This window comes from Heteronotia binoei, chromosome 4 (assembly GCF_032191835.1).
Source record: "Heteronotia binoei isolate CCM8104 ecotype False Entrance Well chromosome 4, APGP_CSIRO_Hbin_v1, whole genome shotgun sequence".
In the NCBI taxonomy this organism is placed as follows: domain Eukaryota; kingdom Metazoa; phylum Chordata; class Lepidosauria; order Squamata; family Gekkonidae; genus Heteronotia; species Heteronotia binoei.
Window position 1 is genome coordinate 19,242,986 of NC_083226.1, and position 72,089 is coordinate 19,315,074.

The 72,089-nt window shown below is 46.2% G+C and overlaps 1 protein-coding gene across 1 annotated transcript; it reads left to right on the plus strand.

The window, feature by feature from the left end:
• Window positions 1-521: 521 nt before the first annotated feature.
• Window positions 522-19,910, plus strand: LOC132570039 (atrial natriuretic peptide receptor 2-like). Its single transcript, XM_060236480.1, has 7 exons — window positions 522-1,209; window positions 7,080-7,282; window positions 8,133-8,246; window positions 8,877-9,012; window positions 9,290-9,384; window positions 9,627-9,750; window positions 19,753-19,910. Exons 1-7 carry the CDS (start codon window positions 522-524, stop codon window positions 19,908-19,910), a joined length of 1,518 nt encoding a protein of 505 aa, XP_060092463.1.
• The last annotated feature ends 52,179 nt before the right edge of the window (window positions 19,911-72,089 follow it).

A 72,089-nucleotide genomic window follows, 5' to 3' on the forward strand; every position in this document is an offset into this window, starting at 1 on the left:
TGGGGAAATCCCGTGCCATGACGTCTGCTCTTCTCCTCCCCTGACTCCTTAAAATGGGGAGGTTGGGGAAAAAAAATATCCAGTCTCCAAACGCGGTTGATTGAATTGAAGCTAAACCGGAGGGCGGAACGCCTCTTTCTTCAGACGGGGCGGGGGCATCTGGAAGCGCGGGATGCCTGCCCCGCGTGGGGCTGCCATGCCAATGAGGGCGGTTTGGGGATGATTCTTTGTGACAATCAGGCGGATCCACGGACGATCCTCGACAGCCCACGGGGAGAAGGGGGCCTCAGGAGGCTGAGTGCTGCTGGGCCTTCGGCTCCGGTTCCTGCCTGGCTCAGCCCGCCCAGCGTTCAGGATTGCTCTGCGCGGGAGGGCGCGAAGGGGCGGGCACCTCCAACTTCGCCCCACCCCGCCCAGGTGCCGGGAAGGAGGGCTCCCTTTTCCGAGGGAGCGCAGCGCTGCCGCCCCGCAGACGGGCTCTGTCTGGCTTCTGCTCCCAGAGCTCCTCGCCCGCCCCGTCCATGGCCGCGTCGCCGCTGCTCCTGGGGGCCCTGCTGGTGACCCTGCTGTGGGTGCCCTCCTCCGTGGCCGCCAACGCCAGCGCCGCCCCGACGGTGGAGGTGACTTTGGGGGTGCTGCTGCCGGAGCGCAACGTGCGCTACCCCTGGGCCTGGCCGCGCGTCCAACCCGCCCTGAGCCTGGCCGTGGAGACGCTGCAGCCCCAGCTGCGCCACCAAGGCCTCGCCCTCCGCACCGCCTTCGCCTCCACCGAGGACGCCAAGGGCGTCTGCGACCTCCAAGTGGCCCTCTCGCAGTTCATGAATCTGAGGAGGTCCCACGACCCCGACGTGCTGCTGGGGCCCTGCTGCCACCGGACGAGGTACCTAGTGGCGCCTTATGCCCAGCACTGGCAGCTGCCGCTCCTTCGAGCCGGCCTCTACGAGGACGAGGAGTGGCATAGCCCTAACAGCACCAACACGCTGGTGTACGGCGGCCCGACGGGGCCCAACCTCGGAGCCTTCCTGGCCCAGCTGCACCGGCGCTTCAACTGGACCTCCCGCGCCGTCGTGGTCGGCAATTCCTCCTGGTATCATTCGGAATTCTATTCCCCCTTATTGCGCGTGGACACCCCCAACTTCAATGCCCACGTTCACGACTACGAGGACGAGCCAAACGGGACTGTTCGATTCATCCAGGCGCACGGGCGAGGTGAGTCGTTGGGCTCCACAGCCTGGGCCCGCTGCACCAGCCCATCCGAGGTCGCTTCCCGCCTCAGCCCTGGGAGGAAGGCTTCCCCGTGCCCTTGGCCAGCCTAGATGCAGGTCCAGCAGAAGGGAGTGGCGCCCCGAGGCCCCCTTCCAGCCTTACCAAGGCCTGCCCCTACCACTAGGGTGCCAGCCTTCTGGAGGTACCAAATTGGCCACACACCGCCCCCCCCCCCCAGTGACATTATCAGTGCAGGGGGTGGGGCACCAGAAGTTAGCCTTGCTTAAGGTGCCAGACAGTCTACAGCCAGCCCTGGCCTTACCCCCTCTTTCTCCCCCGTCCAACAAGCTGGTGCATTTCCTCCTGCTGGCAGTGGCTGTAGGGGACCAGCTGTGCCTGATGTGGGAGCAAAAGAGGGGAAGGCAGATGCCTGGGATAGATTCCTCCCTTCTGACCCATAAACTGGGATGCTGCAGGGGAGGAATGGAAGGAAGCTGGGGGGGGGCAAGAGAGGGGGTCACATCAGTGGTTTTTTCTAGGGCTTCCATGATCTAAACAGATCTTACTGGAGCTCGATTGCTGTTGCTTGGGAGGGACTGAGTTAATGTCAGATCTTAGATTAGAACAAAGTAGGAGTCCAGTAGCATCTTTAAGACCAGGGGTCCTCAAACTACGGCCCGCGGGCCAGATGCGGCCCGCTGAGGTCGTTTATGCGGCCTGCCGGGTTATGGCAAAATCAGACCGGAAGTGACGTTCAACCTAAACTCGCGTTAGCAATGCACACTTCCGGCACTGGGCTGAGGCGGCAGAGTGTGAGGCGATACCGAGGTGAGGTGAGTTCCCAGGCTGGGGTGTGTGGTGTGGGGAAGGGAGAGAGATGCAGAAGACGGAGAACTGATGGCCCACGGCCTTGTACAGTAACGGCAGCCACCACAACAGTCCGGCCCTCCAACAGTCTGAGGGACAGTGAACTGGCCCCTTATTTAAAAAGTTTGAGGACCCCTGTTTAAGACCAACCAAGTTTTATTCAGAATGTGAGCTTTCATATGCCTGGATACTTCATCAAACAATGTGTTGGAATACAAGTTATTTACCTGAAAGAGGAAATGATGTATTGTAGCCTAAGCCAATTAGGAACCCAGTCTTCTAAGCCTGGGAAACATGTAAACAATGTATTGGTTAGAAAGCACACTAGGTGTGAAAAGCTTTGATGTTGTATGCAAGCTAAATTGGTCTTTTTCCTGTCTCGGTGTTCTCTGGGAACAAGAACTAGCAGACGAAGGGTAATAAACCATAACCGTGTAGAGATCAGATGTCGTTAGCCATGCTAGTAAGTGAAGTCGTATTTCTTTTTATCCCAAGTACCTTTTCCTGATGTTTTTATAGTAAACTTTATTTCTTTTGATAAATTTAAGCCTCATCTCCATATATTGCCACTCCACACCTCTGAATTTTACACGCATCTCCCAACACAATGGAATGGGGTACAGTGAACAGAGCTACATATAGCTGGTGAGCAGTGGTTTTTCTGGAAATGATTCTCGGGAAGCCCCTCCCCCTTTAGAAGAAGGCCCAGGCTGCCCCGTCCCCATGTGAAGAGAGCAGAAGAGGGGAGCCCACCAGCTCCTGCCCTCCCCACCAATACCAAGAATACCAAGTAGTACAAAGTTAGAATCCAATGGCAAACCAGTAAAATTAACAAATTGAAAGGACATTTGGTCTGGATAGCATTTGCGTAGGACACCAATAAAACAGCAGCATGTCAGAATGGGAGAATGATGGCGAGAGTGTCATAAGGCAATAAATGGAGTCTGTTAATTTTTATTTATTTATTTATAAGTTGTATCTATTTATAATTTGTATCCCGCCCTTCCCACAAGTGGCTCAGGGCAGCTCCCAACAATTGGTCAACATAAAATTAAACAATATTTAAATATATAAACAGTTAAAACCTTAAAAACCAGTAAACATTCCAAAATATATATATATAAAACAGGAGTCTAGCAAGCTACACTGAGTTTCTCATCTCAGCTAGATGTAGGCTAGCCGGAAGAGGGTCGTCTTACAGGCCCTGCGGAACTGAACAAGGTCCCGCAGGGCCCTCACCTCCTCCGGCAGCTGATTCCACCATGTAGGGGCCATAACAGAGAAAGCCCTATCTCTAGTGGATTTTAAACGGGCTTCTTTTGGCCCAGGGATAGTGAGAAGATTTTGAGTTCCCGACCTCAGTACTCTCTGGGGAACATGTGGGGAGAGACGTTCCTTCAGGTAGGCAGGTCCCAGGCCATATAGGGCTTTAAAGGTAATTCCTCATTTGCTTGCAAGTCTGGGTTAAACTGAGAACATGTCTTCCCCAGAGGTGTTCCTATCCACCTATTTTACTTTTGAAATGTAACATACGTTATAAACATCATTCTGGTTTGCCTTTAGGAACAAAGAATGCATTCAAACATAGATTCTATTTCAGGTCATGTAAGATCTCATTACATATACTAAACCCACCTGCAAAATGTGAATTTAGAAAGTCCCCAGAAATGCTCACCGGTCCAGACTGGGGCTTTCCAGACAAAGTTCACCAACAGAAGTCTATGTCTGTGTCCACTGTCTATGTCAGTTACTTCTCCTGTAGTGCATGCTGGAAAGTCTTTTGAAAAGGCAAGAGGTCCAGTCTGGGATTTCCTTTGCCAAGTTTGGTTTTCCCTTGAGGTGAGACTGGGGGTGGGGTTTAATAAAGGTTGATAAACCACAAGAATTATAAAGAACTTTTTGTAGAATCTCAGAGTTCGAAGGGGACACACAAGCCACCTAGTCCAACCCTTTGCTCAATGCAGGATCAGCAGGGGTGTCAAGCATGGAGCCCGGGGGCCAAATCAGGCCCCCGGAAGGCTCCTATCAGGCCCCCGAGCAACTGACTGTCATCTGCGTCCTTCTCCCTCTCTCTTGCTTCTTTCTGCATCACAGCTTGATTTGCTATGTTTGCTCAATCGTACAGGAGCTAAAGAGCAAAGCCTCTATTTTCTCCATTGGATGAGGCTCCTCCCTTGGGGAGGAACTGGGGGAGGGATAGCCTGCTTCAAAGGAGTGTCATAGGGCACTTCCTTCCCCCATGGACCAGGATGGGGAAGAGCCTCTGCCAATAGAAGGAAGAGAGGCTCAGTAGCTCTACTGTGGATCGGAGAGAGCCTGGATTGCACAGGAGAGATATAAAGAGAGCACTTTTAAGATCAACAAGTGCTCATGTTTTATTTAAAGGTTTTTTTTTTAATTCATTTGTCTGTCCTTTATGAAGTTTATATCTCAGCTACCTGGCATTACATTTTATGACACACACGGCCCAGCCCAGAAAAGTCTCATTTATCTCAGATCTGGCCCTCATAATAAATGAGTTTGACACCCCAGGCCTAGAGCATCCCTGACAAGTGTTTGATTCAGCTGCTACTTAAAGGCTGCCGGTGAGGGGGAGCTCACAGCCTCCCTGGGTAGCTGATTCCACTGCTGAACAACTCTTAATGTAAAAAGGCTTTCCTTAATATCCAGCTTGCACCTTCCTGCCCTTAAAGAGAAGAAAATAGGAAGAGTTTTCCTTTCTCTTTTAATTCCTGAATGTGGATTTCCAAATGGAATTGGTGGACAAGAAATTCAAGCCGGACTAGAAAAAGGTCTTCCTGAACAGTACATTTAAGATGCATCAATGAATATTCACCCCATGATTTAGCTTTGTGTTGAGGGAGCCAGTTTGGTGTAGTGGGTAAGTGTGCGGACACTTATCTGGGAGAACAGGATTTGATTCCCCACTCCTCCGCTTGCAGCTGCTGGAATGGCCTTGCGTCAGCCATAGCTCTCGCAGGAGTTGTCCTTGAAAGGGCAGCTGCTGTGAGAGCCCTCTCAGCTGCACCCACCTCACCGGGTGTCTGTTGTGGGGAAAGAAGATAAAGGAGATTGTAAGCTGCTCTGAGACTATGATTTAGAGAGAAGGGCGGGGTATAAATCTACAGTCTTCTTGGAATGGACATGATTTTTACTAATTAATCCACATGAGCTCATTGCCTGCCCATTACATTCCAGTGTTTTCTGTGTTATATCCAGGCCTTTTTTGTAGCAGGAGCTCCTTTGCACATTAGGCCACACACCTCTGGTGTAGCCAATCCTCCAAGAGCTTACAGGACTCTTAGTACAGGGCCTACTGTAAACTCTAAAAGGATTGGCTACATCAAGAGGGTGTGGCCTAATATGCAAAGGAGTTCCTGCTACAAATGAAGGCTGGGTGTGATATGACTTTGGGCTTGGATGTAGTCCAGGTAAAAATCTTTAGGAACCCAAAAGGGGCACCCATTTTTTTTACACCATGGCAGGCCATGAAATACTGGATTCATGTTTTTAATGGTTTTGTTCATGGCAAACTACGATGCACTAGTGATACTCGGTTGTTTCAGTAGCCCTGTTCATGTATTTTGGATAAATGCACATACAGCCCATTGTAAATGCATGCCTCCAGGGCTTTTTTTTTTTTGAGCAGGAATGCAGTTCCGGCTGGCTTGGTGTCAGGGGGTGTGGCTTGATATGCAAATGTGTTCCTGCTGGGCTTTTTCTACCAAAAAATAGCCCTGCATGCATCTATTTGTAAGGAAAATCCAATATGTTGGGGAGCAGTAATGGATAAATGTGAGGTTTATACCACACGTTCAGCCATGCATGCATTAACTGCAGCATGGAATTACTCAACACACCTACAAAGAGAGCCAGCTTGGGTATAGTGGTTAAGAGTGGGGATTTCAATCTGGGAGAACCAGGTTTGATTCCCCACTCCTCCAGATGAACCTGCTTGGTTAGCCACAGTTCTCTCAGGGCAGTCCTCTCAGAGCTTTCTCAGTCTCAGCTAACTCACAGGATGTCTATTGTGGGAAGAGGAAGGGAAGGAGATTGTAAGCTGCTTTGAGACTCCATGTGAAGGGCTGGGAATAAATCCAGTTTCCTCTTCCTCCTCCTTCTAAGGTACACTGTGTATTAGGATTGTGTGTCCACTGTAACTTGTGAACAGGACTTATGTAAAGATGCTATGGATTTATGAAGATCCGGCCCCCAAATGCATGTTTTTGTACCTTGGCACTGGCCAAAGAATTGGATACACATTTTCATTGTGCACTTTGTAGCCATCAGTGTGATCTGTACACTTTCTATGTATATTATTGGGTTTGATGTCCTGAAGAGCCATGAAGATTTCTGCCTTGAATCCATTTTCTTTTTTACGCCTTGGTGGTGCCATGGAGGGTTGAATCTTTGTCGTCTCAATTTCAGTCTATGGGCATTGAGATCTATAACTTTACAATGAATTTCAGTGGAGTCCACATAAAAGTTATACGAATCCATCCATCATGGCACCATGAATTGAAAGTAGGGTTGCCAGCCTCCACTTGGGGTCTGGAGATGTCCTTCTTTTACTACTGATCTCCAGCTGGCAGAGATCAGCTCTCCTGGAGAAAACGGCTTTGAAGGGTAGACTTTATGGCATTCCACCATGCTGAGGCCCCTCCCCTCTCCAAAACCCACCCTCTCCTAGATCTACTCCCAAAGTCTCCAGGTATTTTTCAACAAAGAAATTTGCTGGGTTCAAAGTGCAGTCTGGGAAAATGTTCTTGTTAATCGATGGGGGTGGGGAGGACACCGATGGGAACCTGCCTGCCAGGACTGGGGTGGGAAGACTGCTCTGTAACACCCATGTGACAATGAGCCAAAGAGCCAGATAAAGCAGAGCATCTTAAGTCAAGCCTTGCACTTCAGGCCTGGAAGAGGGGCACATTGCCCCTCACTGCCTGCCCTTTGTACCTTGCTTGTGTCTGACACGCACTTCTCTGGTCTGTCTGGTTTCTTCTTAGTGGTGTACATCTGTGGGTCCCTGAATATGTTGCAGAAGATTATGCACTTGGCGCAGGCTCAGAACATGACCAACGGTGACTACATCTTCTTCCACCTGGATATTTTTGGGGAAACCCTGAGAGATGAGGGGCACCATAAGGCAGCCAAGCCCTGGCAGAGCAAGAAGAGCCAAGATCCCAGAGTCCTCCAAGAGGCCTTCCAGGTAAGTCCAGGACTCTGCTGTTGGAAGGGAGGAAACAGGAGGAAAACTAGGGAGCTGAGGATGGGTGCTGGAATCACCCCAAAGAACACTGCCTTCCCTGGGTGTGTTGTAATGCAAGCTTAAAGGAGTGGTGGGATTTGGGGAGGGCCACAGTGTTGAGCCATGATCTTCAGATTTGAAGCAAAAATGAGTCCTGCTGTGATTCTGAAGAGGTGCAGCAGAGATCTTTCTCCTTACGACTGAGTTCCCACAGCCAGACTCTTTGCCACAACACACAGGGAAGGCAAGTTTGCTTTTGGGCTCCTCTGGACTGAGCCACAGCCTGTCTAGTGAAGGAGGGTGACCTGCAGGTGGGGCTCTTGGTGTGTGTGTGTGTGAGGGGGGAAGTCTGCCTTGACTGGGCCCATGGAAGGGGTGTTGAGAAAGGCTGCTTTCAGCAGGGAAAGAGATGGTTTGTCTTTGGTCTTCTATGCAGTCCCATATTTGGGATTGCATAGGCCCAGGCCCAGATGTGTGCCTGGATGGAAGAAGTCAAAAAACAACAGTTACAGGTAAGTGCAACCCTGTTTTTTACCTGGATAAAGCATAGCGGAGCCTCTAGCCTCAGTTCTGTGTGTAGAGACCAGAGTTTCTGGGTCGGAATCCCTTGGTCCAAAGAGAGGTGAGAGGGGGGCAGGGGAGGCTGGCACTCCAAGATGGAGAATCTTTTTCATCTTGAAGGAGACCAGCCCTGGCAGAACCCTGGCCTGGCTCACCTGCTGGTGTCTTCTGAGCTGCCCAGACTTGCCCTGGAAGTCCTGAAGGAGTCCCAGCCAGCTGGAGCTCCCTTGACTTTTTCCTCTAATTGCAGACGGTGCTTGTGGTCACTCCCCATGAGCCCCAGACCCCCGAATACCGGCGTTTCCAGAGCCAGCTGTTCCTGCGTGCCCAGAGAGACTTTGGTGTTGCAGTGAATGACTCTATGGTAAATCCACAACACCACTGTTTGCATACCTTCTTCTGTGCTCTGTTATTATGGGATGGAACTCAGGGCCCTTTGAGAAAAGTGACATGAATTATTTGTTGATTCTGTCTGAACTGAAGAAAAAAATATTTGTTTCTGACTGAGCAGTTATTTTTCTCACTTCACCTGCCACACTCAGCATACACTGCCCCTCTTGTTCTACCATCTTTGTGTGCTTCAAGACTTGCCTCTTGTCACCCAGGTATGGACTGGTCTTCCCTCCTTCATCTGTCACCCAACTGGAGGTTGTGGCCCAGGAGTCTCCTCCATGTTGTATTTGAAGGATGGTGAATCCAAGGCCTCATCCCTTCGGTGGGCTGCTGGATCCAACCTTGCCTGAGGCATGGTTGTCACCAGGCCAGCAGAGACGAAGAGACCCCTGGATTCCCAGCATCAGACCTCTGCCCCAGCCAAGAAGTAGCAGTTCGTCTGGAGCCATTCAGGAGCCTTCTAGCTCCCAGATGTTTGAGATAGACCATCATGGTACTTCTCATAGCTCCACTAGCAGACCTGTGTCTAGATTGTCCCTAGATTGTACCTTCAAGGATAATTCCAAACTGTTTCTTCACTCTCTCTGTCCCCCTGTGGCAGGGGACGCTGGTGGCCGGCTGCTTCCACGACGTGCTGCTGCTGTATCTCAGGGCCCTGAACGAGACGCTGCAGGAAGGCGAAACCAAGCGGAATACCAGCCGCATCCTGGAGAAGATGAGGGGCCTGGAAATCCAGGGTATTGGATGTTTGGCAGAGCAAAGAGAAGATTTACAGATTGCCAAGAAATTGGGGCTGGGGGTTGGGGGAGGCACTGAGTGGATGCCCTGGCTGAGACAGGTCAGGCCAGGAGGGAGAAGGAGGGGGTAGGGGTCGGGGAGGGGGGCTGGCTTTCGAGAGGAGCTGCCCTAGAGCCTGTCCAAGAGGCAAACTCAGCCATGGTTCGTGAGTGACAACTGATGCTGATGGCCACATAGAAAGGATATACATCTCCCTCCCTGCCTCCACCCCTCCAGGTGTCACTGGGATGGTGAGCCTCAATAGCAAGAAAGAACGAGAGATGGATTACAATTTGTGGGCCATGAGGGATGTGAGGAGCGGAGAATACCAGGTGTGTGTATGGGGTGGAGGAAGGTGTCAGCGCTGCTAGGTGGGAGAGGTTTCCCAAGTAGCCCACTGGGTCTCTGAAGGGGCTTGTGTGTACTGAATAGGCACTAAAGAGCCCTGAGTGGGAGGTGAAATGCTGGGGACTCCGGTCATTTCCATTTGATTGGGATCGTGGGAAGTTTCAATAGATGTGGAGGAAGGTGCATTTTGGATCTGTGATCTGAATCCCGCCCCTTCTTCCCACAGGTGGTGGCTCATTACATGGAATCAGAGAAGCGAATCAACTGGCTGGGACCCATCAATTGGAAGAAGGGGGGCCCTCCATTGGACAACCCACCCTGCGTCTTCCACATGGAAGACCCCTCCTGTGGTAAGAGTGGGTGTTTCCAGGGACTTTGTATCACTGGCCTGTACACATTGGCCATTGGTAAGCTCTTTCATCTCCTTTCTGCCACATTCAGTGGTGATCCATCTGCCAGGCAGGACAGCCCTAAGTCGGAATGTTCAGACGCCCGCCATCTTGCCTCATGTTCTGCTCTCTGGTTGGGAGCACAGAGCTGGTTCTCCACCAAGCAGTTTGGCTGTTCACAAGCCTTTGATGTTTTTTTCGCTGTGTTAAGTTGATGCATATTCCTACAGAAAAGCTGGCATTATTTCATCTGTGCATGTTCTCACACATCCGAATGGGAGTCCTGGTTTCCTCCTCTCACGTAGACCCGCCGTCACTGCTCACTGCATGGCAACCAATCCTAAAAACATGCAGAGAGCAAATTGATCAGTCGGACAGCAATGATTAAGTGTGTGTGTGTGTTTTAAATAAGCCCTACCATTTGGTGCTCATTTCGTTCTTTGTTATCATCGAGGGTTTTCACACATGCACATTTTTGCGCAGCCTTTTGGGATTTTAGTTCTCTCTCCATGTCGTGTAATCATTTGGAGGAGCCTCAGTTTCACCTGCTGCACAGATGCAAAAGCAGCTGGAAAGGGAGAAGGGAATGAAATTGAAGTCTGCAACTTGTTCTGTTGTCTCCATCCTCACCTATGAGTTGTTTTTTGGTGGTGTCTGAATGAGTGCTTTTCTCAGCTTAAGCCAGTTGGATACATTTGTCGTCAGAGCAAGACACTGGGGAAATCCAGATCTGCAAGTGAAGCATGGGAAATTTTCTCTGCTTTGAGACAGGCATTCATTATGCACCCTTCCACCCACACTCTGCGGCTTGAAATAATGCTTTCAGTCTGGTGGGGTGGTCACGTCTAAGTAGGGATGTTCTAACACCTGTTCGTCTTATGAGCTACTTATTTGTTTTTGTTTGTTTAACTTTTATCCCACCCAATGCCACAAGTGGAATCAGGGCAGCTCACAACACAATAAAACCAATAAAATCCAACAATTAAAGAGCTGAAACATTTAAAATAAGATGACACTAAAATAATAGTAGCCCAAATCTCCTTCAACACTTGCTGATCGGAGTAGGGAACTGATTTGTTGCCTATCAGTACAGCCATTCCAGAGACTCTCAGGTAAGTTTCTGCATATTCTAACAGTATAATGCAATCACTTTATTTCACACATCCCAATGGGAGTCCTATTTCCCGCTGCTATGCCTGTTATCTCTGCTCACTACTCAGCAGCCAGTCATCATAATAAGCATTGAACAAATTATCAAAGATTTCAGGTTTTCACGGCTGGTAACATCATTAGGGTTTGTAGAATCTTTTGGGATCAAGTGCCGTGTTCTACTGGAGAAAGTTTTCCTTCCAGACGTTTCATTCTCAGCTGCGGAGAACATCCTCAGTGGCGTTGCAGCCGGAGCAGGCGCTCAGACCTTCTTGGCTGCTGTGCGTTGAGTGGGGCCAGGGCTGCTGGAGAGCTGCTATTTGTAGGCTGGAGGGGGTGTGATGAAAGGGCAATTGGTTTGTGGATGTGCCCATTGTTTGGTGGGGCTTCCTGGAAGGGTAGTGATAAGGAAACTGGCTGTTGAATGTGACCATTGTTCTGTGTTAATTGCTGGGAAGGTTGGAAGGGATTTGAAGATAAGGGAGATGGTTGTTGACTGTGCTGATTGTTCTGTGGAATTTGCTGGTTGTTCTGAGACTTTCTGCAATTTATAGTCTGTAGGGTGTTTTGCAGAGCTGGGTACCAAGATTGGTGGATGAAAATGCCTTCTTCCTTTCTGTTAAAATTGTGCTGGTGTTTGTAAATCTCAATAGCTTCTCTGTTCAGGCGGGTATGATAATGTGAGACCAACAGGAACTACACCACCTCAAACTCCAACAGGAACTACACCACCTCAAACAGTCACTGCAGGCCAATGGATACTCCCAACAAGAAATTAGATGAGCCCTCCATCCCAGGAGACCATCCACACCAAATCCCGAGCCACACACAAATGTGGGTACAGCCTTCCTGCCCTACATGAAATCTGTCACCGACCACATTGGCAAAATTCTGAAACGCCATAATGTTGACACAGTCTTCAAGCCCACACAACAGATCCGCCACATGCTGCGCTCGGCCAAAGATATGAGAGATCCACTTTCAACCCCTGGAGTCTACAAAATACCCTGCTCCTGTGGTGCAGTCTACATTGGCACTACCCAACGCAGTGTCAACACCCGTCTCACCGAACACAAGAGACACGGTCACTTGTTTCAGCCAGAAAAATCAGCTGTAGCTGAACATGCACTTCAAGAAGGAGACCACGTCATCCACTTTGAAAGAACTGAAGTCCTTTCTACGGTCTCACATTATCATACCCACCTGAACAGAGAAGCTATTGAGATTTACAAACACCAGCACAATTTTAACAGAAAGGAAGAAGGCATTTTCATCCACCAATCTTGGTACCCAGCTCTGCAAAACACCCTACAGACTATAAATTGCAGAAAGTCTCAGAACAACCAGCAAATTCCACAGAACAATCAGCACAGTCAACAACCATCTTCCTTATCTTCAAACCCCTTCCAACCTTCCCAGCAATTAACACAGAACAATGGTCACATTCAACATTCACTACCCTTCCAGGAAGCCCCACCAAACAATGGGCACATCCACAAACCAATTGCCCTTTCATCACACCCCCTCCAGCCTACAAATAGCAGCTCTCCAGCAGCCCTGGCCCCACTCAATGCACAGCAGCCAAGAAGGTCTGAGTGCCTGCTCCGGCTGCAACACCTCTAAGGATGTTCTCCGCAGCTGAGAATGAAACGTCTGGAAGGAAAACTTTCTCCAGTAGAACACGGCACTTGATCCCGAAAGATTCTACAAACCCTATTGAACAAATTAATTGGCTAAATAGTGATTTTAAATGTGTGCTTTTGAAAAGGTCTGGTGTTCATTTCATTTCATGTTATCATGAAGTAATTTGCACACACATTTCCCCACTCAACTTTAGGGGAGTTGTCATCCTCCCTCCATGTCATTGACTTATCTGGAGGAGCCTCAGACAGATTTCGCACTAGGGCTTGTTTCGGGTGGAGAGCCCATTTGCCCCCCGGTGCTTCTCTCCGTTTTTGCACAAGCTGCCACAGAGCTGCGAGTTCGTGTGCCGCTTTCCCACAGCAAGCAGAAACCACTTGCAAGGGGATCTTGCTTGCTGTGGGAAAGCGGCACGCCAGCTTGCAGATCCACATGTCAGAACTTGTTCAAAAATGGAGAGAAGTGCTGGGAGCAAAAGGGCTCTTCACCCGGAACAAGCCTAATGCAAAATTGGTCTCAGTTTCTACCTTTTGCGCTGAAACGTGACTCAAAAGGGAGAAGGAAATGAAACTCAAGCACCACAACAAGTTTGCAGCTGCGAAGCTGTTCAGCCACCGCTCAAGGTGCATGGCAACGATGAGAAGAGCTCTGAAGCTCAGTTCAGGAGCGATCATGGCTGTGGAATGTAGTTTCTTCATTTGAGACGTGTTCATTTCAAAATCCATGGCATCCCTCACTCAATCTGGCCCTCCCCACTTGGGGATGTTTGGGTTGGCTCCTAGTGGTTTGCAATTGAAAGCTGAGATGGAGTGGAGAAGCTTCCAGGGTGGTTGGGGAGGGGGAGATCAGAAGGTTAGCGTGGGGGATTTGCACAGAGTTGGCTCCTCCCCTCATACGCACATAGAAAGAGAAACTTCTCCCAGCACCAAAGAGTAGAGAAAACTGTCTGGGGGCCAAGACAGAACCGGGGTGCATAGTGCACGGAGCTCAAATTGGCACAGGCTGCGGCTTCTTGTGGAACCAAGTTGTGTGGGTGCCTCCATGGGTGAGCCATGCGTGTACAGGAGGAATGACCCCATGAGCACCACCCCAGATCACCTGTGGGGTTCATGTTCCCATCGGCTTCTTCATCCAAGCATCATCTTGAGGCCAGCTGAATTGATGAGCTCCTGCCTGACTCCAGATGTGAGACGTCCCATTGCATGGTTCATCACAGCCAGCATTACCCACCCAGAATGGACGCTGCCCCCCTGGCAGCTTACAGGTGAGGAAGGGGTTGATGCAGGGGAGCTTGGGATGCCCCCTCCACCCTTGTGACTGCACTTGGGGGATAGGATTAGCAAGGCGGCTGGTTGGGGTCAGTGGGTGTAGGGACTGATTTCTCTGGGTGGATGCTGGGGGAACTGGATGTCATTATAGGACCCTTCTTCCCTTGGGGATCACTCCTTTCATTCAGGGACAATGTGCTGCATGGCCATGACTCTCCCCTCCCCCTTCAGCCAGGCATTTGGAAGAAGGAGAACTTCAGAGGAGACCGGAGTTCCTGCTACTAACTCATCCCTGACATGGTTGAGGTGAGGGATTGTGAGGAGGGACCAGGGAGAGGTGAGTGTGTAGAGCTGGAGGGCACTGTGAGGTAAAAGAGGGAGGGGTAGTGTTGCCTGAATTGCCCAAAACTAGGCTTGGGGAATTAGAGGGTGGGCAATTAGGCTTTAGCGAGATCAGGATCTGTGTATACGGAAGGTGTCACCTTTGAAAGTCACCCAATAATGAGGAGATATTTGTCTAATAATCAAGGGGTTTTATTACGAAATAAGTGCAAGCATACAAGGATACAAAATCATAAAACACTCATACAGGCCTAAGAAAACAGCAGGAAATTGTACAGGGGCAAACACAGGGCTGGACAAATGGTAATAATTACCTATCGTAGTCTTTGAGGAAGGCTCCAATGGCAACGAATGAGGGAGGTGGGTGAGGGGGCCCTCAACTGATCAGGTATCGGGGGAGTATCTAAACAGCAGGGTAGGGGTACTATCAGATGCACACGTGGGGTGTAGGGTCAGAGGTTATGACACGGGGTCAGATGGGACATGATGCAGCATCGCATGGTGTGTTACCTCAGGAAAAGGGGAGGCTCCAGAGTGACAGTTTGGGCAAGGCATGGGTGGAGAGGATTAAAACACGTTATACAAACTTATCTAAAAATGACAATAGAGAGCCAAATTGATACCTAAGGTGACACCAGATTTACACAGTGACTCTGGCTCTGGGTAAAGCCGATCTTCCTTTAACACAGTAGGCTTTAACATAGAACAATACCCATTTGATAAAATTGTCCTCAAGAAAAGCTAATCTCTAAATTATATGAATATCTACTACAGATGAAGACGCAAGATGAAGATGTAAAAGACTGTATGGTCCAATGGGCGAAAAGCTTGGGTCGTAACTTTACATTAAAAGAACGGGAGAGATTGTGGAAGTTCAATATTAAATTAACTAGGTCAGTAACCTTTAAAGAAAACTTGTATAAAATGTTTTATAGATGGTACTTGACTCCACAGAAATTGTGTAAGATTTATACTAATATGTCTAACAAAGGTTGGAAATGTGCTAAACAGGTTGGTTCTTTTTATCATATGTGGTGGACATGTGAGATGGTGAAGGACTACTGGAAAATGGCTCACGAACTACTAAAGAAGATTATGAAGACACAGATTCAATTCAACCCAGAACTATTTTTTATTGAATACATTTCCTGAGGACTATTCTAAAGAAATGAGACATTTGTTGGCACATTGCAATACAGCAGCCAGGATTCTCTTGGTGCAGAGATGGAAATCTCAGGAGATCCCCATGAGAATGGACTTGGTGGGAAAAATTCTGGGAAAAAGCAGAGCTGGACTTTTTATCCCAGGTGTTGGCTGGGAAATCTAAGGAAGAAGCAAGAAAATATTGGATGAAATTTTATGCCTGGCTAGATGCTCAAAACTCTTAAGATTCTCTGGTGTGAACTTATATCTCCCTTTTCCTGTATTCTGTATTACAAGATTGCCTTTATTGGAAATGTTAATTTTAATAGATATTTTAACAAAAAGATTTATAATATAAAATATCAAGATGTTGATGATGTATAGTTTAGAGACAACAATATGTAACAACTTATGTATTTTAAGAAAGTATTGCAGATGTATTCTTTGAAAGTATTTTTATGCAGATTAAGACTGATGTGTAATCTTTATTTCTTATCCCTTCCTACTCCCTATTCCGAATTCCTTGAAACTAATAAAACTTTTAAAACATGAGATATGTGGAAAGCTGTAACCACTTTAGGCAAAAAGACAATGAACAGAGCTCCAGGGTGGAGTGAGAAAAGCATTATGCTGCCCAGATAACATTCTCCCTACAAAGACAGCTCCAATAAATAGTGCTTGGGGCATCCTCAGGGGGAGATTACCTGTTGGGTCTTTGGCCCGGGACATCCGTCAACTCGCCCTTTGGGGAGGGACGGTAGCTCAGTGGTAGAGCATCTGCTTGGTAAGCAGAAGGTCCCAGGTTCAATCCCTGGCATCTCCAAAAAAGGGTCCAGGCAAGTAGGAGTGAAAAACCTCAGCTTGAGACCCTGGAGAGCAGCTGCCAGTCTGAGAAGACAATACTGACTTTGATGGACCAAGGGTCTGATTCAGTAGAAGGCAGCTTCATATGTTCATGTTCATATATGTTCATATGTTCATGTTCATATGCATATGACAAGTTGGGATGAAGCACAACATTATCCCTATGAAAGATGAGGTAAAGAGGATTGGCTCAGAAGGCACAGAGATCACTGACCCTCTTGACTGAAGTGATCACCACTAAAGAGAGTGCCTTGAAAGTAAGAAGACAGAGGTCAGCTGTTGTCATAGGTTCAAATGGTTGCCCCTGAGTTTCTGCAGAACCAGGGACAGGCTCTGCTTAGGGACAACATTCTTCCAAGGGGGTGAGGTGAGCATGGAACTGCAACATGCCCTTGAGGTCGCTTGGCGAGAATGATTTGGTCGCTTGGCAGGAAAACAGGGTGCTGCCATCCACAAGACCATGGTTAGCTGAGATGGCAGCTAGATGAACCTTTAGGGATGACAGTCCCAGTCCTGATTCCTGCAAGGAAACTAAGTACCTCCGATTCTAGAGATGTGTTGATGGGCTTTTTCCAGGTCTGCACCATTGGTTTAGACCTCAGAGGGCTTGGATGAAGAGACCTGGAAAACTTTAACAGGAAAGTGTACGTCTTCCCACTTGATACAGTCTGCAAAAAAAAAAAATCTCAACAGTTTCGAAGCACAGTCTATTAACAGACTGCATTCCATTAATCACTAATTGTGGGCTGCATGTTAGGCGCTTCACTAACCCTTAAAGGGACCTCATCTATTAGACACACCCTCAATGTACCCCTGCAGAGCAGAAATATGAATATTAAATAAAACAAGATAATTCTAATCTTTGATTCAGTCCAAATTTAGTGTGTGCTCATAGCCTGTAGGTCCAACATGCTTCCTGTTGTACTAATAGCTGTTTCCCGTAAGTTAAATTTAAAAGGTTGGACTTCATGCTTGAAAACCTCATATCAGCAGTCACATTTTTCCAGAATCCTAGCATGCAACCCAGGTGTTAGTGATTAATGTTTCAGGGCTTTTTTTGTAGCAGGAACTCCTTTGCATATTAGGCTACACCTCCCTGATATAGCCAATCCTCCAAGAACTTACAGGGCCTACTGTAAGCTCTTGGATGATTGGCTACATCGGAGGATGTAGCCTAATATGCAAAGGAGTTTCTGTTACAAAAAAAGCCCTGAATGTTTCTGTTAAAGTCCGGAATTGGCTGGGATGAAATTGAATTAGCACTGGGTGAGACTATGAAATGTTAGTATGTTCAGACATCTCCTTCGTTGGTCTGTATACTAAGTTTTGTTTTAATTTTATTCCTAATTTGAGAACATTGTTCAGATGTGATCTTGAAGGTGACATACTCTGACAAAGAATTGCTGCAAATGAGAGCAGACCCAGGCTTCTCTTCAGTGGGGTTCACTGGCACACAGCTGAGTTTCCTGAAAAGCTGGACTGAAAAGGGGTTCACTGGAATGCAGTTGAATTCTCTGAAAAGCTGAATTGATTGAACTTATTGTCACATTATTTGAAGTTGAGGTCCTTGGAAATGATTGTTCACAGTTTCACTTTGTCAGTTGGAGACACGGTTGAATTGTTTACATCCCGTTCCTGCAATGTGGATGTCTACATTGTGGTATTGTTGTCAATAGTGTACATATTGTAACAAATATTGTTGATGTATAATTTGAAGCATTGTTTGTGACAACTCTATAATTGAAGTTTTCAAAAATACACAGCACACTTTTACATAATTTACTGATCATTTCTTTGATAAGTGAAAGGGGTAACCACAAGTTACACAGTATTTTCTTCTTTTATAATTCCAGTCATATAATGTGTTCCCTTTTTGTTCTTTATATTGATCCCATGACTATGTTTGTTTGCTTTTGTAAAAGGCCCTAAAATATAAATATACTGTTGTAATGAACTATGTCAAGCAAGTTCTCTGTATTCCCCAGCTTTTATTTTTAAAGCGTCTCTCCTTCCTTCCTTCCTTCCTTCCTTCCTTCCTTCCTTCCTTCCTTCCTTCCTTCCTTCCTTCCTTCCTTCCTTCCTTCCTTCCTTCCTTCGATTTATATCCTATCCTCCTCACCAAGGCAGACTCAGGGAGGCTCACACTGGCCAACTGGCAATATAAAACATCCAGTAATAACAGTAAAACATATCATATAGAAACAATAAAACATAAAAGATGTTACATTAAGTGCTATCTTACACATATGGGAATAAATAACTAGGCAGTATTCAGGGCTAGAGACATTTTTTAAAAAAATGCTGGGAATTTAGACCACATGACTGGCCTACCATTACATATTGATACATCAATATTTTAGTGCCTTAAAAATGAAAAAAAAAAATGAAACCACTCATCTTCAGGGAGGTGGGGAAGTACAGGAGGGGTTTGATGAGGACAAAGGCCGATCAACGTAACGTTGGCTGGAGGTGGGTGGGAACAAGTGGGAGAAAGCAAAGAAATAGAAACATTACATACTAGAGAAAAGGTGACTCAAAATGGGCTTCCAGGTAGAAGTGGAGTAAAAGTGGTCTCAAAAGAACGGGGGGGAAAATTGGTGGGGAGGGAGAATGAAAAGGAGCTAAAACTAAAGGCACAAAAATATGTGTGGAGATAAGGGGACAAACCAAAGCAGAATGGGGCCAGCAAAAAAACAAAAAAAATGTGGAAAAGTCCACTGTAGGGCAAATAAAAATCTGTAAATAAAGGCTGGTTTTCTCTGCATGGAGACAGGGATTCTGTCTACCACTCCATCCTTCCCATTTCACAGTGAAGTATTCAGATACTCTCCAATTTGAGTGGTCAGGGACCAACATATTCTCAGGACCATCTCCTGAGTCTGTTATGTCCCCGGGAGAGCATTGCACTCCTCAGACAGCAACTTACTGGTGGTCCTCGGCTCTAAAGACCAGGTCTCTTTAAATGACTTCACCAAGCCAATCAGCAGCTTAGAGAACACATTTAAAGTTAAAGTTGCTTTCTTTCCACCTTTCCCTCCCTCCTCTCATCTATTTGCCTTCCTGCCTTCTGGCTCTCAACCATTTGACATTCATGTCTTGTGGCTCTCAAACACCTGATGTTTATTCTATGTGACTCTTACATTAAGCAAGTCTGATCACCCCTGCTCTATGGTATACCATAACACAACCATGCCAGGCTATAAAACCCTAGCTCATGCCATAAGCTCACACTGATGCTAAACACTGCAAGGTAGAATATGACAGGAAAAGGTGGCAAAAATGCACTGCAAACAAAAGGAATGCTGAGCTTCAGCATCTGTGTGCCCATCATCATGCCCTCTGGGCCCCCCTCCCAATTATTCTTCCTTATTTCCATTATGAGCCTCTTTGAAAGGCTTTGAGTCACCACAGACGCAGGGAAACACACACACACGCAGATGTGCAACGTGCAAATTTAGGATTGAAGGTGAGAGTTTTGAAAATCAGGTTCAGGGAACATGTGTAAGTTGTTCTAGCTTCTCCACGTGTTCAACTAAAAACACTGTCTACCTTTCAGTCTTTCCTTGTGGGCACCAATATAAGCGAGTATATCGACTAGGTCAATTAGGACCTGAGGAGAGAGGGAAGGAGAACATCCAAAGAGAAACACCAAATGGTTTAATAGCTAAACTTAAAAAGCAACACCAGAGAGTGCCTTTAACGACAGAAGCCTGAGGGGTTTCTGACTCACATTCACCACTTTCCTCCACACAGACAGCCATACTTAATTCCCTCTCTGGCAGAGGTGTGGGAGACAGATACAGAACCAGCATCCTCAGAGGCTCAGCTCAGCTACAGTGTTCAAGGTCAGTATCAGGAAATTCCTCTTCTCCCAGCAGGTGCCAAAGACCCACAGCCAGGAAGCAGCAGCAGCCTAGCATGTCACCAGAACAAACTGGGGAAACAAGATGGCTGCTGGGAGAAGGGAAACAAGGTCTAGTATTCAAAAGTACATTAAAGATATGTACGTTAATCTGCATTCTTGATCACCCTGCTGAGTAAATATATCAATCAGCAGCACTGCAGAGGTCCACAGGTTTTACTGATAAAAACATTTTATCTTCTAGGCAGTATGAACAGGATGAAACTAAATGAATGATAAATGAAGACATGATAAGATGTTCCTTGCCTTTTATCATTGATCAAGCCTTTAGTTTGGCCATGCTTTTAGAGTGTGTTTGTCACAGAGCCTCAATTAACCATCTAAACCTCATGGCCCCTGTGAACTGGTCTCTCTCTCTCCAGAACCCTTCCAGAAAAGTAGACTGAGGTGTTCAGGGATAGTTCCAAAAACCTCTTGAAAGCTCTTCCTAAGCATTTCTCTATCATTGGCCGCAGGACATCTGGCACCCCTTCCTTCTCCTGTGTCTTGACTATTTCTGTCCCTGTCTCTAGACCTTCTCCCCTACTGTGTGGAATGAGGTGTCTTGACATTCAACAAAGCAATGGAAGGATTAGTAAAGCTCAAGGGCTCTTTTCCAAGATTCACTTGGGGTGACCTGGGTGAAGGGAAGCAACGCCCAGTATTCAAAAGTACGTTAGTGTATGTTAATCTGTGTTTTTGATCTCCCTGTTGGGCAAAGATAGCAATCAGCAGTGCTGCAGAGGTCCACACCTCTTACTGGTAAAAACAGTTTATCTTCTAGAAAGCATGAACAGCAGACTACAAAACAGGATGAAAGTAAATGAATGATAAGTGAAGACATGATAACACGTTCCTTGCCTTTTATCATTGATCAAGCCGTTTGTTCGGCCATGGTTTTAGAGATCGTTAGTCACAGAGCCTCAACTAACTATCTAAACCCCCTGGCCCCTGTGAATTGGCCTCCCCAGAACCCTTCCAGAAAAGTAGACTGGGGTGTTCAGTGATGCCTCCCAAAACATCTTGAGAGCTTCTGCCCAAGAATTTTCTATCAGTGGTCACAAGACATCTCCTGGCACCCCTTCCTCCCCTGAGTCTTTCTGTCCCTATTTTTAGACCTTCTCCCTTACTGCCTGGAATGAGCGTTCTTGATATTCACCCAAGCAGTAGAAGAATCAGATGTGCTCAAGAGCCAGTTTGGTGTAGTGGTTAAGTGTGCAGACTCTTATCTGGGAGAACCGGGTTTGATTCCCCACTCCTCCACTTGCACCTGCTGGAATGGCCTTGGGTCAGCCATAGCTCTGGCAGAGGTTGTCCTTGAAAGGGCAGCTGCTGTGAGAGCCCTCTCCAACCCCACCCACCTCACAGGGTGTCTGTTGTGGGGAGGAAGATAAAGGAGATTGTGAGCCGCTCTGAGACTTTTCGGAGTGGAGGGCGGGATATAAATCCAATATCCTCATCATCATCATCATCATCCTCATCATCATCATCATCATCATCTTCATCTCTACTCCAAGATTCCCTCAGGGCAACCTGGGCTGAAATGCCTAAATTACCCATGAAGCTTGAGCCAGTCACTCTCAACCTAACCTACTTTACAGGTTTGTTGTGAGGAGAAAATAGGGTATCCCCCCATAAGCCCCCTGGGGAAAGGCAGAGCACAAAGGGGAGATACAAACTGCAGAATTAGGACACAGGTCAAGAAATGGAGGGCTGACCCAGGCATGGTGCTCTCTGCCACTGGATGTTGTCCACATCCTTCCCCAAAAACATCCATTTAAGTGTATGCTATCATTGAGATTTTTGTGCATGCATGAGTTTGATTCTATAACTAAGGGAGTTGTAGAATCATCTGCATATGATTTATAGCTCCAAAAAGTATTTGAGTGGAGAGGTTTCCTGTCCCAGAAGAGGGGGACAGAACGCTATGACCCTCTCCAGAGGAAATGTCTCAGTTACATCCTAGGGACCGGCAGCTGCGATCAAACCTCTGGGGTGCAGTGGAGAAATTGGCCATCAGGGGTGGGAATCAGAACTCTCCTCTCTCCTACATAAAATGTCTCTGTTGCATCCCATGGGCTATCACAAGCAAGCTCCAGAGCTGTCCAGAGATGGACAGCAAGCTCCAGAGGGGTGTCAAGCATATGGCCCGCAACTGACCTATTGAGGTCTCTAACCCATCCCACAGGTAGAGCGCATGCCCCTCCCACTTCCCCTACTCCCTCATTAAAATTTCCTGTCGACTATTGTTGGAATCAGCAGTTCCATGCCCGGCGATTGTGGTCCTTATAATTGTGGTCCTCAGCTTGATTCCCTGGAGAGCCGCTGCCAGTCTGAGAAGACAATACTGACTTTGATGGACCAAAGGTCTGATTCAGTATAAGGCAGCTTCATATGTCCATATGTATCTGCTGCAGCTGAACACAGCCACCAGACTCGTCCTCCGGACCCCCAACTTTCCCCCACTGAAAACTGGATTGTTCACCATCACCTTGATTGCCTACTGATTTAATGTCCTCGACCTGTCCTTGCCAGCTGGGTGGATGGAGGCAATGAAAAGCCTCTCACCGAGGAAGTCAAGGGAGCTGCGTTCTGTCAACTTTGAAAAATCAACTTTGAAAAATCCCAAGGTTGGGTGTGTCTGAATCCCAAGCGGATGTATAGCCACAATTTGGCCACCCCTGTTATAGGTCCTACCACTGACTAGCTAAGTATCAGAATGTATAAGCAAACAAGTAATTAACTCATGACTCCAGGAAGTGAAGCTGCCAAAAACCCAACAGTAACCCACCTGGGGATCGGCGTTGGCAACCGAAAGACTTCAAGAGCGTCAGTGTGGTCAACGGCTTTCCGTGACCCTTTCCAGTGGCTCTGCTCGTTTCTGGGCTATCCTTTGCAACTGGAAACCAAACACGGCCCCTGCGTTTAGTTTACAAAAGCTAGAAGAGGCACAACTGTCTGATGCTGCAGCCTCACATAGAATCATAGAGTCGGAAGGGACCTCCAGGGCCATCGAGTCCAACCCCCTGCACAATGCAGGAAACTCACAAACACCTCCCCCTAAATTCACAGGATCTTCATTGCTGTCAGATGGCCATCTAGCCTCTGTTGAAAAACCGCCAAGGAAGGAGAGTCTACCACCTCCCGAGGAAGCCTTTCCACTGAGGAACTGCTCTGACGTTCAGGAAGTTCTTCCTAATGTTGATCCGGAAACTCTTTTGATTTAATTTCAACCCACTGGTTCTGGTCCAACCTTCTGAGGCCACAGGAACAATTCCACCACATCTTCTATATGGCAGCCCTTGAAGATGGTGATCAAACAAAAGGCCTTTTTAAATTTTTGTTTATTTTTGCCATTGTAATTTGGGAAGCAATTTGATAAGTTAGAACAGTGTTCCCCAAAGTGGCAACATTGCCCCCTGGGGGGTAAATGATCCAGGGGGACAGTAATAGCCTTGGGTGCAATTGGGGGATAGTGAATAAAAATAAGGGGGTGATGGAAGCATAAATAGAGAAGAGAAGAGAAGAGGAGAGGAGAGGAGAGGAGAGGAGAGGGAAGGGGAGGGGAGGGGAGGGGAGGAGAAGAGAGGAGAGGAGAGGAGAGGAGAGGAGAGGAGAGGAGAGGAGAGGAGAGGAGAGGAGAGGAGAGGAAAGGAGAGGAGAGGAGAGGAGAGGAGGGAGGTGTCAAAACATCATGTTTCTAGGAGGGGTCCAGAATTTCTAATTTAGAGAAAAATTCCAATTAACAAAAATAGAGAGTTTCTTTTTGTCTGCTACTTAGTGCAAATTCACCCAATTAGACTAGTAATGAGGACCAGTGAAAATAATTAAAATATAAGAAGGATGCAGTTTATTTACAAGACAGAATAAAAAAATAGAGGTGTACAGACAAACAAGAAAGACAGAAATAAAAAAACCTTACTGGTCTATCCTAACCAATATTTGCTATAGCTAGTAGCTTCTCAAGGTTGCTTGCAGTTTCTCACTCAGCAATACAGTTCAAGTCAGGACAGGGGAAGCACTGAGGCAATTACACAACTTCTCTGAAGAGTTTCAACCTGTAGCTTGCTCCTCACAAGGTTTTATGCAGAGCGTCAAAGCTTCTTACAGTCCTCTGGTTACCAGGTCGTTGCTTTTGTTGATTTCAGCTAACCGTAATGCCCCAGACACAGAGACCGATTTCCCACTCGCCTTACGTCGCTCTCAATCTCAGCGGGCTTCCCTCCAATTCCACACTTATCTGCCCCGGGGCTGCAGCTAGTGTCCACTTTTTTGCATAAGAAGGTATAAGAAGAGGCCAGCATGGTTAACAAACAAAGTAATGGAAGCTGTAAAAGGTAAGAAGGACTCCTTTAAGCGGTGGAAAACCAGTCCAAGTGAGATTAATAAAAGGGAACACAGGCAGTGGCAAATCAAATGCAAGACTGTGATCAGGCAGGCAAAAAGGGACTATGAGGAGCATATTGCAAAAAACATAAAGATCAACAATAAAAATTTCTTCAAATATATTAGAAGTAGGAAACCAGCCAGGGAAGCAGTGGGGCCCTTGGATGACCATGGGGTAAAAGGATTACTGAAGGAGGATGGGGAAATGGCTGAGAAGCTGAATGCATTTTTTGCCTCCGTCTTCACCGTGGAAGATGAGAAGTGTTTGCCCGCCCTAGAACCACTAATATTGGAAGGGGTGTTGAAAGACCTGAGTCAGATTGAGGTGACAAAAGAGGAGGTCCTACAACTAATGGACAAGTTAAAAACTAATAAGTCACCGGGTCCGGATGGCATACATCCAAGAGTTCTGAAAGAACTCAAAGTTGAACTTGTGGATCTTCTAACAAAAATCTGTAATCTTTTATTGAAATCTGCCTCTGTTCCTGAGGACTGGAAGGTAGCAAATGTCACTCCCATCTTTAAAAAGGGTTCCAGAGGAGATCCGGGAAATTACAGGCCAGTCAGTCTGACTTCAATACCGGGAAAGTTGGTAGAAACCATTATCAAGGACAGAATGAGTAGGCACATTGATGAACACGAGTTATTGAGGAAGACTCAGCATGGGTTCTGTAGGGGAAGATCTTGCCTCACTAACCTGTTACATTTCTTTGAGGGGGTGAACAAACATGTGGACAAAGGAGACCCGATAGATGTTGTTTACCTTGACTTCCAGAAAGCTTTTGATAAAGTTCCTCATCAAAGGCTCCTTAGAAAGCTTGAGAGTCATGGAGTAAAAGGACAGGTCCTCTTGTGGATCAAAAACTGGCTAAGTAATAGGAAGCAGAGAGTGAGTATAAATGGGCAGTCTTCGCAGTGGAGGACGGTAAGCAGCGGGGTGCCGCAGGGCTCGGTACTGGGTCCCATGCTCTTTAACTTGTTCATAAATGATTTAGAGTTGGGAGTGAGCAGTGAAGTGGCCAAATTTGCGGATGACACTAAATTGTTCAGGGTGGTGAGAACCAGAGAGGATTGTGAGGAACTCCAAAGGGATCTGTTGAGGCTGGGTGAGTGGGCGTCAACGTGGCAGATGCGGTTCAATGTGGCCAAGTGCAAAGTAATGCACATTGGGGCCAAGAATCCCAGCTACAAATACAAGTTGATGGGGTGTGAACTGGCAGAGACTGACCAAGAGAGAGATCTTGGGGTCGTGGTAGATAACTCACTGAAAATGTCAAGACAGTGTGCGTCTGCAATAAAAAAGGCCAACGCCATGCTGGGAATTATTAGGAAGGGAATGGAAAACAAATCAGCCAGTATCATAATGCCCCTGTATAAATCGATGGTGCGGTCTCATTTGGAGTACTGTGTGCAGTTCTGGTTGCCGCACCTCAAAAAGGATATTATAGCATTGGAGAAAGTCCAGAGAAGGGCAACTAGAATGATTAAAGGGCTGGAGCACTTTCCCTATGAAGAAAGGTTGAAACGCTTGGGACTCTTTAGCTTGGAGAAACGTCGACTGCGGGGTGACATGATAGAGGTTTACAAGATAATGCATGGGATGGAGAAAGTAGAGAAAGAAGTACTTTTCTCCCTTTCTCACAATACAAGAACTCGTGGGCATTCGATGAAATTGCTGAGCAGACAGGTTAAAACGGATAAAAGGAAGTACTTCTTCACCCAAAGGGTGATTAACATGTGGAATTCACTGCCACAGGAGGTGGTGGCGTCCACAAGCATGGCCACCTTCAAGAGGGGGTTAGATAAAAATATGGAGCAGAGGTCCATCAGTGGCTATTAGCCACATTGTGTGTGTGTGTATATATATATATATTTGGCCGCTGTGTGACACAGAATGTTGGACTGGATGGGCCATTGGCCTGATCTAACATGGCTTCTCTTATGTTCTTATGTTCTTATGTTGCACCACAAACAGAAACTGAGTTTAGAGGTTTCTGTTTGCAGCACAAAAAAGTCGAAGCTAGCTGCAGCCCCAGGGCAGATAAGTGTGAAATCAGAGGGAAGGCCCGCTGAGAAAAGGAGCTTGAGAGCGGCATAAGACGAGTGGGAAATCGGTCAGAGTGTCTTTTGCGGGCCCAGCACATGGGAGTAGGTGGGTAGGCGACCGCCTAGGGTGCCACCCTATCAGGGGGCACTGCTAGCACCCCCTTACTCCCCCTTCCCTTGTGGCATGATTGCGCCAGCCAGCAGGCAAGTCAAGAGCCCCAGGCAGTGCTGCCATGCCACCACTTTTCTTCGCAGGGCAAACATTGCCCATGCTTGTCGGAGATTTCCAAGGAAGCCTCCGAAGAGCGCCCCATTTTACCACTGCCCACTGCTTTCAGGTTGAAAGCAGCAGGGTGGGCACCTTCCCACTGCATTAGTTGAAGCTGACAAGGGGAGGGTGGATAATAATTATAAAGAAATTTCAAAAATTCTCTGTGTGTGGGAATGTTACTGTGGTTGATTTTATAATTTTAGAATTTCAAGCTTCAAAGTGTCTTCTTTGCAACATCTTTGTTTACTCTGTGTGCAAATATGTCACTGCATCTTTTAGTCCACTTCTTGAAGGTAGATTTCCAGGGGGGCGCTGCGTATCTTTTTTTTTCTGAAATGGGGTTGTTAGGCCAAGTAAGTTTGGGGAACTCTGAGTTAGAGTCAGTATGAACTGCTAGCAAATCCCCCCAACCCTGTTTGAACACAGTAATGCTGTCGTTATTGTGGTAATGCTGCATTATATGTAGGAGTATTATGGGTACTTTGCCCGGTAACAATTTGGAAAGTTAAGGCTAGCAAAAACCCCTTTGAATACAGTGATTCCGTTGTTGTTATATTGTATTTTGGAGTGTTACGGGTGCTTTGCCTAGTGTTGTGAACCTCCAGGAGACAGCTGGAGGTTTTCTGAAGATCAGGCTTCAGAGATCAATTCCCTGTACTGAAAGATAAATTTTCTGAAGTTAGCATCAGCAAATTTTACCAGTTTATAGGTTCTATTGCTCCCATGTTGAGTTTTTGCTTCTAAAATTCTGTCTTCATTTGGTACAATTATGTCCGTGAGCAGCTTTTTTCTGTAAAATCAATCAAAAGTAGGTTTGCAGTTTACAGATAAACACATCTGAACAGCATACTCAAGACTGCTGCAGTATAGACGTCATCTCCAGATTTTGATGCAATAATTCAGAGCAAGAGGTGTCATTCATCAAAGACTGTTAAATAAACATAATACTTAGGATTTAAGCATGTTTGGTTTTTAAATAAAAAAAAATGTTTTTAATTGTGTTTGTGTCCTTTCTAAAGCGCATATTTCTGGTACCTGGGATTACATTTATAACACACATGACCGAGCCCCACAGAGTCCCATTTATGTTAGATCCGGCCCTCAAAACAATTGAGTTCGACACCCCTGACTACAGTATGAGGGTGGTTTTATTTCATTTCAGTGTCAAAGTCATGACCAGTTTTGCACTAGACCTTTAATCCTGGTTTAGCTTTGTCCCCATTCTGCACGAAAACCATAGACTCAGAGAAACCAACTCTATGATTCTATTATTTTATTGTAGGATATCAGCTGGGGGACAGGGCTAAACCAGGACTAAAGGTCTAGTGAGATACTGGAGCATATGAATTCATGAAGCTCCACATAGATCCGACTTTCCCCCAGACCCGTGACAATCCTGGGAATCCAGGCAGATCCACGGAGAATCCTCAACAGCGCACGAGGAGATGGGTGGCCTAAGGAGCTCAGCTCTGGTTCCTGCCTGGCTCAGCCGGCCCGCCTCCCGGAGAGCTGCGCGGGAGGGCGCAGAGGGCGCGCCTCCAACTTCGCACCACCCCTGCCCAGGCGTCGGGAGAGAGGGCAGTAGAAGGGGCGCCTTTTCCGCCGTCGCACAGGCCGGCTCTCTCTGGCTTCTGCCTCCGAGAGCTCCTCGCCCGCCCCGTCCATGGCCGCGCCGCCGCCGCTCCTCGGGGCCCTGCTGGTGACCCTGGTGGGGGTGCCCTCCTCCTTCTCTGCTGCCCCGCCTGTAGCCGCCAGCGCCGCCCCGTCGGTGGAGGTGACGGTGGGGGTGCTGCTGCCCGGGCGCAATCTGCGCTACCCCTGGGCCTGGCCGCGCGTCCAACCCGCCCTGAGCCTGGCCCTGGAGCCCCAGCTGCGCCACGCCCGCCTCGACGTCCGCACCGCCTTCGCCGCCACCGAGGAGGAGGACGAGGAGGGCGCCTGCAAATTCGAAAGGACCCCGTTTGCGGCCATGGATCTGATCACCTCCCACCACCCGGACGTGCTGCTGGGAGCCGGCTGCCCCTTGGCAGGCATCCAAGCCGAGTTCTTCGCCAAGCTGTCGAAGGTGCCGCTCCTTCGAGCCGGGGTTTACGTGGAGCGCAGCAGCGATAGCCGCGTGATGGTGTACGGCGGTCCCCTGGGGCCCGGCCTCCCAGCCTTCCTGGTCCAGCTGCGCCGGCACTTCAACTGGACCTCCCCCGCCGCCTTTGTCCTGGATCCCGAGTGGGACCACTTGGAACAGCCTGTCCCCTTTTGGAGCGTTGAAGAGAACCCAGCAGACCCCGACAACTTCACCTTCATCTATCACCGATATCAGCAGCCCGGGGAGGCTGTCCGGTTCATCCAGGCCGAGGGGCGAGGTGAGAGACTCCGGGCCAGACGGGAGCCCGCGGGCTTTCAGCTCCACAACACCGGCCAGCCCTTCAGTTCCGAAGCCGGCGCTCAGGTTCTCCCGCCCCCTGTTCCCCTGGACTCCTGGGGCATTCCACCCCCGGGCTCCCCTCTCCATCCCCTGGGAATAGGGTCGCCAAGTCCAATTCAAGAAACATCTGGGGACTTTGGGGATGGAGCCAGGAGACATTGGGGTGGAGCAAGGGCATGACAAGCATAGGAAAAGGAAAGGTCTCCGGTGGAAGCACCAGTCGTTTCCGACTCCGGGGTGACGTTGCTTTCACGTTTTCACGGCAGACTTTTTACGGGGTGGTTTGCCATTGCCTTCCCCAATCATCTACGCTTTCCCCTCAACAAGCTGGGGACTCATTTGACCGACCTCGGAAGGCTGGAAGGCTGAGTCAACCTAGAGCCGGCTACTTGAACCAGCTTCCGCTGGGATCGAACTCAGGTCATGACTGGTGATGAGCAGAGACCACGGTACTGTAGTACTGCTGCTTTACCACTCTGCGCCACGGGGCCGCTGTATGAGCTCCAAAAAGCGTTCCGGCCATCGCATTTAAAGGGACTGCGCATTGGAAACTGGAAATCATAAATGATAGGGGCACCTTCTTTGGGGGCTCTCGAATTGGACCCCCTGGGTGAAACTTGGAGGGTGTTTTGAGGACACTATGCTGCAAATTTGGTGACTCTACAAAAAACTCAGCCCCCACCCCCAGAGCCCAAGATACCCATGAATCAATTCTCCATTATACCCAATGGGAATCAGTCTCCATTGGGAATAACGGAGTGCCCAGCAGACATTTCCCTCCCCCCTGCTTTCCGATGACCCTGAAGTGGGGGGAAGGCCTCCAAACTGGGAGATCTCCTATCCCTGCCTGGGGATTGACAACCCCACCTGGGAAGGGAACGGTGGCTCAGTGGTAGAGCATCTGCTTGGGAAGCAGACGGTCCCAGGTTCAATCCCTGGCATCTCCAAAAAAAGGGTCCAGGCAAATAGGCGTGAAAAACCTCAGCTTGAGACCCTGGAGAGCTGCTGCCAGTCTGAGAAGACAATACTGACTTTGATGGACCAAAGGTCTGATTCAGTATAAGGCAGCTTCATATGTTCATATATGACTGGTGCTAGTGAGTGAGGAGGGCACATTGCAGAGGGCGAGAAGGTGGCCAGCCTAGAAATGCACATCAGACAGAAGGGAGCGGCGCCTTCTGGGAAGGGAGTCGCGGCCCCAAGGACCCCTCCAGCCTTTGCTCCCCCTTTCTTCCCCCACCCAAGTTCGTGAATTCCTTCTTACCTGCAGAGGCTCTAGGCGACCAGCACTGACTGATGCAGGGGCAAAAGGGCGGCAGGCAGATGCCCCATGGAGATCCCCCCCCCCAAAAAAAAACCTGGAATGCTCCACCTGAGAAGTGCAAGGAAGTCAAGCAAAGGCAAGGTTACTCTTGGGGATGGGTGGCCAAACTTGCTTAACGTAAGGGCCACATAGAATAAACGTCAGATATTTGAGAGCTGCAAGACGTGAACGTCGGATGTCTGACAGCCTCCAACAGATGTGAAGAGGTGTAAAGAAAGCAACTTTAACTTTAAATACATTCTCCAAGCTGCCAGCTGGCTTGGCTTGGCTTGGCTTGGCAAAGTGATTTAAAGAGACAAATGCCTTCTCCAAGCTGGTCAATGGGGCCGGGGGGGGGGGAGTTCAAGAGTCACACAATATGTGTGAAAGAGCCACATGTGGCTCCCAAGTCACCCCTGCTCTCTAGGGCTTCTGTCTTAACTGCTCTTAATGGAGGGACGGTGGCTCAATGGTAGAGCATCGGCTTGGGAAGCAGAAGGTCCCAGGTTCAATCCCTGGCATCTCCAAAAAAGGGTCCAGGCAAATAGGTGTGAAAAACCTCAGCTTGAGACCCTGGAGAGCCGCTGCCAGTCTGAGAAGACAATACTGACTTTGATGGACCCAGGGTCTGATTCAGTATAAGGCAGCTTCATATGTTCATTAACAGACATTGGCCTAAATTTCATTGCATTTCATTGAGCCCGATTGCGGTTGCTTGGGAGGGACTGAGATCCTCCAGAATGACCCTGATGCTTCCCCTGAAACAACTCACAACCACCACATCAGATTGAAACTCCTTCTGTGTGAGCAACATCCTAAATGGCATCAGGGAACTAACTCTTCTGTATGGCACAAAACCAGCTTGGCAAAATGTGAAACGTCTGGCTTTAGGAAGAGCCCAGAAATGTCTACTGCTCCAGACTGGGGCTCTCCAGCTGTGAGCAGCGGTGGGCTGTGTGGGTCAAGTTCTGCTCTCACCCTGTGATATTTGCATTGGACACCAGCCTGTCCCCAAAGCCAGTTACATCTCGAAAGTCCCAAATGAAAGCAGTTACTTTAGGGCCGCCCTACCTCTGAGTCAGGAGCCCCGTGGCGCAGAGTGGTAAAGCTGCAGTACTGCAGTCCAAACTCTCTGCTCACAACCTGAGTTTGAGCCCAGCGGAAGTTGTGTTCAGGTAGCCAGCTCAAGGTTGACTCAGCCTTCCATACTTATGAGGTCGGTAAAATGAGTACCCAGCTTGCTGGGGGGGAAGTGCAGATGACTGGGGAAGGCAATGACAAACCACCCCGTAAAAAGTCTGCTGTGAAAATGTCATGATGCGACATCACCTCAGAGTCGGAAGCGACTGGTGCTTGCACAGGGGACTACCTTGACCTTTATCTCTGAGTCAGAATTTGCCTCCCAGGCCCTTCTTCATATCCCCACCCATTAGATAAAATGATGTGTGGCTGTACACAAGGTTGCCATGGCAACAGTCATTTCCTGACTCTGGCCCTCCCTCCCAAAGGAAGTTCACCAAGAGAAGCCTGTGTCTGTGTCCCCTCACTTCTCCGGTAGTGCATGCTGGGAAGTCTTTTTTAAAAGGCAAGAGGTCCAGTCTGGAATTTCCCTTGCATAGTTTAGTTTTCCCCTGAGGTGATGAATGGGAGATTTGATAAAAGTTAATACAACCCAGAATCCCAGAGTTGGAAGAGGTCCATAGAGGCCATCTAGTCCAACCCCCTGCTCCATGCAGGATCAGCCTAGAGCATCCCGACAAGTGCTTGTCCAGCTGATGCCTAAAGGCTGCCAGTGAGGGGGAGCTCACTGCCTCCCTAGGGAGCTGATTCCCACAGCTGAACAACTCTTACCATAAAAAGGTTTTTCCTAATATCCAGCCAGTGTCTTCCCAGTATCTGGTGGGGAGGACACTGATGGGAACCTGGCTGCCAGAAATGGGGAGATTGGCTGCTCTTCACATGGGCATTCTGGAACAAAGAATCAGAAAACCCAGAGCATCTTAAGTCAAGCCTTAAGCTTCATCCATGGCTGAGGGGCTCGTTGCTCCTCACCGCTTGCCCTCCATTCCTTGCTTGTGTCTGACACACACTCCTTTGGTCGATCTGACTTCTCCTTAGTGGTCTATATCTTTGGGTCCCTGGAGACGTTCCAGAAGATCATGCACCTGGCACATGCTAAGAACATGACCAATGGTGACTATGTCTTCTTCTACCTGGACATTTTGGGGAAAAGCCTGAGAGCTGAGGGGCATCGCGAGGCAGCCAAGCCCTGGCAGAGCAAGGAGAGCCAGGATACAAGAGGCCTCCAAGAGGCTTTCCAGGTAAGTCCCGGATTCTGCTGCAGGAAGGGAGGGAGGGAAGGAAGGAAGGAAGGGGAGGAAAACTAGAGACCTTCGGATAGGTGCTGGAATCACCCCCAAGTATATTGCCTTCATTGGATGTGTTGCAAGGTTAAGGGCATGGTGGGATTGGGGGAGGGCTACATCTTAATCTGTTGAGCCATGACCTGCAGGAGATTTGAAGCAAGAATGAGTCCTGCAGTGATTCTGAGCAGGTGCAGAGATCTTTCCCCTTCTGAGTGAGTCCCCACAGCCAGACTCTTTGCCTCAACATGCAAGGAAGAGAAATTTGCTTCTGGCCTCCTTCAGACTGAGCCACAGCACAACTGGTGAAGGAGGGTGACCTGCAGGTGGGGCTCTTGGGGGGTCTGCCTTGGCTGGGCCCTTGGAAGGGCTGTTGGGAAAGGCCTCCCACAGCAGGGAAAGAGATGGTTTGGTTTTGGCCTTCTGTGCAGTCCCAAGTTGGGATAGCACAGGCAGAGGCACAGATGTGTGCCTGCACAGAAGGAAACTTGACGAGCAACAGTTACAGGCAAGGGCAACCCTCTTTTATACCTTGATGAAGCCCAACAGAGCCTCCAACCTCCATTCTCTGTGTAGAGAGTTTCTCGGTCAGAATCCCTTGGCTCAAAGGGAGATGAGAGGGGGACAGGGGAGGCTGGCCCTCAGATATGAAGAGTGTTTTCCATCTTGCAGGAGACCAGCCCTGGCAGAACCCTCTCCTAGTTGACCTGCCCTGGGATTCCTGAAGGAGTCCCAGCCAGCTGGAGCTCCCTTGACCTCTTTCTCTAATTGCAGACAGTGCTGGTGGTCACTCCCCATGAGCCCCAAACGCCTGAATACCAGCGTTTCCAGAGCCAGCTGGCTCTGCGTGCCCAAAGGGACTTTGGTGTGGCAGTGAATGACTCTCTGGTAAATCCATACGCTTCTGCTTGCATGCCTTCTTCTGTGCCCTGTTATTATGGGATGGTGCTCCGGACCCTTTTGCGAGAAGTGAGATGAGAGAGATCAGCCGTCATTCTGGGGCCAAAATCACTTTTCACCTGGGCCTCAAGAATCTCCTTTTGTGACAAAGAAATGACCCAGGAGATTCCCCAGGTTTGAGGTTGAGGAAAGCAGCTGTGGCTTGGCTTTGCAGGTGGGTCATCAGGGTTGGCTTGATAGATCCAGGTCAAAATTAGCCCTTGAACTTGCAGGGAGTTTTCAGTGGCCTTCTTGGTAGTTCTCTTTTCTGGGCAACCAATGTTGCTTCTTCCTCCCAGGCTTTCTTGGTTACTATCCTGAATGCGATTTTAGCCATGCTCCCTGTGCTGTGTGCTTCAGCCTTGCGGCTGACCAGTGCCCTCCCCCCATATCTTCATGTGCTTTTGCCGCACCCAACAGTCACTGCCCCAGTGTTCTACCTTCCTTGTGAGCTTCAAGGCTTACCTCCTGTCACCCAGGTCTGGACTGGTCTTCCTTCCTTCACCTGTCACGTAATTGGATTTTGTGGTCCAGAAGTCTCCTCCATGTCATCTTTGAAGGAGGGTGAATCCCAGACCACTTAGACAAAGAGACACCCATTGATTCCCAGCATCAGATCCCTGCCCAGTCAACGAGCAGCTGTTGGTCTGGAGCCATTCAAGGGCCCTCTAGCTCTCAGACATTTGGGAAAGTATCACATGCCACCATACGGCAATTCTCGTGGTTCCACTTGCATAGCTGTGTCTAGATTGTGATGACCTCCAAGACCAAAGTAGTGGCCGCAGGCCGAGGGCTAGGGGTGCCTGTGCCCCTAGGCCAAACTCTGATCCTCCACACCCCATTGCTATTCTTGTGCATGCAAAGCATGCACACACCCCAATGACATCATAATGACATCACTTCCACACACACACACACCTGACTTGGTCAAGGGCTCCTGAGCCGCGGGAAGCCTCAGCAGAGTCGCGATGGCAGCGGACAGCAGAGGCAGGGGGATGCGGGGAGGCAGCGGGGGCAGGGAGGCGGCAGAGTCAGGCAAGCACAAGGAGACGGCAGCGGCGGAGGTGGGTGGGAGTAGGGAGGCAGTGGGCACAGAGAGACATCAGTGGGTGAAGGGAGATGGCAGCAGGAGTGCGGAGGCAGACAGCATTGCATACAGGGAGGCAGCGGGCACAGGGATTGGACAGCAGCAGGGAGAGGGGGCACCACATGGTGCACCTAGGCCAAGTGGCGCCCTAGGCAGCCACCTACTTGGTCTACGCCCACGCGCTGGCCCTGAGTGGCTTCCAGTGGGGTGGGGAAGGGGAGTGGCAGACAGATGATAATTCCATAATGTTTCTCACTCTCTCTGTCCCACTGCAACAGGGGATGCTGGTGGCCGGCTGCTTCCACGATGTGCTGCTGCTGTATCTTAGGGCCCTGAATGAGACGCTGCAGGAAGGTGGAACCAAGCGGGACACCAGCCACATCCTGGAGAAGATGAGGGGCCTGCAGATCCAGGGTATTGGCTGTTCGGCAAAGGGAAAAGAGTGGCAGGGTGGAGACGGGATGGTTGCTGAGGAATTGGGGCTGGGGGTTGGGGGAAGGCAGCAGGTGGGTGCTCTGGGCTGAGAGAGATCAGGCCAGGAGGGAGCAGGAGAGGGTGGGGAGGGGGAGGGGGGCTGGCTGTAGAGGGGAGCTGCCCCAGACCCCGTCCAACACGCAAACTCAGCCATGATTCATGAGTAACAACTGATGCCGGGCGCCACATAGAAACATTGTGCGTCCTGTTGGGTCTGGTTTAGGATGGCTGGACTCGTCAGGCAGCCGTCCTTACCTTCACTTAGCACAGTGCTCTTTCTGAGCTTCAGCTCAGCAGTGTGGCCTAGTATAATCCCTAACACACTATTTCACAAACTGCACAGAGAGCCTTTGCTTTAAGTTAAGAAACCAATACTGGTGGATTTATTTAAAGAAACATGACATATAAGTGTAGGGGAGAGAAAGAGTGACTATCTATTCTAGCTAACTGTGGATGGCTTTGGACTGATAGTAGGCCATCTGCTTAGTTCAGATCAGGGGGAGAGACACCATGCTGTTCCTCCTGATGCAAGCGGGGAAGTAGAGGGCAGAGGAGGGGAACAAACAGGAAAGGAGTTCCCTGAGATTACATTCTACTGGTTAGAGAGAGTGCATGAAAGCAGAGCAGACAGGAAGGAGATTAATACTGTCCTAGCTATCTATCTTGCTCTATGGTGTTTGTAGTCTTGGAGGACTGAGTAGGAGACATTGCCAGTCTTTTTTTCTAACATGTCTCCCTCCCTGCCCCCACCCATCCAGGTGTCACTGGGACAATGAGCCTCAACAGCGACTATGACCGAGAGATGGATTTTGACCTCTGGGCCATGAGGGATGTGGAGAGCGGAGAATTCCAGGTGTGTGTAGGGGGCAGGGGAGAAGGTGTCAGCCATGCTAGGTGGGGGAGGGTCCCCAGTTGGCCCCCTGGGTCTCTGAAGGGGCTTGTGTGCACCAAATAGGCTTTAAAGATCCCTGAGTGAAAGTGGGAGGGTGATGGGAGGTTAAATACCAGGGGTTCCAGGGCTTTCCATTTGGATAAGATTCTGGGAAGTTGCAATAGATGTGGAGGAAGTTGCATCTTGCATCTGAGATCTGAACGCAGCCCCTTCTTCCCACAGGTGGTGGCTCATTATGTGGGACCAGAGAAGCAGATCAACTGGACGGGGCCCATCCCCTGGAAAAAGGGGGCCCCTCTTCTTGACAACCCACCCTGTGTCTTCAATAAGAATGACCTCTCCTGTGGTAAGAGTGGGGGTTTCCAGGGGGAGAGAGAGAGACTCGAACTCAACGGCCTGCCACAGTGGCTATTCTTTGGAATGTTCAGGCAGCTTCCATTTTACCTCACATTCTTCTTTCTGGTTGGGAGCTCAGAGCTCATTCTTCCACAAACTGTTTGGTAGTACACAAGTTGCTGACATCTTTTCATTGGGTGAGTTTCTGAATAGTCAAAAAGTACAGTTGGCAGTATTTCACATTTCCAGGTTCTCACACATCCACATTGGAGTCCAGCAGGTTTCCTCCTCTCACATAGACTCGTTGTTACTGTTCACTGCATGGCAACCAATCTTGAAAACAGACAGGGAGCAAATTGATCAGTCCAACAATGATTGTGTGTGTATATATATATATAAAGTCTTACCATTTGGTATTTAGGTTTTCACACATGCATTTTTTGCGCAGCCTTATGGGATTTTAGTCCTCCCTCCATGTCATTGAATCATCTGGAGGAGCCTCAGTTTCACCTCCTGCACAGATGCAAAAAGCAGCTGGAAAGGGAGAAGGAAATGGAACCAAAGTCCGCAACTTGTGTCCTTTTCTCCATCCCCACCTCTTGAGTTCATTTGGGGCGCTTTCTGAATGAATGCTTTCCTCAACTTTGCCCATTTGACACATTTGTCTTTAGAGCCGGACTCTGGGCAAATTCAGATCTGCAAAGTGAAGGATGGGTCATTTTCTCCTCTGAGACAGACATTCATTATGTGATACCCAGTGCACCCTTCCACCCACACTCCGCAGCTTGAAGTGGTGGTTCCAGACTCAGAGGTTGGTCACCCCTAAGTAGGGATGTTCTAACAATCACCAGTACATTTACTGATCTACTTGCTGATTGGAGTAGGGATGTGATTTATTGCCAATCAGTTCAGCCATTCTGGAGAATCTCAGGTCTCTGTGCCAGGTAAGTTTACAGGTAAGTTTACAACAGGATAATTCAGTTGGTGTGTTTTTCACATGTCAGAATGGGAGTCCTACCTCTCCCTGACATACCAGTTATCTCCGCTCATGACTCAACAGCCAGTCATAAAAATAAACATTGACCAAATAAATTGGTGACTATAAATTTATTTATTTTTTATTTGATTTTAGTAAATTTCTATTCTGCCCATTCCCCCGTAGGGCTCAGGGCGGAGTACAACATATAATAAAACAATAAAATACAATAAAAACAGACAACTCAACAGCACTAAGATTACCGTGACGTCAGATATTGTTTGCTTTGGAAAAGTTCTTACTGTTTGGTGTTCATTTCATCCCGTGTTATTATCAAGGTCCTTTGCGCATGCGGTTTTCCACTCGGCCTTACAGGAGTTGTCGTTCTCCCTCTGTGTCATTTAATTCTCTGGAGGAGCCTCAGTTTCACCTTCTGCACCAATGCAAAGGTACCTTGAAAGGGAGAAGGAAATGAAACTGAAGCACAATCATGGCTGGTGAATGTGGTTTCTTCATCTGCGACCTCCAAATCCATTGTATTCCTCACTCATTCTGACCTCCCCACAGAAGATCTGGGCCTGCACAGGCCTGGGAAGGAGAGAGCCACAGGGTGGTCTGTGCTCTCTTCAGAGCCTGCCTTCCCTTGCAAGGAGAGCACACGCCACCACATTGCTGCACAGTTCTCATCTTCCTGGGTCTGCACACACCTGGTTAGGCAAGAACATCATGGTGGCACATGCTCTCCTCAGAGCCCACCTTCCCTTGCAAGGGAAGGCAGACTGCGAAGAGACCCAGGCAAGAGCAGTGGGGCAGGGTGAGGGGGTGCCCAGAGGTGTCCCTGTAGGCCAGGTGGTACCTGGGCCTGGCCTACTCTCACATGCCTGCCCTGCTGGTGATTCCAGACCTGTTGCTTTACCACCATGCAGGGTGCTTTGAATACCACCGTTATAGAACAGTAGGTTAAAGAAATGTTAAAACCTGGACTGGTAGTACCTTCCAAAAGTTCTTGGACCTCCCCCGTTATTTTAGTGCCAAAGCTGGACAACATCATAAGATTCTGTGTGGACTACAGAAGGTTAACCAAAGTAACGGTACCAGATGTCTACCCACTACCCCAGGTGGATGAACTGGTGGAAACCACTGGGGCTGCTTACTCTACATGCACCATAGATTGAACCAAAGGATACTGGGAAGTGGGTATGAATCCCAAAGGCCAGCCTATAGCACCTTTTTGTGACTAGGGAGGGACTGTTTTGAGCTGACTGTCCTAGCCTTGGGTCTAAGGAATACCCCAACCACATTCCAGCATCTGTCTGGGCAGAGAGATTTTGCTTCAGCCTATATGGATGATATAGGTCTATTCAGCCAGACATGGAAAAAAAACCACCCCAAATGTCTAGCCGCTGTTTTTCAGCTAATCCAAGATGCTGGCCTGACTGTGAATGCATTGAAGTGAAGTGCCATGGGCGTGTTTTTGGAGGAGGGGAGATAATGCTGGACTGGGTGCAGGTAATTAAGGTGCAGGTAATTAAAGGGTGGTAATTAAAGGTGCAGGTAATTAAAGGGTGGCCCAAGCCCACCATAAAAAACACAGATAAGTCCATTCATAGGGGCTGTAGAATATTATAGGAGGTTAATACCTGATTTCAGTGGAATTGCAACTCCTTTATTTGAGCACAAGAAGAAATCATACCCAGACCTGGTGTTTGGCACAAACAGCATAAAATTCTTTGCTTTTGGAGAAATTCCCTTCCCCTTTTTAGAGTTGTGACCAGAGACAAGCTGCAGACTGACAAAGCAGACAAGATGGAGTCATAACTAGAAAGACGAGTTAGGCTGTTACTGTTTTTCTTCCCATGTACCCCTTCCCAAATATTCTAATAAACTTTTATTAGAGGCTAATAACACACTTGTGGCTGCTTTATTTCCTCTGCACATTATGCACTCTGCTCAGCATCCAACACCTTCTGACCTTTCTCTCTTTCCCCATCCCTTGACTTCTCCTCCTTGCCATCCCCCGGAGATGTGGGCAGCACCTTGCAGAGGCAAGAAGCAGGTAAGTAGTTTCGTGATCACCTCAAGAGAGACAGCTGTGTGCAGTGGGGCTTTCTCTATCGCAGGCAGGGACCTCAGACCCAAAGAGGAGGAAGGAAGAACCCTGTTGACTAAGAAGAAGCCAAAGATGGTCTCTGCCTTGTTATTGCTGTATTTTTGGGTCGTCAGCTGCTTCCTCTCTTCCCATTCACCCCATGCCAGCATGTCAAGAATGTGAGTGCTGGAAGTTAACCTTGGTTATCAGGGAAGGAACCTTCGGCCTTGTAGTGTCTCCAGGAGGGTGTGGAACCTTCAGTGGACATGGGACCTCCCTCTCAGTCATTTGGCCTGTGGTCTGCTTTGGGGAACACCTCGTTGATGTGTGACAATGTCAGGAGGTTTCTGAGTAACTGGTGCATCATGTACCTGCCCTTGCCAAATGCACCTTAGCTCAGCAGCCTGAAAGCTGCATGACCCAGAGGCGGTGGAAGAGAGTGTGCACCAGGGGGTATGGCCTCTCCATGCCCTGCCAGGCCTCCTGTGAAGGGAACTCACCTCTCCTCCATCATAGGTGCATGGGGATGAAACAGTTTGCGGAAGCACTATCACTAACACACTGGGAAAGCAGGGTAAAACTAGATGTATGACTAATACACAATAAATGGCACAGGGAGAATTTTATCTCATCGTATATTCATCTATCATGCACTCAGCTTTATCATTTTCTCATAGAAGGTTATTGAAGCACACAGTTTGTTTGATTCCTGTCAGTTACACTCATGACTCTCTTTGCCTTCCTTCCAGCAAGTGTCTTTAACCCACAGGATGATCAAGAAGCCGGATCAAAGCAACAGAGCGCAGTGAAGCAATGCCATCGCTTCTCTTGAGGTGGACACCATACTTCTGTTAACGCAGCCAAAAATCTCATTGCCCTTTTTAGTCACCACACCAAGCTGCTGACTCATGTTCAGTGTATGGTCCACTAAGACCCATTTTCACACCTACTACTACCAAGACAAGTCTCCCCATCCTATAATTATGCATTTGATTTTTCCTACCTAAACTCAGCTGGCTCTAGAGAGGAGCTGCCCCAGAGCCTGTCCAAGAGGCCAACTCAGCCATGGATCAGGAGTGACAACTGATGCTGGGGGCCACATAGAAGTGATGTGCATCTCCCTCCCTGCCCCCACCCATCCAGGTGTCACTGGGACCGTGAGCCTCAACAGCAACAGTGACCGAGAGACGGATTTTGACCTGTGGGCCATGAGGGATGTGGAGAGTGGAGAATTCCAGGTGTGTGGATGGGTGGGGGAGAAGGTGTCACCATGCTATGTTGGAGCCCTACTGGGTCTCTGAATGGGCTGATATGCCTCAAATAGGCACAAAAGTGCTCTGAGTGGGACTTCAGGATGGTGAGAGTTGAAACATCAGGGCTTTCTATTTGGATGGGATTCTGGGAAGTTGCAACAAATGTGGAGGAAAGTTCCCCCTGGGGTCTGTAATCTGAATCCTGCCCCTTCTTCCCACAAGTGGTGGGCCATTACATCGCATCAGAGAAGCTAATCAACTGGACAGGATCCATCCATTGGGAGAAGGAGGCCTTCTTCTCGACAACCTACCCTGTGTCCTCAACACAGATGACCCCTCTTGGTGAGTTGGTCCAGGGACTGAATTGATCTCACTGGCTTTTCTGCATTTATTCTGAAGCCTTTTCCTCTTCTCTGCCAGCTCCACTGGTGGTCCATCTGCCGTGTAGGACAACTCTAAGTGGGAATGTTCAAGCACCTGGCATTTTGCTTCAAATTCTGCTTTCTGGTTGGAAGCACAGAGCTGATCCTTCACCAAGTAATTTGTTGGCTCAGAAGCTACTGACATGTTTTCATTGGGTTAAGTTTTTGCATATTCATACAGTACAATTGAGATTATTTCACATGTGCATGTTCTCACACATCCAAATGGGAGTCCTGGTTTCTTCCGCTCTGATAGACCTGCTGTCCTGGCTCACTGCATGACAACCAATCCTAAAAACATACAGAGAGCAAATTCATCAGTCCAACAGCAGTTATTAATTGTGTATTTTTTTTTTTAAAAAAAAAAAGTCTTATCATTTTCTGCTCATTTCATTCTTTCTTGTCATCGAGGGTTTTCACACAGACACACTTTTGCTCAGCCTTATGGGAATTGAGTCCTCCCCGAATCGTTTTGTAAGGGCCAATTTCACCTTCTGCACAGATGCAGAAGCAGCTGGAAAGGGACATGGAAGTGAAGCCAAAGTACAACTTGTGCCCTTTTCTCCATCCCCACCTATGAGTTGCTGTTGGGTAGTTCTAAATGAGTGCTTTCCTCCACTTAGCCAGTCTGACTCATTTGTCTTCAGAGCAAGACACTGGGCCAATCCAGATCTGCAAGGGGAGGGATGGTGGCTCAGTGGTAGAGCATCTGCTTGGTAAGCAGAAGGTCCCAGGTTCAATCCCCGGCATCTCCAACTCAAAAGGGTCCAGGCAAATAGGTGTGGAAAAACCTCAGCTTGAGACCCTGGAGAGCCACTGCCAGTCTGAGTAGACAATACTGAGTAGACTTTGATGGACTGAGGGTCTGAACCAGTATAAGGCAGCTTCATATGTTCATATATGTTCAAGTGAAGCCTGGGAAATTTTCTCTGCTTTGAGACAGGAATTCATGATGCCATCCCCAGGGTACCCTTCCACCCACACTCTGCAGCTTGAAGGGGTGGTTGATGTCTGATAGGTCATCACCCCTAAGTAGGGACATTCTAGCATTCACCTGTTCATCTCCTGCTTGCTGACTGAACTGAGTTATTGCCAGTCAGTTCATTCCAGAGAATCCCAGGCTCTGTACCAGGTAAGTTTTTGCATATGCAAACAGTATAATGCAATTTGCAATATTTCACACATCCCGATGGGAGTCCTATCTCCTCTCGACCGACCTGTCATCTCAGCAGCCAGTCAGGAAAATAAACATGGTGGAAATGAATGACCATAAATGTGTGCTTTTGTAAAGGTCTTACTGTTTGGTCTTCTGCATTATCACCAAGGTCCTTTGCACATGCACTTTCCCACTCACCTTATGGGAGTTGCCCTCCCTCTGTGTTTGTCTGTTGTGTATTTGCACTGCCGCAGTCGCACTGGTTCTGCTGCTTGCCTTGCAAACATACCCCCTCCCCACATCTCACTTTCTAATGCAGAGACTCCATGGGTGAATCTGCTGGGCTTGTTGAATCCCTGCCTTGCTTCCCCCCACCACCACCACTGGAAAAAATGAGGATGGGGCATCTGCTTTGGGTGCCTGTAGAATTGGACCTTCTGGTTCAATACTTTTGAAACTTGGGAGTTCTTTTGGGGAGAGGCTCCAACACTGACACTGAAAATTTGATGCCTCTACATCAAATGCCTCCCCGCAGCTCACTGAATATACCTCATTAATGGCCCCATGCGGTATAATGCATCTGAAAAATTTGGGTTGCCTGAATTAATTCAGGATTCCTTTACTGGTACGTGGAATCCGATCAGAGAATCTGATTCAGCATAACTAATGTCTGAAACATGCCAAAAAGGTATTAATTTGACTGGGAAAGCATCCAGGAAGCAACTCCTAAATTGGTGCAACTCAACGAGTCATGGACTTTGACTGGGGTAGGTGGGTCGCTCTCTGATCTCTCCTGGCTCCATTATGACTCTGGTAAGTATTTGAGTAGACAAGTTTCCTGTCCCAGAAGAGGGAGACAGAATGTTATGACCCTCTCCAGAGGAAATGTCTCTGTTGCATCCGAGGGGCCTGCAGCTGAAATCAAACCTCTGGGGTGCAGTGGGTGAAGTTTCCTATCAGGGGTGGGAATCAGAACTCTGATCCATCCCACATACAGTTTTTCCATTGTATCCCATGGGCTATCACAAGTGATGGAAAGCAAGCCCCTTAGATGGAGAAGCGGAGCCTGGGTGTTGAAAGGCTGTACTGGAGAACCTGATTTCAGTGTCAGGGCTCAACCCTGGAAAAGTTGTCACTTGGGGCAGGGAGACTGTGTTTATCTCAGCAGTGAGGAGGGGCAGCCTACCCCACGCTTCTTGGGCTGGAGAGACGAGGTTTCCCAGGACACCTGATATCTTCATTGTGACTGAATCCTGCTTCCATCACAGCTTACAGGTAAGGAAGGAGATGGCTGTGAGAACCCGGCACTTGCACTGGCAACCGCTCTGTGAATGCCACCTGCTAAAGTGTGGGATTTGCAAAGAACCAAGATGGGGCCAATGTGGCATGAGCTACCATCTCTGGGTGGGTGATGAGGGCCTGGATGTTTTCCCAGAGTCCTCCTTTGCTTGGGGATGGGTCTGTTTCCACCAAGGATAATGCTTCATGGCCATTATGCTCTACTCCATTTCTTCCCTGGGTATTCTGTAGAATGAGATCGTTGGATGAGACTGGACATCCCGCTACTCCGCCATCGCTGCTGACATTGTCAAGGTGAGAGGCTGTCAGTAGGGCAGGAAGGGTGCCTGTGTGCTTCGTGAGGTAAAGAAGACTGGTGGGGAATGTCCCAGTCTGGCGCAGAGTGAGATGCAGGAGTGACTCAATGCAGAGATTGCCCATTGAGAGGCAGGGGGAGGGGTAAATTCTTTCCTGCTCTCCACTCCCTCCAGTCCCCTGACTCAGGACCTCCATTGCAGCTAGGAGCAGAGGTCATCCAACTGCTTGGTGGACAGGACAGCCACTCTGTGCTGAAAATCAGGGATTCTGGCCTGACCAGCTTCTGGAAGAGAAGGGAAAGGAAGGGAAACCAGGCTCTTTACACCACTGAGTCTCCTCCCCACAATGGCAACATCCTCTGGGATCTTCTTCATTTTCTCATTGACCTTTTCCTCCTTTCCTCCCAGGACGAGGAGTGCCACCATGGCCACCCTGAGCCCTGCTCTTCCTAGTTAAGCACTTCATTCAGCATCCTGCATGCTGCAGTAGGGAGACAACCCCCCATCCCAGGAGGGTCTCCTCTTCAGCCTTTTTTCTCTTTCTGTATCTCTGACATTCCCCTCACCAGGAAGAGGGACACCAGGACCATGGACAGCAGTTGACCTGCCAGATGCCCCCCAGACTTACACCAAAGAGGTATCTGCTGTTGGGAGAGCTGGTATGTTAGTCTAGGATCCCTTGCTAAATTTGTAGAATGCCCTAAAGGTTCAGAATGCAGCAGAGCTCCTTTGTTCAGCATATGACAGGGGTGGCCAAACTTGCTTAACATGTATCCAAATAGGCAGCCGTGTTGGTCTGAAGCAGTAGAACAAAATAGGAGGGAGGGAGGGAGGGAGGGAGGGAGGGAAGGAAGGAAGGAAGGAAGGAAGGAAGGAAGGAAGGAAGGAAGGAAGGAAGGAAGGAAGGAAGGAAGGAAGGAAGGAAGGAAGGAAGGAAGGAAGGAAGGAAGGAAGGAAGGAATCAACTTTAAATGCCTTCTCCAAGCTGCCAGCTAGCTTGGCTTGGAGAAGTGATTTAAAGAGACAAATGCCTTCTCCTAGTTGGCTGACAGGGCACTGGGGGCTTTGAGAGCCATATAATATGTGTGAAAGAGCCACATGTGGCTCCCGAGCCACTGTTTGGCCACCCCTGTTGTAAGACTATGAAGTTTCACAGAGCCACTTGTCAGTTTAAAAGAAAATAAGAATAACTTTATTTAGGATATCCACTCCTTTATCGGTAAATGAATGACCTAATTTCTCCTTAGTTATATCTGGACAGGACCTCTGTAACCTGCTCACTTTAGAAAGTGTCCAGAACACAGATGTGACATCGCAGGGTAATCCCATTCCCTGCCCCCAACAACTTGTATCTTTAAAACAGAATGCTAAAAGAGGCAATAAAAATATGAAGATGGAGAGATTGGGTTGGGGAAAGACAGGGACCCTACCAAGCCACCAAACAGTGTTAAAATCTTTTTCCCAGCAGTGACTTCATGCAGTGAAACTGAGGCCCTGGTGAAGTACAAAGAAACCAGTCTTAAAACAACGAGTGCTATTTATGCGCATGCAGCTAAGAAGTCCTTGTTCCAAATGTTATTGCTGAAATCAGAATGTCTCAAAAATACCTCCTATTTTAAAACACTTACTGATTCTCTAACTGGCCCAATAAGAGAAGGAAATATGGCTCTTAAACATAAGGACATATGAGAAGCCATATTGGGTCAGGCCAATGGCCCATCCAGTCCAACACTCTGTGTCACACAGGGGCCATCAGGAGGTCCACCAGTGGGGCCAGAATACTAGAAGCCCTCTCACTGTGCACCCCCTCCCAAGCACCAAGAACAGGTGTCTGCAGCTCATGCAGCCATGGAGAAATCTGAAGCTGAACTCAAGATGGGAGAACTTGAAAACATCAAGATGTGACATTGTGGAACAGATCAAGATGTGACGTGTGTGTGTATACACACACACATATATTGGCCACTGTGTGACACAGAGGCCGTTTTCGCACTAGCGTTTGCTCCGTCGTAGCGCCCCATTTACCTCCGGATCTTCTCTTGGATTTCGCACATGTTGCTCCGGCGCTGCGGTTTGCTCCGGCGCTGCAGGGATTTTACGCCGGAGTATGTTTTTCAGCATGCTGCCGGAGTTTCCGAAAACCTCCGGATCCACTCCGGATCCACTCAGCGGAGTTTGCTGTGCGAAATCCATCCACGCCGGATCGACTGCTTTGTGGGCGTCACCCTCTCCCTTTCCGTCCTCCCACCCCATCCACCCGCTTGGCCAATCATCAGCCTTTCACGGCGCTTCCCCAAAGTGCCGGCATGGCCATTTTTTTTTTAAAACTTCACAGTTTTGCGTAATAGCGATATTTCGAAATTAACAAATAGAAAAAAACACCCTCCTGGAATAGCCTCAAGTGACATTTCACTGTTCTTGCAGTTTCATGCTGTTTCTGTTTCTGTAGTGTTACGTTGACTAAACCCATTTCCAAATGTGTTTTGGTGGAATTTTTTTTTATTATTACTGACTGCAGTTGCGTAATTTCACTGCGGCGGTGGGTCAATACAATTGTATCTGCGGCGCACTTTCACGGCTAGCTTTCCCCCCTGCCCGCTGTTGCGTTATTACGCTACTTCGTAATTGCATTATCCAGTATACATTATACATTATGGTTGATACATTATGGTTGATAGGGTGTTTGGTCTCGCGAGAAATTCATGGGTGTTGTGGCGAGGGTCTCGCGAGAATTGTGACTGCTGAATGAGGATCAGGGAATCGCCCACATCACTGTTAATTAGCCAATGCTTGGAGGCTGCAAATGCTAGTGGCCAATCATGAGGCGAGTAGCAGCTATCGTCACAACTTGCATGAGCCGAACTGGACACTGGGAGGAAGAAGGGACAGATTTGGCTGGCCGGCATTGATCAGCTTACTGCCTCCACCGCACAGCAGCTACGTGCAATGGCATCCAGCGGCAAGGCAATGGGGGCTCGTGGAGTTTCGTGGCGGGAGGCCGAAACAGAAGCCTTGTTGTCCATTTGGGTTGAGGATAAGATCCAGAATGCGCTGGCCTCTAACCGCAAAAACAGCTATGTCTACGAGGCTATATCTAAGGCCATGCATGACATGGGACACAAGAGGTCGGCGCTTGAGTGCCGAACAAAGACCAAGGGCTTGCGTGCGGACTACCGAAGATGCGTTAGCCACAATGCAAAGACTGGAGTATCCCCATTTTACTGCGCTCACTTTGATGTGCTGCACCGCATCCTTAAGGACGATAAGTCCGCGCGTCCCCCCGACATGAGGAGAAGCTGGACGGCGAAGTATTACAAGGCAAACAAGGAAAACCTGCCGATTCAAGGATCAGATAACATCTTTTCCGCTGACCTCCAAACAATCAACGCTGCTGATCTCCGGACGCACACCAATGTGTCACCTCCAGGTGAGTATCCAGGCAATGCAGTGCCCCTGAGCCCTGTACTTTTATTTGTATGGGGTCCCTTCTCGCCCATAAGGAAACCCACGCGAAGGATTCCTCAGTATATATGTTTTTTTAAACTTTATTTCCCTGCGTAATATCGATACTTTGAACTAACGAAATTATCAAACATGCGTAGGTCGCTGTGGGTTCGCCGGTGATTGGGAGCCATGGGGAAAAGCTTAATGAAACCGCCCCTCGATGAAGGGAGACGTGGATGCTTGCCTCGCTGTACTGTGCGCTTATTAGACTCGCAAAACTTCTCTGCCTTCTGCCTTAACACTGTTGATTTTCCTGCATTCCTATAGGCTCAAGCATCGTGACCCCAAGCGATGCGCCACAGGAGCAGGAACAGAGCCAGGAATTTACTGCTGAACATCCAGCAGAGGAGTCCTTGCGGGGGGGTAAGTGCCTCTGATGAGTCTTATGTTGAATGTGAAAGCTTTCAGTGGAACTTAGATGTATTGCCCAGCTTACAATTGCTGACACTGATGCTGCTCCTGAACACATGTTATAGTGAAGAACTTTAAGGTAGGCATGGGCTTTTCAGCACTTTGCATGTTAAGGAATGAGTGTTGTATCAATTTCAGATTGCTTTGAGGAGGAAGAAGGGTGCAGTATCCAAAATGGAGGATCTGGAGATGCTGTCCTCTCGGAACAGGAAGCAGAGGAAGGAGGTATGCTCCAGGGATTTCTGCGTAAACTGCAGCAGCGGTGCCAATGCCTGCAGTAGAGTAGTGCATGTCACTAATGGCAGCTTGTACCATAGCTAAAACAATGGGTGCATTGCCAGAGTTCTCCAGGTAATGTACTCTTCCCATCCTTCTTCTTTCAGATGCTTCAGGAGATCATCTGCCGGTGTCATCAGCACAGCAAAGAAAGGAAGAGAGTGTGCAGAACGAAGTTCAACGTCAGCGAAGGGTTGCCCTGCTGAATAATGTAAAAGAACAGTGGCAGCACAATATATGAAATCCAAAAATACAACAATACAAACTATTGTGCACAAACAAACACTCTTAACTGGTGTATATAAAGTTCTATTATAATGAAATGAACAGCCTACAACAGTGGGCATACATTCATACAGTATAAATAGAAAACAACAGTCTCAAAACAATATACCAAGGAGGACCCCACACAGTCACTGAGTTTTCCAAAATGAGTACACAGACTCAAAAATAATGTTCCTCAGGAGTCCCTCCGTTGTTTGTTGACTTCTGAAGGACAAATTCTAGCCTTCACGCAAACCCCGGATTTGATTGCGTTCCGCTGCTCCTGCAGCTTCCTCGTAAGTCAACTGAAAACTCCAGCCAAGTTCTTTCTCAAACGCCCATTTTGATATCTTAATTTGCCGCAATTTGACTTACGAGGAAGCTGCAGGAGCAGCGGAACGCAATCAAATCCGGGGTTTGCGTGAAGGCTAGAATTTGTCCTTCAGAAGTCAACAAACAACGGAGGGACTCCTGAGGAACATTATTTTTGAGTCTGTGTACTCATTTTGGAAAACTCAGTGACTGTGTGGGGTCCTCCTTGGTATATTGTTTTGAGACTGTTGTTTTCTATTTATACTGTATGAATGTATGCCCACTGTTGTAGGCTGTTCATTTCATTATAATAGAACTTTATATACACCAGTTAAGAGTGTTTGTTTGTGCACAATAGTTTGTATTGTTGTATTTTTGGACTGCTGAATAATGTGGCTGAGAAGATGATGAATCAAAGCCGTCTGGATCATGAAGACACAATGGAGCGGTTTGACCGTATGCTTGAATCTGAAGAACGCAGGTTCTCAGTGCAGGGGGAGCGTGAGACACATAACAGGGAGGCTTTGGTAAAGGCTTTTGAGCAGGCAACAAGGGAGACTGTGGATGTTATGAGGGCAGCTGTTGATATGCTAGGCAGCATTGCCCAAATTTTTAGGGAAGGTCGGGCACAGGGAATGGTGGGCGAGATACCAGCCACTGCAACATCCCCACCATATCCAGCATCTACACCATCTGTCACACGTAGGCAGCTGCACCTCGATTGTGACTGCAGCTATAATCGGGGCACTCTGCCTTCAGATATAGAGTACCCAGTTTTGGCAGAGGACTCTATGCCTGAGAGTCAGCCCCTCCTGTCTGTGCCTGAGAGTCAGGCCCCCCCGTCTGTGCCTGAGAGTCAGACCCTCCCGTCTGTGCCTGAGAGTCAGAGCATCCTGCCTCCTGCACCCTGCTCAAGTGGCATTGTGGCGGCCTCACGTAGGGGCAAGAAAAGATCCTGCACAGGGAAGCAGAGGGTGTATTTTGAGCCCTAAAACCACTCACTTCGGAAGATCTGATGATAACTCCATTGGATTATTGTTAGGCTGCCTCTAACGTGCACTGCTGTCTATGACAGATGCTTCTTATTTTGCTGTGTTTTCCAGCAATGTCCCCTTCATGGGTACCAGAACCAATGCCCATCAAGGGAAGGTGTGAGTTGCAGGCATTGTTTACATGTTGTGCATGTTGTTATTTATGATGTTATTTCATTGTTTATACCTGCACGGGCAGTGTGTTCCTAGCTATTGTTTTGTTCTTCTGATGTTTACGCACTTTTATTAAAGTTATGTTTGCACTTTTCCCTGTTCAGTGTCTAGGTAAAGGAAAACGATACCTTAAGGTTTCAACAATAACAATAATTTATTTGAACTAACAACACATTAACAAGAATAAAACTTTATTCCCCAACACCCCCACCCCTCCCAACACCCCCACCCCTCCTAACACCCCCACCCCTCCCAATGGCCCGTTCAAGTCATGCAATTCGCCGCTCGAATCGCCGCTCCAGAGCATCGATCCTGCGAGTGAAGGCTCTGACTGCAATTTAGAAAAGATTCAAGTAAGTGCAACGTCCTCCTTAATGTACGCACATCTCTCAATTATTCAGTCACTCACAAGAACTATCCATCATGCAAAATACTGAGCACTCACATGTTGAGCGGCAGAGGGCCTCTATCCGCGCTATGGCTTCCAGCTGGGGCTCCTGTGCTGGGCCCACACGCTCGACAGCCGCTGCCCCTCCAGGCGGCCCTGAAATGCAAGCACACAATGCATATTACAAAAATTTAGGCATGGCTGCATTGTGTAGCAACATTACTGAACACTGGCCCGAGAGGACCATTAGCATTGCAGAAGGCACTGCACTCCTGTAATCATCTTACAGGGCGGTTGAAAAGGTTGCAATGTGCTGAGCATCATATTTAATGAAACTTTGCACACCATGCCTACTGATTTCTATCTGCAGCTCAGCGAACCCACCTGCTTCTTCTGCGGCCTCTTGTTCTCCTGCAGGCTCAGCTACTGCCGGCACAGCTCCTGCAGGCTCTGCAATTGCAGGGGCAGGCTCACCGCCACCTAAGATTTGTAGAAATAATCATTAAGTGCTGGAGAAAGATCAACACACATCTGCATGACGCTATATGCATTCCAGCTTTGCGTCCTCTCGTGCTAAATTCCCGCCTCCATATGCAAGCTCCGTGGCTGCCACCCTTCTGACACTCCCTCCCTCCCTCATGCATTACTTAATCCCTTCCTCACCCCCTCACCAACCCTGATGAGCATGATAAGCAGCATTTGCAGCAATTCTGCACCGGCTTGCTAAGACACATATCATTATGTTCTCGAACCCCCTGCGCACATGGCTTCTTAGTGCCTTTAATGTGCAGTAACCCACAAGTGGCTGCTTTGTCAGGCAATGTACCTTCTTGCTCCTCGGCAACCAGCTGAGGACCCTCATCCTCCTCTTCCACCAGGGGTGGGCCTGGCTGCTCCACCGCGCCTCGTGGACGGTTGTCGACTGCGGTTGGATATAGAAAAGAAAAAAGGAATTAAACTCATGTGAATGAAAGCACACAGCAGATGTGAAAAATGCACTGGAATCTGCAGTGCCACTTATTGGACCAGTAAGGCATATCAGAACAGGGAAGGGTAGGTGGGGGTTGGAGTCTGTGCACATACATGGTGCCTCCCCCTGGCACACATTCCACCAGTAAGGCTTATCAGAACAGGGGAGGGTGGGTGGGGGTTGGAGTCTGTGCACATACATGGTGCCTCCCCCTGGCACACATTCCACCAGTAAGGCTTATCAGAACAGGGGAGGGTGGGTGGGGGTTGGAGTCTGTGCACATACATGGTGCCTCCCCCTGGCACACATTCCACCAGTAAGGCTTATCAGAACAGGGGAGGGTGGGTGGGGGTTGGAGTCTGTGCACATACATGGTGCCTCCCCCTGGCACACATTCCACCAGTAAGGCTTATCAGAACAGGGGAGGGTGGGTGGGGGTTGGAGTCTGTGCACATACATGGTGCCTCCCCCTGGCACACATTCCACCAGTAAGGCTTATCAGAACAGGGGAGGGTGGGTGGGGGTTGGAGTCTGTGCACATACATGGTGCCTCCCCCTGGCACACATTCCACCAGTAAGGCTTATCAGAACAGGGAAGGGTGGGTGGGGGTTGGAGTCTGTGCACATACATGGTGCCTCCCCCTGGCACACATTCCACCAGTAAGGCTTATCAGAACAGGGGAGGGTGGGTGGGGGTTGGAGTCTGTGCACATACATGGTGCCTCCCCCTGGCACACATTCCACCAGTAAGGCTTATCAGAACAGGGGAGGGTGGGTGGGGGTTGGAGTCTGTGCACATACATGGTGCCTCCCCCTGGCACACATTCCACCAGTAAGGCTTATCAGAACAGGGGAGGGTGGGTGGGGGTTGGAGTCTGTGCACATACATGGTGCCTCCCCCTGGCACAAATTCCACCAGTAAGGCATATCAGAACAGGGGAGGGTGGGTGGGGGTTGGAGTCTGTGCACATACATGGTGCCTCCCCCTGGCACACATTCCACCAGTAAGGCTTATCAGAACAGGGGAGGGTGGGTGGGGGTTGGAGTCTGTGCACATACATGGTGCCTCCCCCTGGCACACATTCCACCAGTAAGGCATATCAGAAACTAGAAGGGGGAGGGGGGGGAAATTTTACTGTACTGCCATCAAGCAGTAATAAAGAAGGAAGGGGTCGTTTGTGTGCTGTGTCTTGTGTGTGCGGCGTTACTCACAATCGTGATGGCGGTCCTCCCAACGGGGCCTCCCCGCCAACTCCCACAAGCGGACCATGGCCTCGTGGTAGGGCGTCCTGCCTGACGCCCTGGGGATACCGCCCCATGCCTGAAGGCTAGCCATGAAGCTGCAGCGGAGGCGTTTTATTTTGGACCGGCACTGCGCCGCAGTCCGTTCAAACCCCCTCCGCTGCAGCCTCCTGGCTATCGCCTCATAGACGTGGGTGGTACAGAGGTGGGTGCTGGACATTACTTCAGGAGCGTGGCCGCCCCTCTCAGCAATGTCCAGCATTGCCAGCACCTCGTCTCGCTGCCAGAAAGTGCCTCTTCTCCCTCTGGCCGCCATTTCGAAATAACGCTCCTTCGATGTAGCGAAATAGCAACTTCCGCATTCATTTATCCAATCATGGGGAAGGCATTTTATGATCGACAAGGCAGAAACAGAGCCAGCCCAGAAGCACGTGTAGGACCACTGGTGCACCGAAATATTGCTCCCCCCCCCAACCTTAACCAAAGTAAATGAAAACAATGCAGTTTATAATGCCCAAAGCTTTATTCGCTGAAACGGGAAGCAGTCTAAACAAACGCAGGCATAATGTTAAGGCGGTTATACAGAGAACGGTTGAAACAGTGTAACTTCGCAGCACCGAAAAAGCAGTCTTTCATTCAAGGGCGGCGGCAGCGAGAGGCATGGGGGACAGAAAGCCAAAGAATCATCTCCTTTGATAAATATATTCTGCGACAGCATCCTGCACAATCTTCCCCCTGTCTAACTGCCTCCTGTTTATAACCCTGAAGTCTGGCTCTTCTGGGTCTGGGAGGAGTGTTATCTCCTTATCTGGAATGTCCAGCGTGACCGCATGTCCCTTTCCCTCACAAATATTGTGCAGAGTCACAGATGCGGTCACGATGGAGAAAACACTCCGGTACTGTGCGTTCATTCGCGTTAGCAGGACACGCCAGCGAGCCTTAAGCCTCCCGAAAGCACGCTCCACCACGTTCCTGGCCCTGGCGTGTTTCTTGTTAAAGTGCTTCTGCACGGGCCCGATGGGTGTCCTGTACGGGGACAACAGCCACGGCCTACGGGGGTACGCTCCGTCGCCCAATACAAGCGCAGGTATGGTTACATTTCCCAAAGTCACCCTGGGGTTCCCTGGAACCCAGAGCCCTGCATCATTGCCAGAGCAGAGATGGCTGTTCGCGAAAACGAAGGCATCGTTGGTCTTTCCGCTGTGGCCAAACTCTGCATCCACGAAGCGTCCTGTGTGATCAACCGTGCCAATGGAGGATCACGGAGCAGAACATCTTCCGGTTGCAGAACTGCTCCGTTCTGCCCCCAGGCGCCCGTATCGGGATATGCGATCCATCAACAGCAGCCACAGTATGCGGCATACCGAGTTTACCGAAACCATCCATAATCTGTAGAGAAATGGAGTACAATGGATCAGGGTTATTTCAACTTCCACTGTGTTAGCAATAGAGAATCACATCATGGTCCGATATATCGATGTCACGTTATAACGCAAAACTAGGGGAAAAGAAAAAAAATATACACACCGTTCCGATGTCGTCACCGAGGCACACGACCTTTGAAAATAAACGTTTCTCGATGGCTTCGCAGACCTCCATCACAATCCCATGGACGGTGGAAACGCCGATCCCGAACTGCGAACCGACTTCCCGATAGGCGCTTCCGGTAGCGAGGTACCATAGCGCTACCGCGAGCCGCTTCTCAGGGTGGACCGGAGACCTCATCCGTGTGGTTTGCCTTTCCAGCTTGTCCTTCAAAGCGGCATAAATCTCCAGAAAGGTCCCTCTGGTCATCCGGAAGTTATACAGCCATTGCTCATCGCCCCAGTACACAAGCACAAAGTTCTCCCACCAGCCGAGTTCACGGGGGAACAGCCAATACCTGGGCGAGAACCGGATACCGGCAAGATAGCGCCATCTACGTTCCTGGCGGCGACTGCCACCTCTAATCAGCCGAAGCCGGGCGTCAGACTTCCCAGAGGCGACCAGAGGATTAAGTGATCTAAGTCCATGAGTGAGGAGTTTTTCTCCGGTGCGGAGGACTTGGCGCCCGGCGTAGAGACACAAAATCAGAAGCTCCACTGCTGAATAAAGCAGCGCCATAGCCTCGTCATCAGGATTCTCCATTGTGAAAGCTTCTGACGATACAAGGCAGTGTGGAGGATGCCGCTGCTGCGGCCAGTATTAAAACAGAACCGTCACGTGATGGTTTGCCCGCGAAAAAGGGGATTCTCTATTTCGTTGTCGCGTTGTTACGTTGTTACGTAATTATGCAACTAGAATGGCGTTTTAAAAAAAAAATGATTGACAGGGCATCGAACTCAAGTCGATGCCAGTGCGAAAACGATTTGAGCCGGGGCTTCAGGGAGGGCGACTCCGCAAAGAGTCACTAGTGGGAAAACGAGAAAAATGATCCGGACATAATTGCGCCGCGGAATAAGGGGAGCAAACGCTAAGTGCGAAAACGGCCTATGAGATTCATTAGAATGAATGGGCCCATATGGTAAGGGTTAGGGTTAGGGTTAGAGTTCAGGACACACTTATGTTCGGTATAAAATTGGGGTTGGGTTTAGGGTTGGGTAAGATGTATTTTTAATATCACACTGAAAGGTACACTCTTGATGGGGAAAAATTTTGGATGTTTTTCCATTCTCCATTATAGCCTATGAGATTCATTAGAATGAATGGGCCCATATGGTAAGGGTTAGGGTTAGGGTTAGAGTTCAGGACACACTTATGTTCGGTTTAAAATTGGGGTTGGGTTTAGGGTTGGGTAAGATGTATTTTTAATATCACACTGAAAGGTACACTCTTGATGGGGATAAATTTTGGATGTTTTTCCATTCTCCATTATAGCCTATGAGATTCATTAGAATGAATGGGCCCATATGGTAACGGTTAGGGTTAGGGTTAGAGTTTAGGACACACTTATGTTTGGGTGAATATTGGGGTTGGGTTTAGGGTTGGATAAGATGTATTTTTAATATCACACTGAATGGTACACTCTTGATGGGGAAAAATTTTGGATGTTTTTCCATTCTCCATTATAGCCTATGAGATTCATTAGAATGAATGGGCCCATATGGTTAGGGTTAGGGTTAGAGTTCAGGACACACTTATGTTTGGGTGAATATTGGGGATGGGTTTAGGGTTGGATAAGATGTATTTTTAATATCACACTGAATGGCACACTCTTGATGGGGAAGAATTTTGGATGTTTTTCCATTCTCCATTATAGCCTATAAGATTCATTAGAATGAATGGGCCCATATGGTAAGGGTTAGGGTTAGGGTTAGAGTTCAGGACACACTTATGTTCGGGTGAATATTGGGGTTGGGTTTAGGGTTGGATAAGATGTATTTTTAATATCACACTGAATGGTACACTCTTGATGGGGAAAAATTTTGGATGTTTTTCCATTCTCCATTATAGCCTATGAGATTCATTAGAATGAATGGCCCATATGGTAAGGGTTAGGGTTAGGGTTAGAGTTCAGGACACACATATGTTCGGTTTAAAATTGGGGTCTGGTTTAGGGTTGGGTAAGATGTATTTTTAATATCACACTGAATGGTACACTCTTGATGGGGAAAAATTTTGGATGTTTTTCCATTCTCCATTATAGCCTATGAGATTCATTAGAATGAATGGGCCCATACGCTAAGGGTTAGGGTTAGGGTTAGAGTTCAGGACACACATATGTTCGGTTTAAACTTGGGGTCTGGTTTAGGGTTGGGTAAGATGTATTTTTAATATCACACTGAAAGGTACACTCTTGATGGGGAAAAGTTTTGGATGTATTTCCATTCTCCATAATAGCCTATGAGATTCATTAGAATGAATGGGCCCATATGTTAAGGGTTAGGGTTAGGGTTAGAGTTCAGGACACACTTTTGTTCGGGTGAATATTGGGGTTTGGTTTAGGGTTGGGTAAGATGTATTTTTAATATCACACTGAATGGTATACACTTGATGGGGAAAAATTTTGGATGTTTTTCCATTCTCCATTATAGCCTATGAGATTCATTAGAGTGAATGGGCCCATATGGTAACGGTTAGGGTTAGAGTTAGAGTTCAGGACACACATATGTTTGGGTGAATATTGGGGTTGGGTTTAGGGATGGATAAGATGTATTTCTAATATCACACTGAATGGTACACTCTTGATGGGGAAAAATTTTGGATGTTTTTCCATTCTCCATTATAGCCTATGAGATTCAACAGAATGAATGGGCCCATATGGTAAGGGTTAGGGTTAGGTTTAGAGTTCAGGACACACATATGTTCGGGTGAATATTGGGGTTTGGTTTCGGGTTGGGTAAGATGTATTTTTAATATCACACAGAATGGTATACACTTAATGGGAAAATTTTTTGGATATTTTTCCATTCTCCATTATAGCCTATGAGATTCATTAGAATGAATGGGCCCATATGGTAAGGGTTAGGGTTAGAGTTCAGGACACACTTATGTTTGGGTGAATATTGGGGTTGGGTTTAGTGTTCGATAAGATGTATTTTTAATATCACACTGAATGGTACACTCTTGATGGGGAAAAATTTTGGATATTTTTCCATTCTCCATTATAGGCTATGAGATTCATTAGAATGAATGGGCCCATATGGTAAGGGTTAGGGTTAGAGTTCTGGACACACATATGTTCAGTTTAAAATTGGGGTCTGGTTTAGGGTTGGATAAGATGTATTTTTAATATCACACTGAATGGTATACACTTGATGGGAAAATTTTTTGGATGTTTTTCCATTCTCCATTATAGCCTATGAGATTCATTAGAATGAATGGGCCCATATGGTAAGGGTTAGGGTTAGGGTTAGAGTTCAGGACACACATATGTTCGGTTTAAAATTGGGGTTGGGTTTAGGGATGGGTAAGATGTATTTTTAATATCACACTGAATGGTATACACTTGATGGGGAAAAATTTTGGATGTTTTTCCGTTCTCCATTATAGGCTATGAGATTCATTAGAACGAATGGCCCCATATGGTAAGGGTTAGGGTTAGAGTTCAGGACACACATATGTTTGGGTGAATATTGGGGTGGGGTTTAGGGTTGGATAAGATGTATTTTTAATATCACACTGAATGGTACACTCTCGATGGGGAAAAATTTTTAGATGTTTTTCCATTCTCCATTATAGCCTATGAGATTCATTAGAATGAATGGGCCCATATGTTAAGGGTTAGGGTTAGGGTTAGAGTTCAGGACACACTTTTGTTCGGGTGAATATTGGGGTTTGGTTTAGGGTTGGGTAAGATGTATTTTTAATATCACACTGAATGGTATACACTTGATGGGGAAAAATTTTGGATGTTTTTCCATTCTCCATTATAGCCTATGAGATTCATTAGAGTGAATGGGCCCATATGGTAACGGTTAGGGTTAGAGTTAGAGTTCAGGACACACATATGTTTGGGTGAATATTGGGGTTGGGTTTAGGGATGGATAAGATGTATTTCTAATATCACACTGAATGGTACACTCTTGATGGGGAAAAATTTTGGATGTTTTTCCATTCTCCATTATAGCCTATGAGATTCAACAGAATGAATGGGCCCATATGGTAAGGGTTAGGGTTAGGTTTAGAGTTCAGGACACACATATGTTCGGGTGAATATTGGGGTTTGGTTTCGGGTTGGGTAAGATGTATTTTTAATATCACACAGAATGGTATACACTTAATGGGAAAATTTTTTGGATATTTTTCCATTCTCCATTATAGCCTATGAGATTCATTAGAATGAATGGGCCCATATGGTAAGGGTTAGGGTTAGAGTTCAGGACACACTTATGTTTGGGTGAATATTGGGGTTGGGTTTAGTGTTCGATAAGATGTATTTTTAATATCACACTGAATGGTACACTCTTGAGGGGGAAAAATTTTGGATATTTTTCCATTCTCCATTATAGGCTATGAGATTCATTAGAATGAATGGGCCCATATGGTAAGGGTTAGGGTTAGAGTTCTGGACACACATATGTTCAGTTTAAAATTGGGGTCTGGTTTAGGGTTGGATAAGATGTATTTTTAATATCACACTGAATGGTATACACTTGATGGGAAAATTTTTTGGATGTTTTTCCATTCTCCATTATAGCCTATGAGATTCATTAGAATGAATGGGCCCATATGGTAAGGGTTAGGGTTAGGGTTAGGGTTAGAGTTCAGGACACACATATGTTCGGTTTAAAATTGGGGTTGGGTTTAGGGATGGGTAAGATGTATTTTTAATATCACACTGAATGGTATACACTTGATGGGGAAAAATTTTGGATGTTTTTCCGTTCTCCATTATAGGCTATGAGATTCATAAGAACGAATGGCCCCATATGGTAAGGGTTAGGGTTAGAGTTCAGGACACACATATGTTTGGGTGAATATTGGGGTGGGGTTTAGGGTTGGATAAGATGTATTTTTAATATCACACTGAATGGTACACTCTTGATGGGGAAAAATTTTTAGATGTTTTTCCATTCTCCATTATAGCCTATGAGATTCATTAGAATGAATGGGCCCATATGGTAAGGGTTAGGGTTAGGGTTAGAGTTCAGGACACACTTATGTTTGGGTGAATATTGGGGTTGGGTTTAGGGTTGGAGAAGATGTATTTTTAATATCACACTGAATGGTACACTCTTGATGGGGAAAAATTTTGGATGTTTTTCCATTCTCCATTGTAGTCTAAGAGATTCATTAGAATGAATGGGCCCATATGGTAAGGGTTAGGGTTAGGGTTAGAGTTCAGGACACACTTATGTTCGGTTTAAAATTGGGGTCTGGTTTAGGGTTGGGTAAGATGTATTTTTAATATCACACTGAATGGTATACACTTGATGGGGAAAAATTTTGGATGTTTTTCCATTCTCCATTATAGCCTATGAGATTCATTAGAATGAATGGGCCCATATGGTAAGGGTTAGGGTTAGGGTTAGAGTTCAGGACACACATATGTTCGGGTGAATATTGGGGTTGGGTTTAGGGTTGGGTAAGATGTATTTTTAATATCACACAGAATGGTATACACTTAATGGGAAAATTTTTTGGATATTTTTCCATTCTCCATTATAGCCTATGAGATTCATTAGAATGAATGGGCCCATATGGTAAGGGTTAGGGTTAGGGTTAGAGTTCAGGACACACATATGTTCGGTTTAAAATTGCGGTTGGGTTTAGGGTTGGGTAAGATGTATTTTTAATATCACACTGAAAGGTACACTCTTGATGGGGATAAATTTTGGATGTTTTTCCATTCTCCATTATAGCCTATGAGATTCATTAGAATGAATGGGCCCATATGGTAACGGTTAGGGTTAGGGTTAGAGTTTAGGACACACTTATGTTTGGGTGAATATTGGGGTTGGGTTTAGGGTTGGATAAGATGTATTTTTAATATCACACTGAATGGTACACTCTTGATGGTGAAAAATTTTGGATGTTTTTCCATTCTCCATTATAGCCTATGAGATTCATTAGAATGAATGGGCCCATATGGTTAGGGTTAGGGTTAGAGTTCAGGACACACTTATGTTTGGGTGAATATTGGGGATGGGTTTAGGGTTGGATAAGCTGTATTTTTAATATCACACTGAATGGCACACTCTTGATGGGGAAGAATTTTGGATGTTTTTCCATTCTCCATTATAGCCTATAAGATTCATTAGAATGAATGGGCCCATATGGTAAGGGTTAGGGTTAGGGTTAGAGTTCAGGACACACTTATGTTTGGGTGAATATTGGGGTTGGGTTTAGGGTTGGATAAGATGTATTTTTAATATCACACTGAATGGTACACTCTTGATGGGGAAAAATTTTGGATGTTTTTCCATTCTCCATTATAGCCTATGAGATTCATTAGAATGAATGGCCCATATGGTAAGGGTTAGGGTTAGGGTTAGAGTTCAGGACACACATATGTTCGGTTTAAAATTGGGGTCTGGTTTAGGGTTGGGTAAGATGTATTTTTAGTATCACACTGAATGGTACACTCTTGATGGGGAAAAATTTTGGATGTTTTTCCATTCTCCATTATAGCCTATGAGATTCATTAGAATGAATGGGCCCATACGCTAAGGGTTAGGGTTAGGGTTAGAGTTCAGGACACACATATGTTCGGTTTAAACTTGGGGTCTGGTTTAGGGTTGGGTAAGATGTATTTTTAATATCACACTGAAAGGTACACTCTTGATGGGGAAAAATTTTGGATGTATTTCCATTCTCCATAATAGCCTATGAGATTCATTAGAATGAATGGGCCCATATGGTAAGGGTTAGGGTTAGGGTTAGAGTTCAGGACACACTTTTGTTCGGGTGAATATTGGGGTTTGGTTTAGGGTTGGGTAAGATGTATTTTTAATATCACACTGAATGGTATACACTTGATGGGGAAAAATTTTGGATGTTTTTCCATTCTCCATTATAGCCTATGAGATTCATTAGAGTAAATGGGCCCATATGGTAACGGTTAGGGTTAGAGTTAGAGTTCAGGACACACATATGTTTGGGTGAATATTGGGGTTGGGTTTAGGGATGGATAAGATGTATTTCTAATATCACACTGAATGGTACACTCTTGATGGGGAAAAATTTTGGATGTTTTTCCATTCTCCATTATAGCCTATGAGATTCAACAGAATGAATGGGCCCATATGGTAAGGGTTAGGGTTAGGTTTAAAGTTCAGGACACACATATGTTCGGGTGAATATTGGGGTTTGGTTTCGGGTTGGGTAAGATGTATTTTTAATATCACACAGAATGGTATACACTTAATGGGAGAATTTTTTGGATATTCTTCCATTCTCCATTATAGCCTATGAGATTCATTAGAATGAATGAGCCCATATGGTAAGGGTTAGGGTTAGAGTTCAGGACACACTTATGTTTGGGTGAATATTGGGGTTGGGTTTAGTGTTCGATAAGATGTATTTTTAATATCACACTGAATGGTACACTCTTGAGGGGGAAAAATTTTGGATGTTTTTCCATTCTCCATTATAGGCTATGAGATTCATTAGAATGAATGGGCCCATATGGTAAGGGTTAGGGTTAGAGTTCAGGACACACATATGTTCGGTTTAAAATTGGGGTTGGGTTTAGGGATGGGTAAGATGTATTTTTAATATCACACTGAATGGTATACACTTGATGGGGAAAAATTTTGGATGTTTTTCCGTTCTCCATTGTAGGCTATGAGATTCATTAGAACGAATGGGCCCATATGGTAAGGGTTAGGGTTAGCGTTCAGGACACACATATGTTTGGGTGAATATTGGGGTGGGGTTTAGGGTTGGATAAGATGTATTTTTAATATCACACTGAATGGTACACTCTTGATGGGGAAAAATTTTAAGATGTTTTTCCATTCTCCATTATAGCCTATGAGATTCATTAGAATGAATGGGCCCATATGGTAAGGGTTAGGGTTAGGGTTAGACTTCAGGACACACTTATGTTTGGGTGAATATTGGGGTTGGGTTTAGGGTTGGATAAGATGTATTTTTAATATCACACTGAATGGTACACTCTTGATGGGGAAAAATTTTGGATGTTTTTCCATTCTCCATTATAGTCTAAGAGATTCATTAGAATGAATGGGCCCATATGGTAAGGGTTAGGGTTAGGGTTAGAGTTCAGGACACACTTATGTTCGGTTTAAAATTGGGGTCTGGTTTAGGGTTGGGTAAGATGTATTTTTAATATCACACTGAATGGTATACACTTGATGGGGAAAATTTTTGGATGTTTTTCCATTCTCCATTATAGCCTATGAGATTCATTAGAATGAATGGGCCCATATGGTAAGGGTTAGGGTTAGGGTTAGAGTTCAGGACACACATATGTTCGGGTGAATATTGGGGTTGGGTTTAGGGTTGGGTAAGATGTATTTTTAATATCACACAGAATGGTATACACTTAATGGGAAAATTTTTTGGATATTTTTCCATTCTCCATTATAGCCTATGAGATTCATTAGAATGAATGGGCCCATATGGTAAGGGTTAGGGTTAGGGTTAGAGTTCAGGACACACATATGTTCGGTTTAAAATTGCGGTTGGGTTTAGGGTTGGGTAAGATGTATTTTTAATATCACACTGAAAGGTACACTCTTGATGGGGATAAATTTTGGATGTTTTTCCATTCTCCATTATAGCCTATGAGATTCATTAGAATGAATGGGCCCATATGGTAACGGTTAGGGTTAGGGTTAGAGTTTAGGACACACTTATGTTCGGGTGAATATTGGGGTTGGGTTTAGGGTTGGATAAGATGTATTTTTAATATCACACTGAATGGTACACTCTTGATGGCGAAAAATTTTGGATGTTTTTCCATTCTCCATTATAGCCTATGAGATTCATTAGAATGAATGGGCCCGTATGGTAAGGGTTAGGGTTAGGGTTAGACTTCAGGACAAACATATGTTCGGTTTAAAATTGGGGTCTGGTTTAGGGTTGGGTAAGATGTATTTTTAATATCACACTGAATGGTACAGTATTGATGGAGAAAAATTTTGGATGTTTTTCCATTCTCCATTATAGCCTATGAGATTCATTAGAATGAATGGGCCCATATGGTAAGGGTTAGGGTTAGGGTTAGAGTTCAGGACAAACTTTTGTTTGGGTGAATATTGGGGTTGGGTTTAGGGTTGGATAAGATGTATTTTTAATATCACACTGAATGGCACACTCTTGATGGGGAAAAATTTTGGATGTTTTTCCATTCTCCATTATAGCCTATGAGATTCATTAGAACGAATGGCCCCATATGGTAAGGGTTAGGGTTAGAGTTCAGGACACACATATGTTTGGGTGAATATTGGGGTGGGGTTTAGGGTTGGATAAGATGTATTTTTAATATCACACTGAATGGTACACTCTTGATGGGGAAAAATTTTTAGATGTTTTTCCATTCTCCATTATAGCCTATGAGATTCATTAGAATGAATGGGCCCATATGGTAAGGGTTAGGGTTAGGGTTAGAGTTCAGGACACACTTATGTTTGGGTGAATATTGGGGTTGGGTTTAGGGTTGGATAAGATGTATTTTTAATATCACACTGAATGGTACACTCTTGATGGGGAAAAATTTTGGATGTTTTTCCATTCTCCATTGTAGTCTAAGAGATTCATTAGAATGAATGGGCCCATATGGTAAGGGTTAGGGTTAGGGTTAGAGTTCAGGACACACTTATGTTCGGTTTAAAATTGGGGTCTGGTTTAGGGTTGGGTAAGATGTATTTTTAATATCACACTGAATGGTATACACTTGATGGGGAAAAATTTTGGATGTTTTTCCATTCTCCATTATAGCCTATGAGATTCATTAGAATGAATGGGCCCATATGGTAAGGGTTAGGGTTAGGGTTAGAGTTCAGGACACACATATGTTCGGGTGAATATTGGGGTTGGGTTTAGGGTTGGGTAAGATGTATTTTTAATATCACACAGAATGGTATACACTTAATGGGAAAATTTTTTGGATATTTTTCCATTCTCCATTATAGCCTATGAGATTCATTAGAATGAATGGGCCCATATGGTAAGGGTTAGGGTTAGGGTTAGAGTTCAGGACACACATATGTTCGGTTTAAAATTGCGGTTGGGTTTAGGGTTGGGTAAGATGTATTTTTAATATCACACTGAAAGGTACACTCTTGATGGGGATAAATTTTGGATGTTTTTCCATTCTCCATTATAGCCTATGAGATTCATTAGAATGAATGGGCCCATATGGTAACGGTTAGGGTTAGGGTTAGAGTTTAGGACACACTTATGTTTGGGTGAATATTGGGGTTGGGTTTAGGGTTGGATAAGATGTATTTTTAATATCACACTGAATGGTACACTCTTGATGGTGAAAAATTTTGGATGTTTTTCCATTCTCCATTATAGCCTATGAGATTCATTAGAATGAATGGGCCCATATGGTTAGGGTTAGGGTTAGAGTTCAGGACACACTTATGTTTGGGTGAATATTGGGGATGGGTTTAGGGTTGGATAAGCTGTATTTTTAATATCACACTGAATGGCACACTCTTGATGGGGAAGAATTTTGGATGTTTTTCCATTCTCCATTATAGCCTATAAGATTCATTAGAATGAATGGGCCCATATGGTAAGGGTTAGGGTTAGGGTTAGAGTTCAGGACACACTTATGTTTGGGTGAATATTGGGGTTGGGTTTAGGGTTGGATAAGATGTATTTTTAATATCACACTGAATGGTACACTCTTGATGGGGAAAAATTTTGGATGTTTTTCCATTCTCCATTATAGCCTATGAGATTCATTAGAATGAATGGCCCATATGGTAAGGGTTAGGGTTAGGGTTAGAGTTCAGGACACACATATGTTCGGTTTAAAATTGGGGTCTGGTTTAGGGTTGGGTAAGATGTATTTTTAGTATCACACTGAATGGTACACTCTTGATGGGGAAAAATTTTGGATGTTTTTCCATTCTCCATTATAGCCTATGAGATTCATTAGAATGAATGGGCCCATACGCTAAGGGTTAGGGTTAGGGTTAGAGTTCAGGACACACATATGTTCGGTTTAAACTTGGGGTCTGGTTTAGGGTTGGGTAAGATGTATTTTTAATATCACACTGAAAGGTACACTCTTGATGGGGAAAAATTTTGGATGTATTTCCATTCTCCATAATAGCCTATGAGATTCATTAGAATGAATGGGCCCATATGGTAAGGGTTAGGGTTAGGGTTAGAGTTCAGGACACACTTTTGTTCGGGTGAATATTGGGGTTTGGTTTAGGGTTGGGTAAGATGTATTTTTAATATCACACTGAATGGTATACACTTGATGGGGAAAAATTTTGGATGTTTTTCCATTCTCCATTATAGCCTATGAGATTCATTAGAGTGAATGGGCCCATATGGTAACGGTTAGGGTTAGAGTTAGAGTTCAGGACACACATATGTTTGGGTGAATATTGGGGTTGGGTTTAGGGATGGATAAGATGTATTTCTAATATCACACTGAATGGTACACTCTTGATGGGGAAAAATTTTGGATGTTTTTCCATTCTCCATTATAGCCTATGAGATTCAACAGAATGAATGGGCCCATATGGTAAGGGTTAGGGTTAGGTTTAAAGTTCAGGACACACATATGTTCGGGTGAATATTGGGGTTTGGTTTCGGGTTGGGTAAGATGTATTTTTAATATCACACAGAATGGTATACACTTAATGGGAGAATTTTTTGGATATTCTTCCATTCTCCATTATAGCCTATGAGATTCATTAGAATGAATGGGCCCATATGGTAAGGGTTAGGGTTAGGGTTAGAGTTCAGGACAAACTTTTGTTTGGGTGAATATTGGGGTTGGGTTTAGGGTTGGATAAGATGTATTTTTAATATCTCACTGAATGGTACACTCTTGATGGGGAAAAATTTTGGATGTTTTTCCCTTCTCCATTATAGCCTATGAGATTCATTAGAATGAATGGGCCCATATGGTAAGGGTTAGGGTTAGGGTTAGAGTTCAGGACACACTTATGTTTGGGTGAATATTGGGGTTGGGTTTAGGGTTGGATAAGATGTATTTTTAATATCACACTGAATGGTACACTATTGATGGGGAAAGATTTTGGATGTTTTTCCATTTTCCATTATAGCCTATGAGATTCATTAGAATGAATGGGCCCATATGGTAAGGGTTAGGGTTAGGGTTAGAGTTCAGGACACACTTATGTTCGGGTGAATATTGGGGTTTGGTTTAGGGTTGGGTAAGATGTATTTTTAATATCACACTGAATGGTATACACTTGATGGGGAAATTTTTTGGATGTTTTTCAATTCTCCATTATAGCCTATGAGATTCATTAGAATGAATGGGCCCATATGGTAAGGGTTAGGGTTAGGGTTAGAGTTCAGGACACACATATGTTCGGTTTAAAATTGGGGTTGGGTTTACGGTTGGGTAAGATGTATTTTTAATATCACACTGAAAGGTACACTCTTGATGGGGAAAAATTTTGGTTGTTTTTCCATTGTCCATTATAGCCTACGAGATTCATTATAATGAATGGGTCCATATGGTAAGGGTTAGGGTTAGGGTTAGAGTTCAGGACACACTTATGTTTGGGTGAATATTGGCGTTGGGTTTAGGGTTGGATAAGATGTATTTTTAATATCACACTGAATGGTACACTATTGATGGTGAAAAATTTTGGATGTTTTTCCATTCTCCATTATAGCCTATGAGATTCATTAGAATGAATGGGCCCATATGGTAAGGATTAGGGTTAGGGTTAGAATTCAGGACACACTTATGTTTGGGTGAATATTGGGGTTGGGTTTAGGGTTGGATAAGATGTATTTTTAATATCACACTGAAAGGCACACTATTGATGGTGAAAAATTTTAGATCTTTTTCCATTCTCCATTATAGCCTATGAGATTCACTAGAATGAATGGGCCCATATGGTAAGGGTTAGGGTTAGGGTTAGAGTTCAGGACACACTTATGTTCTGGTGAATATTGGGGTTTGGTTTAGGGTTGGGTAAGATGTATTTTTAATATCACACTGAATGGTATACACTTGATGGGGAAAAATTTTGGATGTTTTTCCATTCTCCATTATAGCCTATGAGATTCATTAGAGTGAATGGGCCCATATGGTAACGGTTAGGGTTAGGGTTAGAGTTCAGGACACACATATGTTTGGGTGAATATTGGGGTTGCGTTTAGGGTTGGATAAGATGTATTTTTAATATCACACTGAATGGTACACTCTTGATGGGGAAAAATTTTGGATGTTTTTCCATTCTCCATTATAGCCTATGAGATTCATTAGAATGAATGGGCCCATATGGTAAGGGTTAGGGTTAGGGTTAGACTTCAGGACAAACATATGTTCGGTTTAAAATTGGGGTCTGGTTTAGGGTTGGGTAAGATGTATTTTTAATATCACACTGAATGGTACACTCTTGATGGGGAAAAATTTTGGATGTTTTTCCATTCTCCATTATAGCCTATGAGATTCATTAGAATGAATGGGCCCATATGGTAAGGGTTAGGGTTAGGGTTAGACTTCAGGACAAACATATGTTCGGTTTAAAATTGGGGTCTGGTTTAGGGTTGGGTAAGATGTATTTTTAATATCACACTGAATGGTACAGTATTGATGGAGAAAAATTTTGGATGTTTTTCCATTCTCCATTATAGCCTATGAGATTCATTAGAATGAATGGGCCCATATGGTAAGGGTTAGGGTTAGGGTTAGAGTTCAGGACACACTTATGTTTGGGTGAATATTGGGGTTGGGTTTAGGGTTGGATAAGATGTATTTTTAATATCACACTGAATTGTGCACTATTGATGGGGAAAGATTTTGGATGTTTTTCCATTCTCCATTATAGCCTATGAGATTCATTAGAATGAATGGGCCCATATGGTAAGGGTTAGGGTTAGGGTTAGAGTTCAGGACACACTTATGTTTGGGTGAATATTGGGGATGGGTTTAGGGTTGGGTAAGATGTATTTTTAATATCACACTGAATGGTATACACTTGATGGGGAAATTTTTTGGATGTTTTTCAATTCTCCATTATAGCCTATGAGATTCATTAGAATGAATGGGCCCATATGGTAAGGGTTAGGGTTAGGGTTAGAGTTCAGGACACACATATGTTCGGTTTAAAATTGGGGTTGGGTTTACGGTTGGGTAAGATGTATTTTTAATATCACACTGAAAGGTACACTCTTGATGGGGAAAAATTTTGGTTGTTTTTCCATTGTCCATTATAGCCTACGAGATTCATTAGAATGAATGGGTCCATATGGTAAGGGTTAGGGTTAGGGTTAGAGTTCAGGACACACTTATGTTTGGGTGAATATTGGGGTTTGGTTTAGGGTTGGGTAAGATGTATTTTTAATATCACACTGAATGGTATACACTTGATGGGGAAATTTTTTGAATGTTTTTCAATTCTCCATTATAGCCTATGAGATTCATTAGAATGAATGGGCCCATATGGTAAGGGTTAGGGTTAGGGTTAGAGTTCAGGACACACATATGTTCGGTTTAAAATTGGGGTTGGGTTTACGGTTGGGTAAGATGTATTTTTAATATCACACTGAAAGGTACACTCTTGATGGGGAAAAATTTTGGATGTTTTTCCATTGTCCATTATAGCCTATGAGATTCATTAGAATGAATGGGCCCATATGGTAAGGGTTAGGTTAGGGTTAGAGTTCAGGACACACTTATGTTTGGGTGAATATTGGGGTTGGGTTTAGGGTTGGATAAGATGTATTTTTAATATCACACTGAATGGTACACTATTGATAGGGAAAGATTTTGGATGTTTTTCCATTCTCCATTATAGCCTATGAGATTCATTAGAATGAATGGGCCCATATGGTAAGGGTTAGGGTTAGGGTTAGAGTTCAGGACACACTTATGTTCGGGTGAATATTAGGGTTTGGTTTAGGGTTGGGTAAGATGTATTTTTAATATCACACTGAATGGTATACACTTGATGGGGAAATTTTTTAGATGTTTTTCAATTCTCCATTATAGCCTATGAGATTCATTAGAATGAATGGGCCCATATGGTAAGGGTTAGGGTTAGGGTTAGAGTTCAGGACACACATATGTTCGGTTTAAAATTGGGGTTGGGTTTACGGTTGGGTAAGATGTATTTTTAATATCACACTGAAAGGTACACTCTTGATGGGGAAAAATTTTGGTTGTTTTTCCATTGTCCATTATAGCCTACGAGATTCATTAGAATGAATGGGTCCATATGGTAAGGGTTAGGGTTAGGGTTAGAGTTCAGGACACACTTATGTTTGGGTGAATATTGGCGTTGGGTTTAGGGTTGGATAAGATGTATTTTTAATATCACACTGAATGGTACACTATTGATGGTGAAAAATTTTAGATGTTTTTCCATTCTCCATTATAGCCTATGAGATTCACTAGAATGAATGGGCCCATATGGTAAGGGTTAGGGTTAGGGTTAGAGTTCAGGACACACTTATGTTTGGGTGAATATTGGGGTTGGGTTTAGGGTTGGATAAGATGTATTTTTAATATCACACTGAATGGTACACTATTGATGGTGAAAAATTTTAGATGTTTTTCCATTCTCCATTATAGCCTATGAGATTCACTAGAATGAATGGGCCCATATGGTAAGGGTTAGGGTTAGGGTTAGAGTTCAGGACACACTTATGTTCTGGTGAATATTGGGGTTTGGTTTAGGGTTGGGTAAGATGTATTTTTAATATCACACTGAATGGTATACACTTGATGGGGAAAAATTTTGGATGTTTTTCCATTCTCCATTATAGCCTATGAGATTCATTAGAGTGAATGGGCCCATATGGTAACGGTTAGGGTTAGGGTTAGAGTTCAGGACACACATATGTTTGGGTGAATATTGGGGTTGCGTTTAGGGTTGGATAAGATGTATTTTTAATATCACACTGAATGGTACACTCTTGATGGGGAAAAATTTTGGATGTTTTTCCATTCTCCATTATAGCCTATGAGATTCATTAGAATGAATGGGCCCATATGGTAAGGGTTAGGGTTAGGGTTAGACTTCAGAACAAACATATGTTCGGTTTAAAATTGGGGTCTGGTTTAGGGTTGGGTAAGATGTATTTTTAATATCACACTGAATGGTACACTCTTGATGGGGAAAAATTTTGGATGTTTTTCCATTCTCCATTATAGCCTATGAGATTCATTAGAATGAATGGGCCCATATGGTAAGGGTTAGGGTTAGGGTTAGACTTCAGGACAAACATATGTTCGGTTTAAAATTGGGGTCTGGTTTAGGGTTGGGTAAGATGTATTTTTTATATCACACTGAATGGTACAGTATTGATGGAGAAAAATTTTGGATGTTTTTCCATTCTCCATTATAGCCTATGAGATTCATTAGAATGAATGGGCCCATATGGTAAGGGTTAGGGTTAGGGTTAGAGTTCAGGACAAACTTTTGTTTGGGTGAATATTGGGGTTGGGTTTAGGGTTGGATAAGATGTATTTTTAATATCACACTGAATGGTACACTCTTGATGGGGAAAAATTTTGGATGTTTTTCCATTCTCCATTATAGCCTATGAGATTCATTAGAATGAATGGGCCCATATGGTAAGGGTTAGGGTTAGGGTTAGAGTTCAGGACACACTTATGTTTGGGTGAATATTGGGGTTGGGTTTAGGGTTGGGTAAGATGTATTTTTAATATCACACTGAATGGTATACACTTGATGGGGAAATTTTTTGGATGTTTTTCAATTCTCCATTATAGCCTATGAGATTCATTAGAATGAATGGGCCCATATGGTAAGGGTTAGGGTTAGGGTTAGAGTTCAGGACACACATATGTTCGGTTTAAAATTGGGGTTGGGTTTACGGTTGGGTAAGATGTATTTTTAATATCACACTGAAAGGTACACTCTTGATGGGGAAAAATTTTGGTTGTTTTTCCATTGTCCATTATAGCCTACGAGATTCATTAGAATGAATGGGTCCATATGGTAAGGGTTAGGGTTAGGGTTAGAGTTCAGGACACACTTATGTTTGGGTGAATATTGGCGTTGGGTTTAGGGTTGGATAAGATGTATTTTTAATATCACACTGAATGGTACACTATTGATGGTGAAAAATTTTGGATGTTTTTCCATTCTCCATTATAGCCTATGAGATTCATTAGAATGAATGGGCCCATATGGTAAGGATTAGGGTTAGGGTTAGAGTTCAGGACACACTTATGTTTGGGTGAATATTGGGGTTGGGTTTAGGGTTGGATAAGATGTATTTTTAATATCACACTGAATGGTACACTATTGATGGTGAAAAATTTTAGATGTTTTTCCATTCTCCATTATAGCCTATGAGATTCACTAGAATGAATGGGCCCATATGGTAAGGGTTAGGGTTAGGGTTAGAGTTCAGGACACACTTATGTTCTGGTGAATATTGGGGTTTGGTTTAGGGTTGGGTAAGATGTATTTTTAATATCACACTGAATGGTATACACTTGATGGGGAAAAATTTTGGATGTTTTTCCATTCTCCATTATAGCCTATGAGATTCATTAGAGTGAATGGGCCCATATGGTAACGGTTAGGGTTAGGGTGAGAGTTCAGGACACACATATGTTTGGGTGAATATTGGGGTTGCGTTTAGGGTTGGATAAGATGTATTTTTAATATCACACTGAATGGTACACTCTTGATGGGGAAAAATTTTGGATGTTTTTCCATTCTCCATTATAGCCTATGAGATTCATTAGAATGAATGGGCCCATATGGTAACGGTTAGGGTTAGGGTTAGACTTCAGGACAAACATATGTTCGGTTTAAAATTGGGGTCTGGTTTAGGGTTGGGTAAGATGTATTTTTAATATCACAC

Bases quoted from the DNA above. Each gene is read 5' to 3' on its own strand.
- LOC132570039 (XM_060236480.1), top strand. From the start codon at position 522: ATGGCCGCGTCGCCGCTGCTCCTGGGGGCCCTGCTGGTGACCCTGCTG. The intron at 7,283-8,132 runs GTAAGTCCAGGA...CTCTAATTGCAG, and splicing joins TCCTCCAAGAGGCCTTCCAG to ACGGTGCTTGTGGTCACTCC. The intron at 8,247-8,876 runs GTAAATCCACAA...CCCCTGTGGCAG, and splicing joins TTGCAGTGAATGACTCTATG to GGGACGCTGGTGGCCGGCTG.